The 71,864-nt window shown below is 44.5% G+C and overlaps 3 protein-coding genes across 3 annotated transcripts; all 3 read left to right on the forward strand.

The window, feature by feature from the left end:
* Positions 1–35,027: 35,027 nt before the first annotated feature.
* On the forward strand, positions 35,028–38,609 carry LOC136458484 (V-type proton ATPase subunit c''2). The gene is made up of 4 exons (XM_066458426.1): positions 35,028–35,289; positions 35,407–35,484; positions 37,906–38,076; positions 38,156–38,609. Exons 1-4 carry the CDS (start codon positions 35,177–35,179, stop codon positions 38,322–38,324), a joined length of 531 nt encoding a protein of 176 aa, XP_066314523.1. The 5' UTR covers positions 35,028–35,176; the 3' UTR covers positions 38,325–38,609.
* Positions 38,610–40,443: 1,834 nt separating this feature from the next.
* Positions 40,444–51,428, forward strand: LOC136456219 (protein ANTI-SILENCING 1-like). Its single transcript, XM_066456006.1, has 11 exons — positions 40,444–40,664; positions 44,551–44,924; positions 46,115–46,283; positions 46,376–46,863; positions 47,497–47,520; positions 47,675–47,767; positions 48,062–48,140; positions 49,267–49,351; positions 50,590–50,701; positions 50,780–50,896; positions 50,989–51,428. The coding sequence occupies exons 2-11, from the start codon at positions 44,565–44,567 to the stop codon at positions 51,052–51,054; spliced, it is 1,593 nt and encodes a 530-aa protein (XP_066312103.1). The 5' UTR covers positions 40,444–40,664; positions 44,551–44,564; the 3' UTR covers positions 51,055–51,428.
* A 9,772-nt stretch (positions 51,429–61,200) lies between these two features.
* LOC136458485 (uncharacterized) lies at positions 61,201–63,994 on the forward strand. The gene is made up of 3 exons (XM_066458427.1): positions 61,201–61,553; positions 61,955–62,077; positions 63,600–63,994. The coding sequence occupies exons 1-3, from the start codon at positions 61,355–61,357 to the stop codon at positions 63,815–63,817; spliced, it is 540 nt and encodes a 179-aa protein (XP_066314524.1). The 5' UTR covers positions 61,201–61,354; the 3' UTR covers positions 63,818–63,994.
* The last annotated feature ends 7,870 nt before the right edge of the window (positions 63,995–71,864 follow it).

Consider the following 71,864-nt stretch of genomic DNA (forward strand, 5'->3'; position numbering starts at 1 on the left):
TCAGCCTCAGCCGGAATAGGATTTCGGTTTGTTTTTTTTTTTCCGAAGCGAACGGGGCTACTGTCTCATTCCTTCGTTCGGGGCTGCTTCCTCTCTTTGTTCACTGCAGCGGCAGCGGTTGGTGTTGGGTACCTCTGATGTGTGTGTCCGCTTGCGCGCTTGGCGGCTTGGGTCACTCGTTCATCCCGTACTATATTGCTATGCTCCATTGTTTTGACAACAAACCATCCCTGTCCAGGCGTCCAGCTAGGATCCATCCATGGGTAGGTGCTCAGCAGGGCCGTCGGATCATTAGTGTTCTGTTCGCTTCGCTGATAAACCATGGTTTAAAGTACTGTTGGTTGATTTGTTGTGAAAGAAAAATATTGTTCATTGACTGAAAAAATACGATTTATAAACAAGCAAACAGGGCATAGTTCATTACTGGCGGCGTGTGACGTTACATCAGTCGAGCTGCATGTGCAAGCATGGATATGACCGTTGACTGGTAGGTGATTCCGATCGCTCGATTGACAATGGTTTCCTTTTAAAGAAACAGTAAATTTCTTCGGTTCATTTCTCGTTTTCGTCCTTTTTAGGGCCTTTATAGAGAGAATCCATGCGGCTCTGACTCTAGCTCTGGCTACCGTAGCAGCAGGAGCCCCGAATCCTCAGAACAGTAGCTCCTTGGCTCGTTCACGATGTGTTTGGTTTGCCGGACAGCCTGCTGCGGAATGATCCGAAGCTACATCCGAGCCTGCCGCTGGCGTTTGGTTCAAGTCACGGAATGGATCCGTCCGTCACCAACCTATTCCTCTCCCTGTATAAATACGTCGCTACCCCATCCCTCCCGAAACCATCGGGCGACAGGGTCTGTGACTAAACTGTTAGTTGATCTCCACCAATATGCCCAATGGTTTATTAGGCTCTTGCCTCTGCTCTCTGATCAGGGGAGCCCAACCCTAACTGGTTGGTGGGCCCCTGTCGCACAGCACATACAAATAGAGAAGGTAGGGATCGGGGCTCATTTAACTAGATTCGCCGTGAGCCGCCACACCCACCTACACTAACCCTAAACCGATCTAAAGACCGTACTGCCAGCGACGGGATGTGCCCCAACCACCGCCGTCGCACCCCTGCAGGATCACTACCGTACCACTACGGTTCACCATAGCGCCACTGGGTCTACACCGGGCCACTGGTGATCGTCTCCATGGCGATGGACGCCTACTACACCGACGACACCGTCGCCTCTGCAAGGTCTCCACAGAGCCACTGGACTTCGCGGCATCGCCACCACGACGCCTACAACCCCATGGTACCGGCGTCCTACGTTGCTGCGGTGCTACTGAGCCAGGGCGAGTAGAGAAACCCTAAAGGAGAGGTCTACCCCTATCTACGGGTTACACAGAGAGGTACACACATCGATCCTAACAATGGTACCAGAGCTAGGTTGCCTCTATGTAACCCTAGTACCCCAAATCGGGTTAATCCCAAAAGAAGAAGTGAAAAGGGGAAGAAGGGGAAGGAATCAGTCTCGAGGAAGAACAGTGAACCCTAGCATCTCGATCTCGAATCAAACAAAAGAAAACACGGATCGGGTTCAACCGAACCCTAACCCTAGATCTCCTTTTCGGGTGAACAAGCGAAAAGAAAAGAAAGAAGATACAAATCAAATCCGAAAGGGAAAAAGAAAGGGAAAAAATAGAAAGAGACCTCGTCGTGCACCGGGCGAACCGTTTCGCCGGCGAGGGAGAAGAAGACCGAGCCGGGGACTTTTTTCACTGGGCTCGGCCAAAAGGGGACCGTGGCCAGGCCGCTCGACGGCGGCGCGCTCACCCGCTGGGGAGCGCGCACGCCGGTGAGGGGGCCGACGACGGCGCCGGGGCTCGCTGCTCGCTCTCGCCGTCAAAGCTTGCTCGCTCGGTGACTGCGGCGGCGGCACTAAGGAAAGAAGAGAGAGAACAGTGAGGCGAAGAAAGAGAGAGACCGAATGAAAATGACCTAGGGTTTGCTCGGGGGCACGGTTTTAGCCTCAACGAGATGCGCGCTCGGCCGTCAGATCAAGACAGACGGCCGAGATTGAATGGGCCAACTCGAGGCCTAGGCGGGCGCGCGCTGCCGAGCCACTTTGCCGGCCCAGGCCCAGGTTGCGGCCTGGGTGCAGCCTGCGCGCGCGCGAAGAAATGGGCCGAGTCGGTTTTGCCGCTTTGGGCCGAAACAGTAAAGAGTGAGTCCGTTTATTGCATTTTTCTTTTTCCTGGAAAATTGAAAATGCAAATTGGCTCAAAAGAAAAATAGAAAAGTAATTTTTCCTTGTGGGTAAAATTCAAGAAATTGAGTAAGAGTTTTTACGCTGCTAAAGAAAAAGTATATTCTCCAGTGTTTTTGAACCGACGTGTTATTTAACTGGAGAAAAAGAAAGTTTTTCCAGTAAATGTTTATTTCCTGAAAATTGATTAATGGATTAAAGAAAATAGAAAAAACAATTTTTCCCTGTGGGTAAAATTCAAGAAAAAGAAAGTTTTCCACAGATAAAGAAATTGTTTATTTTCCAGTTAATTTGTACCAACGTGATATTTAATTGGAGAAGAGAAAGTTTTTCCGCTGCTAAAGAGAATGTTGATTCTCCAGTTATTTTGAATAAATGTGGTATTTAATTGGAGAAAAAGAGTTTAGATATGATTATGATGTTGTTGTTTTCTGACCAACGTTGTTAATAACAATATCGTAATGTTAATGATTTATGCATTAATTCTACTTCTGCCCAACGGTGATGTAGAATTAGTGTATAAGAACATATGTTAATTTTAATGATTTATGCATTAATTCTACTTCTGCCAATTTTAATGATTTATGCATTAATTCTACTTCTGCCCAACGGTGATGTACAATTAGTGTGTAAGAATATTTGTGAAAGTTAAAGATTTATGCATTAATTCTATTTCTGCCAACGGTGATGTAGAATTAGTGTATAAGAATAATTGTATGTTTTGATTTTGACCAACGTTGGAATCAAGGCATGTAAATGGTGTTATTTTATGTTAAGAAAAGTTTTGACCTGGTTTTCATCTTGTCTAAGGTGGACTGGGTAGTCAACTCATCGTGTTCCACTAAGTTTGTGACACCGGTGAGGGAGACAAAAGAGAATGATGCCACTTAGGCAACTAAAGAGAGGGATTTTGAATCCCAAAAGATAGTCCTATGACTTTTGTGCATAGAAAGTGTGTCACTGCCAATAAGAAATGTTTAGCTGTGATAAAGAACACGATTGACCCTATAATTGTGGGCTCAATCCCAGAGTGTGACACGGTCACCGAGTACCTCGATAGAATAAAGAGTCAGTTCACTGGCTCTTCAAAGACATATGTTACACAGCTGATAAAGCAGCTAGTAACAGAGTGTTACTCTGGAAATGGTGGCATAAGAGAGCTCACGATGCGTTGTCGAAATTATGGCACTGTCGTTTAGGTCATATTTCGAGGGGGAGAATAGAAAGATAAGTTAAGAATGATATTCTTCCTCCATTAGAGCTCTCAGATTAAGAATAATGCAGGGAATACATAAAAGGAAAGTATGTAAAGAAGATTAAGAAAGATGCCAAACAAAATGCAGGAATTTTATAGATTATTCACATAAACATCTGTGGTCAGTTTCCTGTAAAGAGTATGGATGGAAATGATTCGTTCATAACATTCATAGATGATTACTCCTGTTATGTCTATATTTATCCAATCAAAGAAAGAACAGAAGCATTGGATAAATGTAGATATTTAAGGCAAAAGTTGAAATCCAACGCAATTTAAAGAGAAAGATAGTCAAGTCTGACTGTGAGGGAGTACTATGGTCGACATACCCTAAAAGAATAGCATAGTAGTCCAGTATTCTATACCGGGTGAACCTCAGCAGAATAGAGTAGCTAAAAGAATCAATCGTACCCTAATGGATATGGTGGGAAGTATGATAAGTTACTCCACCTTACAGTTGAGCCTGTGGATGTAGGCGTTAAAAACCCCATTCATATTCTCAATAAAGTATCAAGAAAGTCGGTATCCAAAACACCGCATGAGTTGTGGACAGAAAGAGTGCTCTCACTAAACCACTTGCGTGTGTGTGGGGGAGCCCTATTGAGGCTAAAGTAGTTAACCCAAACATTGGGAAGTTAGATTCCAAAACAGTAAGTTGTCATTTCATTGGCTACACAGAAAAGTCAAAAGGTTTTTATTTTCTACTGTCCAAAGAGACATACAAAGTTTGTGAAAACGAGACATGCTGTCTTCCTAGAGGATGAATTGATGAGAGGGAGCATGGTAGCTCGAGAAATTGACCTTGAAGTGAAGCGGGTGTATGCGCCCACTCTAATGATTCATAAGCCAATTTTCTCACTACCTGCTGTTGCTGCACCGATAATGTTAGATACTGTGGTGCCAGCACCTGTTGTTATCCCACCTGTGGCAACAATGAATGACGATGAGGAACCTATTCTTCAGGATTCTATAGAACCTATTGCCACACATGAGGGGGAGCAACAACAGCCTCAAATAGAAGATGTGCCAAATGTGAAGGCCCCTAGTAAGTCTCAAAGAGTTAGAAAATCAACTATTTATGCTGATTATGAAGTGTATAACACTAAGGAATTTCAAATGGAGGATGATCCCACCTCATTTGAAGAAGCCATGAGAAGTGATCATTCATCAAAGTGGCTTGAGGCCATGGAAGATGAAATGAAATCGATAAATGTCAATAAAGTTTGGGATTTAGAAATAATTCCTAAAGGAGTCAAAACAGTAGGTTATAAATGGGTCTACAAGACTAAACATGACTCTCAAGGGAATATAAAGACATATAAAGTGTGACTTGTGGCAAAAGGCTTTATGCAAAGAGAAGGGATTGATTACAATGAGACTTTTTCTCCAGTCTCATGTAAAGTTTCCTTTAGAATCATAATGGCATTAGTGGCACATTACGATTAAGAATTACATCATATGGATATAAAGACGGCATTTCTCAACAGAGACTTAGAGAAAAATGTTTACATGACACAACCGAAAGGTTTTGTTATGGAAGGAAAAGAACGAACGGGATGCCGTCTAAAGAAATACATTCATGGATTAAAACAAGCTTCAAGACAGTGGTACTTGAAGTTTGATCAGACAATAAAGAATTTTAGGTTTAAAGAGAATGTAGAGGACAATTGTGTCAATACAAAATTTAAGAATGGGAAGTTTATCTTCCTTGTCCTGTATATAGATGATATCTTACTTGCTAGTAGTGATATCAGTCTACTATTGGAGACAAAGAAATTTGATATGAAAGATCTTGGCAGAGCCTCGTTCGTTCTAGGGATCGAGATTCACCAAGATAGAAGAAAAGGGTATAAGGACTGTCACAAAAGGCATACATATAAAAGATCTTAAAGAAATTTAGTATGCACAAATGTAGTCCCTCACCTGCTCCTATAGTCAAGGACGACAGATATAGGGATTTTCAATACCCTAGGAACCAATATGAGCTCAATCGATAAAGTAAAAGTGGTTCCATATGCTTCAGCTGTCGGAAGCTTGCAACATGCTCAAGTATGTACGCGCCCTGACTTGGCATTTGTTACCGGGTTTTACTTGATAGATTCCAGAGCAATTCTGGAATAGAATACTGAAATTGATAAAGAAAGTCTTACGTTATTTGCAAGGAATGAAAGGCCTCATGATGACGTATAGAAGATCTGATTGACTCCACATAGTGGGATATTCAGATTCTGATTATGCGAGAGTGAATGCATATCCAGACATGGATTTTCTATCATCTCGCAAAGGGGAGCTATTTCATGGAAAAGCTCAAAGCAAAATGTCACTATATCGTCCACAATGTATGACAGTTTGTAGCGTGTTATGAGGCAACGGGCAGGTGAAAGGTCCTTGTTTGGTTTTGGTAATTGAGTGACAACTTAGGTGGACTAATTGTGTTTATGTGAGATACACAGGTGATTAGTCCACAAGTACATGTGTGTGAGCAACATATGCCATGGAGGTGAAAATGGCTTGGAGATGTTGCAAAGCTCACACATGTGATGATGAAGGAGCTTATTGCACATGAGACATGACATTGAGTCATGTGATCAAGGTGGAGAAGATCAAGACAAGACTTGGCTTGATGGACCGGGTGCAAGCGTGAAGGGCAAGTCGAAGGCTTTGGAGTGATGGACCGCGTGGCGGTGAAGCTTGAGCAAGACTTGGCGCCGATGGACGATGGCAACGGTGAAGAGCAAGTAGAGTCAAGATCGATGAACCAATATGATCATGTGATGATATGAAGTGGATCATATCATTGTTGATCGTGTTGGTGCATGTGTTGCATCAACATTGGAGGAGATGAAATGGAATGCGCAAGGCAAAGGTATAACCTAGGGCATTTCATTTCACCGGTCATAGGTGTGTAGAGAAGTTTATGACCGGGTTTAGGATAGATGGCCGTACTATCAAGAGGGGCAAACTTGTTTGCATATCGGTCATCTAGTGCCACTCGAGTGATCTAACTTTGCATTGTCGCTAGGATCGAGTGGCGTGGCAAGTTGAGTGGCTAACATCCTTTGGGAAATGATTGTGAAAATGCTAACACACATACACATGGTGGTGTACGCTTGGTGGTGTTGGCACATTTACAAAGGAGGTGGTGTTTGCAGGGGTGAGATGGGTTTGGGTCCCTCTCTCCCTCCCGCCGAGCTTGCGAGGCGGGATTCGGCGCTTTTGGGAAAATGGAATACCTATTTTCTATTGCGCCGGATGCAAAATCTTGTGGTTAGCACACTTGAGCAAGGGTGAAGAGAATGGAGAAGATGCTGGCGTCGGTCAACTGACCGGACGCTGGATCTGAATGCACCGGACGCTGGCAGGCTGCGTCCGGTCGCACTGACGTGGAGTGTAGCAGTAGCTGGAGAGTGACCGGACGCTGGCTGCGTCCGATCGCGTTCGACCGGACGCGTCCGGTCATGCTCGGGAGCTTACTGGAAACGACCGGACGCTGGGGGTTCAGCGTCCGGTCAGTTGAAGCTGGAGCGTCCGGTCAGGTCAAGTGACCGTTGGAACCGGGACACGTGGTCGTCTGTGAGCGACCGGACGCTGAGGTCCAGCGTCCGGTCAACACGACCGGAGCGTCCGGTCGGCCCGACCGTTGCCCAGTGAAGGGGTAACGGCTAGTTTAGCCCTTGGGGCTATAAATAGAAGTGGCCCTCGGCCATGGCTGGAGTGAAGCACCTTAGGGGACTTTGTGTTCATGCTTGAGAGTGCTTGGGAGCCCTCCATCACACATATACTTGATAGTGATCATTCGATTGTGTGAGTGAGCGATTCTAGTGCGATTGCATCGTGAGGTTGCATCGAGTGGCACTAGGTGATCGAGTTGCAAGCCGGTGGTGCTTGTTACTCTTGGAGGTTGCCACCTCCTAGACGGCTTGGTGGTGGTCTCCGTCGAAGCGCGCAAGAAGCTTGTGCGGCGCTCCGGAGAAGTGCTTGTGAGGGGCATTGTGCTCGCCCCGCGGGAGTCGCGAAGAGCAACTCTAGTAAAGCGTGTCATTGAGCTACCCTCACTCAAGGGGTAGGTTCTTGCGGCGCCCGACGTGCGGGCTTAGCGGGTGATGCTAATTAGCCGCCGAACCACCAAGTGAGCGGTCGACACAACGGGGACTAGCGTGTTGGCAAACACGTGAACCTCGGGAGAAAAATCATCGTGTCAACCTTGTTCTTCCCGTTGGTTTGCATCCCCATTACACAAGCTTGCAATTACTTTTATACATATTAAGCTTGTGTAGTTGCTCTTGTAATTAGATAGCTTGTGTAGCTTGCTAATTACCTTCTTGCTTGTGTAGCATAGAAGTAGCTCCCTTGCGTGGCTAATTTGGTTTTAGTAACCTTGTTAGTCACATTGCTTAGTTTGTGTAACTAAGTATTTGCGCTCTCTAATTAGGCATTGGTTGCCTTGTTATTGAGCATTGCTAGTGAGCTTAGTTAGCTTTGTGCTTTTGCTTACTAGCATGTGTAGGAGCTCCCTTGTTGTTTAAATTACTAGTGGCATAGGTTTGTGTGACCTTGCTCCTAGAATTGTTTAGGAGAGCTCTAGCTAGCCCGGCACCTTTGTTGCATAATTGTTATCTTTGCAAGGTGCTAGTGAACATATATAGTGGGGTGTAGTCTTGGCTAGACCGTTAGTTTAAATTCCGCATTTGTATCGGTTAGCCGACGCGATTAAGTTTTAGAAAAGACTATTCACCCCCCCTCTAGTCGCCATCTCGACCCTTCAGCAGGTGAACTAGCTAAAGAAGTTCATACCCGGTTTGAAGGTGGTTGACGACATCTATAGACCACTTAAGTTATATTGCGATTATAATCTGACAGTACAGTATGCTCACAACATAAGTCAGGTGGTGCTGCCAAACACATTGACATAGAGTATTATGTTGTGAAAGATAAAGTCTGGAATCAAGTCATAAGTCTTGAGCATATAAGAACAGAAAGGATGCTCGCGGATCTGCTTATAAAAGGCTTACCACCCAACATGTTCAGAGAACATGTAGCTAGCATGGGTTTAAGGGAAAGCCTAAAATTTCTGGACAAAAGAAGGTCCAAAGATAAGTATCTATTTCAGAACAGAGTAGTGAGTTGTAGCTGTTAAGTCTATCGGCAATGGACCGTGACGATGAGACATGCTCTATGAGCTAATCTGTAATGGAATGAACAAAAGTAAATGATATGAAAGTGAAAGATGAAATGAGATCAAGGGGGAGAATGTTAGTTGATCTCCACCAATAGGCCCAACGGCCTATTGGGCCCTTGCCTCTGCTCCCTGATCGGGGGAGCCCAACCCTAACTGGTTGATGGGCCCCTGTCGCACAGCACATACAAATAGAGAAGGTGGGGATCGGGGCTCGTTTAACTAGGTTCTCCGTGAGCCGCCACACCCACCTACACTAACCCTAAACCGATCTAAAGACCGTGCTGCCAGCGACGGGATGTGCCCCAACCACCGCCGTCGCACCCCTGCAGGATCACTACCGTACCACTACGGTTCACCACAGCGCCACTGGGTCTACACCGGGCCACTGGTGATCGTCTCCACGGCGATGGACGCCTACTACACCAACGACACCGTCGTCTCTGCAAGGTCTCCACAGAGCCACTGGACTTCGCAGCATCGCCACCACGACGCCTACAACGCCGCGGTACCGGCGTCCTACGTTGCTGCGGTGCTACTGAGCCAGGGTGAGTGGAGAAGCCCTAAAGGAGAGGTCTACCCCTATCTACGGGTTACACAGAGAGGTACACACATCGATCCTAACACAAACCAAACAACGCAACTGTCATCAACCGATCCTACTAGAGTGAACCCATGACGGATTCACTCGATTCGCAAGTTGTGTTTTGCCGGAGCTAGAATCATTTTGGTTTGTGCTACAGTACACAATCGCCAGTGGCGGAGCCACTGCCCTGACACCTCTGTTGGCCGGCTGGGCTCATCGATGAAATCTAAAAAAAAAAAGATTTCATGGTATCAAAGAAGAATACTGTAATTTGCTAGATAAATATTTTGCATATTATTGAGGAATGTCCAGGCTCTTAAAAAGGTTTTGGCTCCTCTGTTGATGATCGTGTGGAGCCGAAGCCACCGGGAGCGGCACCAAACGAGACCTTATTTCGTCACTCTCTCCTCTGTTTCCACTCTTCTCGTTTTCATTGTGGCAAATATTGGCCCTATCCCTCACTCCCACTCTTGTTTTCATTGATGACAAACGTAGGCCCACACAGCAAGAGTCTGAGGCCTGGTAGATTGTAACCTCCTCTAACACGGCGCCAGATAAGTTTTGGAGATGCAAAGCCGATGCTACACCGCTCATGTCGTGGTCTGGCCGCCTGAGCCTGACTCGGTGCCACGATGCACGTGAGAGTGTTGCTCGCCTTCCGGACTTTTAACCTCACAACAGGTACAAAACAATAGACAAGCATTTAAAGTGAGTGATTTTCTAGTCAATTTTTCATACAAAATTAATTGTTTATTGCACCTAGTATTTAATATGAATCTTTAAATTTATTCCAATTAGTTGAAATTAATTAAATAGGCTTGGGGCAAGTCCAATTGAATTTAACAAAGATAACTAGCTCATTGGTACGGAGTACGAACTAGCATAGAGGAGGATAGCATAATAAGTTCTGCGTCTATTTCCAATGCACATGCATATTTGCTAGTCTTTTATAAAAAGAATAATATCTGAGCGACAAGTGACCTTCTTCTACCTTAACTTGCCTTCTGCTTGCATGCAATGCATGGGTCAATCAGCTACCAGTTATTGTGTCGCTTTCGTTTTAGAAGAAGAATGCCTAACGTGACCCTAGACTGTTTTTTCACCGTATATCCCAGCGAAGGTTGCGGTCCAATTCGAGTATTAGAATAGAAGTTACATACGTTCTCTTGCTCAGTTTCTCGTTCTCCGTTGTTTGTTTAAAAACCCCTGGACGATCGATCAAGCTCCCCTGTTTGCACCAAAGTCCTAGTCCCGCGTCGTCACTTGTGTCCAGACATGGTCTGGCTCACACATGCACTTACGGAAGCAATCACCCGTTGAAATTTTACGGAAGTACTAGTAGTGTAGCGCACGCTTGCACTTAATTACCATGTCGATCCCCTTTTGAAGATACCTTTTGATGTTTGGCAATGAACAACGCAGCCTGTTTTCCGAGTCTACACTGTTATAGTTTCAGTATTTGATTATTGCCTGCTGGCTTTTCGGTTCCACTACCGGTCCTTTTAACGTCCTTTCATGCATACTATTGGTCATTAATCTTTTTCAATCAATCCATGGTGTTTAATTATATTCGGACTATTGTGTTTTCAGCAAATTATAAAGAAAACCAGGTTTCGGATTGTTAAGGAGTAGGTGTTGACAGCTTCGGGGCGTCGATCTGATCTTTGAGTCTACTTCCCTATAGCTAGCTAAAAGGAATTAACAAAATATATGAATCGAGTCAAATGTTTGATTTTCTTGGCTGATGACCGGTAAAGTTTTCCAAACAGGCCGCCCGGCACGGCACGGGTACGGGCACGGCCAGGCACGGCATGGCGAGGCACGGTACTATACAGCACGGCGGTCCGCCGTGCCGTGCCTGATAGTGCCACCGTGCCGAAGTGGCAGCCCAGGCACGGCACTATCAAGTGTAAACCGTGTCGTGCCGTGCCAGTAGGCACGGTGGCATGCCAGTGCCCGTGCCGGCTCAGGCATTAAGCACATTTTAACCAAAGCACTTCATCAGTTCAAGATTGAAGTAACAAGCACAATTTGGAATCAAAATTACCAGAAAAAGAACTAGAGAAACAAAAACAGAGCAAACACACAAGAGTTAAGAAAATAGGAATATGGGAGCATGTGCAATGGCTGCCTCACTAAAAACCTGCTAGGTAAAACTCACCCTTGTGAGAAACCCTAGTCAGGAAAAGAGTACAACCTAGCTCCAAAGTTCAAATGTTCAATGTTCTTACATCATTGTCCAAGTTCTCATATTACAGACCCAAGTTCCATCTAAATGTAAAGACTAAAGTAATAAAGATGAAGACTAATGCTTCAAAGCTTCAAGCTCCCAGCTGGCCAGCTGCAAAAGAAGAACAGAGTTAGCATTAGGATTACTAATCAGTTAGCAAAAGAAGAAGAGGAAGTTAGGGACTTAGGGGTATGATTTACCTTTGGCGGCGGGAGCACTAATCAAGATAGAGGTCTTCAAATGATTCTTCTCCACCACCACCTTCGTCACCATCAAGGTCGATGGGGTCCTCTGCGCCAGCTCCACCAGGTACAGCTCCACGGCCGAAGAGCTCTTCTACCTCTTCGTCGCCCATGTCATCGTCGTCGTCATCACTAGGGAGGTCGCGGACCCTCTCCATCTCATTAGCCATGGCAGTGGCACTAGCCTCCACCGTGTCCTCAGAGACAGAGGGAGGCCGGGCCGGCATCCTCACTTGCCCTGGCCTCAAACGTCTGCCAAAAAAAGAAAGGAAGAACATGAACATCAGTCAAGAACTCAAGATTCAAGAAAAGAAATCAAGAACGGAGCAGATCGGAGCTAGGGTTAGGGTTAGGCTTCGGAGCTAGGGTTAGGGTGTCTTACCTAGACGTCGTCGGCGACGAAGACGGCGGAGCCGGAGCTCCTAGCAGCAGTGGATTCGCGGATCTACAGAAGAGGGAGTGAATCAGTGATAGTGAGAGAAAGAAGAAGAAGAGCACAAGGGGATGTTACCTGCATCGTCGGAGCTCCAGAGCTGCGGCTGCCGGAGGACGAGAAGAGGAGGTGGGGTCCATGGGGAAGACGGTGAGTCGCCGTCGCCCTTGGGAGGGGCCGTTGCCCTTCGCCACCGTCGTCGGAGAGGGCGAGAGCCAGAGAGGAGAGGAGGGAGAGCGTTGGCCAGCGAGAGGATGAAATGATTTAGGGTTTGTGTGGGTGGGGAGCGGGGGAGGCCGGCCGGCTTATATACGCGGCGGCGCCGTTGCCCTGGATCCAACGGCCATAATCCATTAGGGGGGATCAAACGACTGAGTTCCCTGGATAGCGGGCCGTTAGCGGGCCAGGCCACTTTACCGTGCCATGCCCGTGCTGGCCCATGGGCCGAATTGGCAGCCCAGGCACGGGCACGGGGGCGGGCCGGGCCATGCTTGGGCCGTGCTTTCTCGGGCCGTGCCTGGGCCGGCCCATCGTGCCCGGCCCATCTGGAAAACTTTAATGACCGGGAAAGTGCTTACTACTTATAAATTATAATACCTTCGATCGAGCTTCTCCTTTTTCGCATTCAGCTTTTCTCGAATACGCAAAAGATTTACCCATCATTGTAATTAAGATAGAGGAGTTTAACCATAAAAACGATGCGCTTCTAGCGAGCGCCCTAAGAGGTCTACAGGATGACAGCCAGAGGTTGTACCGTCCTAGCATGCAAAATCAAGTTCCGATATTACTGTATATAACCAATGAACCAAGATATGTGCAGTGATGCAACCTAAGTGGTGGCCTTGTGTCTCCACTGCTACTTACACGACTGACGTCCATGAGGAACGCGTCCAGTGCTTCGATGTTGGAAGCGGTCAGCTTAGCGTCGAAGAGCCCTGGTAGGCCTTCCGTCCCGACATGCTTGGCATTGATAGACCCCGTGGCGAAGCCCATACGTTGCATGATAAGGACCTCGCCTCACTTGGAATTAGGTACTTGAGAGAGGCTCTGAGCCGCTGGCTGCTTGCTCCACAACGGGAGCACCGACTTAGTAGGTGGCAGCCGCTTGGAGGCTGACGAATTAGCGGGGAGTCGACTTTCTTCAGCACTCACTTGGTGAAGCTCTTGAGTCGATGTGCGGCGGAGTTGTCGCTGACCTCGTCCGGATGGCTGTCCCACGACGGCGTACTGAGCAAGTTCAGTTCAGTTATTTGATTTCAACCATTGTATCTTGCCCTCATGTTTGACTCTGATTTATATAGGCCATGTTCGCTTGAACTACTTCAGCAGTACTTTTCAGCGATCAAACAGTATTTTCCTCTAACAACAAATCAGCATAAGCATTAGCATAAGCCAAATTATCGTAGTTCATAACAACATGGCTGGTGTTTACTACAACTAGGAAAATAAGGTCCTCCTTCATCAAGTTAATATGTGGAACTCACCATTTCCAGCTTATGTGTGCTCAAAAATGGCTTGACCGATGATTCATGTCATTTTCTTGACTATATTCTAGGTGATTTAATAAAGCACCTTATGTTTGCAAGTCAATTATTCAGTTGTGTACGGAACAATAGTGGTACTAGTATCAACTTTTATTAACAATGCAAATGTAATAGATCACACGAGATATGATCCAACATATGTGAAGCTAAGTTACTTCGATGTTCCTGTCTTTGACAGCTACAGGCTAAAATTTTTTCATCTCTTTTCTAGGAATCATGTCACTGACCCTCTACTGCTTTGAATCTCTTTTTTACAAGAGAGATCCAGGAAACAAAGAAGATTACAACTGGGCTTGTAGACATTATTGTTCGATCCTTAAAGAAAACAAAGCAAATTCATAGTATATATCTCCTTTTTTAACTCCAGTTATCCCTATCACGCAGAGCAACAATTGAGACGAAACCCTTCGCAGTGGCAGCCAATATGTGAGTCTAACTTGCTCGTTCTCAAAGCTCGCCACGACCTTTGAATTCAGAAGAGTGGGTCAACAGTCAACTTGAAGTGTCGTTTCCGACAAAGATGACAGCGTGGGTAATTTAACATCGTCCAGTGGCCGCAGCCTTTACGAAATTTCTACTGCGATGCGAGATCACGGACCAGGACAGGTGCTTAATATATTGAAGAAGTGAAGAGTTGACTGAATGGAAGAGCGTACGACATACATGCACTACGACGCCGTTCCGTTTCTGTATTGGAACTGGATCAATGTCGTCTCTACTTTTCTATTGCAGTGACGATTCAAGTTGGAATTGTCTGTCGTCTGTAGATACGGGTAAACATCGCCTCTGTGTTGTCGTTTCTCTACTGGATTTGGATATGCTCCCAAGAAATTGACGTGTAAAATGAAACCATGCTTAGGCAAATAAAAACTGCATTCCCAAAAGAACACAATTACCTTTTTTTCTTTGGTTACGAACAACCATCAAGTGCTACAACACCTTTCCGTACGTGAAAACCTGCGTGGTGTTTTGGAAGCTTCAGCTGGGAGGTGTTTTTGTGATGGAGCAATGGTGAATGTTCCCCAAATCCACGCCGTCACCAAATATAATCATGCTTCGCCGTTTCAACAGAGCATCGCATGACTGCAACTCCATGTTCACATCCCCAAAGCCGTCAACGCCTTCTCAATCAGCTCACCTAACTCGAAAGTTTCCCCAAAGGTCAGGAAGATGGAAGCAAAGGAAGAAACGCACGAAATCTTCAACGCCCGAAGCCGAAAGGCGCCGCTGAATGACGCCGGCGGCAGGCTGCAGCTGCAGGTCGCACACCTTCTGCCACGTGTGCAGCATGTGGAAATTACTACCTTTGGCCCATGGTGAATCATCGTACGTATCATCCACCGCAAGACATCTGCAAGTCATCGGAGTCGGAGCTGCTGAGCTTGGACTCTGGTCCTGCGGAATGGGAGAATAGAAACCATGCAGCAGGAGCAGGCAAGTGGCCGTACCAGAGTAGGTGGTCAAACTTTCTTTCTTGTGTTCACGTGAGGGGCGAACAGACCAACGCTGAACCCTGCACACTGCATTGCAAGCAGTCTCTTGACCGATCATCCATGGGTCTCACGGCAGTAGCAGGTGCGGTCCGGTCCGGTCAGCAAAATAACTGAACATTACAGTACCTTCCATTTTCAGACATATTGTACAGTTAGGCCTCATTTAGATTGCAAGTTTTTTCACTCTCTCTCCGTCACATCAAATCTTTAATACATGCATGGAGTATTAAATATAGATAAAAAAATAACTAATTACACAGTTTCATTGTAAATTACAAGACGAATCTTTTGAGCCTAGTTAGGCCATGATTGGACAATAATTGTCAAATACAAACGAAAGTGCTACAGTGCCAAATACTGATTCCTAATCCCAATCTAAACAAGGCCCTATACACGTACGTACTCCGTACAGTGTAACAGGCGCTGACCAATGATCGTGGTTTGACTCAGAGGCAGAGACAGAGGGAATTTTTTTAAAAATTTTAACCATTTTTTTAATATAATTTTAAATCTAACACTGTCAGTTTTTTTTAAACTAACACTTTTGGCCGCGTCTATTGCCATGGCGCGTTTGGTAGGTGCCTAGGCTTTCGGATTTGCCTAGCTCTCTCTCTCCCTCTGCATGCATTGAGCTTCTTGCCGGAGGAGAAGAAGCTGCTATATATATGCGGAGGCCGTGGCTGTGCGAAGTTGGTGAGGACCAGCCGGTACACATCTTAACTCATTGTCAGCCTTGACCTTGACTCTGTCTCTCTCGCACATGCATATGCTACCTTAGCTTGGATATGCTGATGCTAGTTAGCGTCGACTTGGCACGGGCTGCTGATGCCTTTGATTACATTTTATTATTATTTATAGGAGCCTTAATTCAGTAAGCTATTCACGCGCTGTCTATACACCTGGCATCACCGGCGAGTTTGTCTTGTCTTGTCGATCTGATCCAGCCATCACGCGCGCATGGAGGCGGTCAGCACCACCCGCACGGGCCCCACCGTCTGCGACCGAGGAACTCATTGTCTCGTTCGGGGCTGCCTCCTCTCTTTGTTCACTGCAGCGGTAGCGGTTGGTGTTGGGTACCTCTGATGTGTGTGTCCGCTTGCGCGCTTGGCGGCTTGGGCCTCCTCTCTATGCTCCATTGTTTTGACAACAAACCATCCCTGTCCAGGCGTCCAGCTAGGATCCATCCATGGGTAGGTGCTCAGCAGGGCCGTCGGATCCGGCGGCATGTGACGTTACATAAGACGAGCCTGTTCGTTTCGACTAGATTGGCTTATAAGCCATGGGTTAAAGTACTGCTGGCGGGTTTGGTACGAGAGAAAAACATTATTAGCTGGCTGATAAGCCAAGCCAGATACAACGTGCCGAACAGGCTGTATAATGTTTTCACCATCCCCGAGAGGAAAGATGACCGTTCACCAGTAGGTGATTCCGATCGCTCGATTGACAATGGTTTCCTTTTAAAGAAACAGTAAATTTCTTCTGTTCATTTCTCGTTTTCGTCCTTTTTAGGGCCTTTATAGAGAGAATCCATGCGGCTCTGACTAGCTCTGGCTACCGTAGCAGCAGGAGCCCCGAATCCTCAGAACAGTAGCTCCTTCGCTCGTTCACGATGTGTTTGGTTTGCCGGACAGCCTGCTGCGGAATGATCCGAAGCTACATCCGAGCCTGCCGCTGGCGTTTGGTTCAAGTCACAGAATGGATCCGTCCGTCATCAACCTATTCCTCTCCCTGTATAAATACGTCGCTACCCCATCCCTCCCGAAACCATCGGACGACATGGTCTGTGACCAAACCAAACAACGCAACTGTCATCAACCGATCCTACTAGAGTGAACCCATGACGGATTCACTCGATTCGCAAGTTGTGTTTTGCCGGAGCTAGAATCATTTTGGTTTGCGCTACAGTACACAATCGCCAGTGGCGGAGCCACCGCCCTGACACCTCTGTTGGCCGGCTGGGCTCATCGATGAAATCTAAAAAAAAATAAGATTTTCATGGTATCAAAGAAGAATACTGTAATTTGCTAGATAAATATTTTGCATATTATTGAGGAATGTCCAGGATCTTAAAAAGGTTTTGGCTCCTCTGTCGATGATCGTGTGGAGCCAAAGCCACCGGGAGCGGCGCCAAACGAGACCTTATTTCGTCACTCTCTCCTCTGTTTCCACTCTTCTCGTTTTCATTGTGGCAAATATTGGCCCTATCCCTCACTCCCACTCTTGTTTTCATTGATGACAAACGTAGGCCCACACAGCAAGAGTCTGAGGTCTGGTAGATTGTATCCTCCTCTAACACGGCGCCAGATAAGTTTTGGAGATGCAAAGCCGATGCTACACCGCTCATGTCGTGGTCTGGCCGCCTGAGCCTGACTCGGTGCCACGATGCACGTGAGAGTGTTGCTCGCCTTCCGGACTTTTAACCTCACAACAGGTACAAAACAATAGACAAGCATTTAAAGTGAGTGATTTTCTAGTCAATTTTTCATACAAAATTAATTGTTTATTGCACCTAGTATTTAATATGAATCTTTAAATTTATTCCAATTAGTTGAAATTAATTAAATAGGGTTCGGGCAAGTCCAGTTGAATTTAACAAAGATAACTAGCTCCTTGGTACGAAGTACGAACTAGCATAGAGGAGGATAGCATAATAAGGCTGTGTTTAGTTGTAGGAAGTTGGAATTTGGGGATATTGTAGCACCTTTGTTTTTATTTGGTAAATAGTGTTCAAACATAGACTAATTAGGCTCAAAATGTTCGTCTCGCAATTTTCCACCAAACTGTGTAATTAGTTTTTTTTCGTCTACATTTAATGCTCCATGCACGGGCCGCAAACATTTGATGTGACAGGTACTGTAGCATTTTTTTGGAAGTTAGGGTGCAACTAAACAAGGGCTAAGTTCTGCCTCCACTTGCAATGCACATGTATATTTGCTAGTCTTTTATAAAAAGAATAATATCTGAGCGATAAGCGACCTTCTTCTACCTTAACTTGCCTTCTGCTTGCATGCAATGCATGGGTCAATCAGCTACTAGTTATTGTGTCGCTTTCGTTTTAGAAGAAGAATGCCTAACGTGACCCTAGACTGTTTTTTCACCGTATATCCCAGCGAAGGTTGCGGTCCAATTCGAGTATTAGAATAGAAGTTACATACGTTCTCTTGCTCAGTTTCTCGTTCTCCGTTGTTTGTTTAAAAACCCCTGGACGATCGATCAAGCTCCCCTGTTTGCACCAAAGTCCTAGTCCCGCGTCGTCACTTGTGTCCAGACATGGTCTGGCTCACACATGCACTTACGGAAGCAATCACCCGTTGAAATTTTACAGAAGTACTAGTAGTGTAGCGCACACTTGCACTTAATTACCATGTCGATCCCCTTTTGAAGATACCTTTTGATGTTTGGCAATGAACAACGAAGCCTGTTTTCCGAGTCTACACTGTTATAGTTTCAGTATTTGATTATTGCCTGCTGGCTTTTCGGTTCCACTACCGGTCCTTTTAACGTCCTTTCATGCATACTATTGGTCATTAATCTTTTTCAATCAACCCATGGTGTTTAATTATATTCGGACTATTGTGTTTTCAGCAAATTATAAAGAAAACCAGGTTTCGGATTGTTAAGGAGTAGGTGTTGACAGCTTCGGGGCGTCGATCTGATCTTTGAGTCTACTTCCCTATAGCTAGCTAAAAGGAATTAACAAAATATATGAATCGAGTCAAATGTTTGATTTTCTTAGCTGATGACCGATAAAGTTTTCCAAACGGACCGCCTGGCACGGCACGGGTACGGGCACGGCCAGGCACGGCACGGCGAGGCACGACACTATGCAGCACGGCAGCCTGCCGTGCCGTGCCTGATAGTGCCACCGTGCCGAAGTGGCAGCCCAGGCACGGCACTATCAAGTGTAAACCGTGTCGTGCCGTGCCAGTAGGCACGGTGGCACGCCAGTGCCCGTGCCGGCCCAGGCACTAAACACATTTTAACCAAAGCACTTCATCAGTTCAAGATTGAAGTAACAAGCACAATTTGGAATCAAAATTACCAAAAAAAGAACTGGAGAAACAAAAACAGAGCAAACACACAAGAGTTAAGAAAATAGGAATATGGGAGCATGTGCAATGGCTGCCTCACTAAAAAACTGCTAGGTAAAACTCATCCTTGTGAGAAACCCTAGTTAGGAAAAGAGTACAGCCTAGCTCCAAAGTTCAAATGTTCAATGTTCTTACATCATTGTCCAAGTTCTCATATTACAGACCCAAGTTCCATCTAAATGTAAAGACTAAAGTAATAAAGATGAAGACTAATGCTTCAAAGCTTCAAGCTTCAAGCTCCCAGCTGGCCAGCTGCAAAAGAAGAACAGAGTTAGCATTAGGATTACTAATCAGTTAGCAAAAGAAGAAGAGGAAGTTAGGGACTTAGGGGTATGATTTACCTTGGCGGCGGGAGCACTAATCAAGATAGAGGTCTTCAAATGATTCTTCTCCACCACCACCTTCGTCACCATCAAGGTCGATGGGGTCCTCTGCGCCAGCTCCACCAGGTACAGCTCCACGGCCGAAGAGCTCTTCTACCTCTTCGTCGCCCATGTCGTCGTCGTCGTCACCAGGGAGGTCGCGGACCCTCTCCATCTCATCAGCCATGGCAGTGGCACTAGCCTCCACCGTGTCCTCAGAGACAGAGGGAGGCCGGGACGGTATCCTCACTTGCCTTGGCCTCAAACGTCTGCCAAAAGAAGAAGAAAGGAAGAACATGAACATCAGTCAAGAACTCAAGATTCAAGAAAAGAAATCAAGAACGGAGCAGATCGGAGCTAGGGTTAGGGTTAGGCTTCGGAGCTAGGGTTAGGGTGTCTTACCTAGACGTCGCCGGCGACGAAGACGGCGGAGCCGGAGCTCCTAGCAGCAGCGGATCCGCGGATCTACAGAAGAGGGAGTGAGTCAGTGACAGTGAGAGAAAGAAGAAGAAGAGCAGAAAGGGATGTTACCTGCATCGTCGGAGCTCCAGAGCTGCGGCTGCCGGAGGACGAGAAGAGGAGACGGGGTCCACGGGGACGACGGTGAGTCGCCGTTGCCCTTGGGAGGGGCCGTTGCCCTTCGCCACCGTCGTCGAAGAGGGCGAGAGCCAGAGAGGAGAGGAGGGAGAGCGTTGGCCAGCGAGAGGATGAAATAATTTAGGGTTTATGTGGGTGGGGAGTAGGGGAGGCCGGCCGGCTTATATACGCGGCGGCGCCGTTGCCCTGGATCCAACGGCCATAATCCATCACGGGGGAATCGGACGGCTGAGTTCCCTGGATAGCGGGCCGTTAGTGGGCCAGGCCACTTTATCGTGTCGTGCCCGTGCTGGCCCATGGGCCGAATTGGTAGCCCAGGCACGGGCACGGGGGCGGGCCGTGCCAGGCACGGGCACGCGGGCTGCCGGGCCGGGCCATGCTTGGGCCGTGCTTTCTCGGGCCGTGCCTGGGCCGGCCCATCGTGCCCGGCCCATCTGGAAAACTTTAATGACCGGGAAAGTGCTTACTACTTATAAGTTATAATACCTTCGATCGAGCTTCTCCTTTTTCGCATTCAGCTTTTCTCGAATACGCAAAAGATTTACCCATCATTGTAATTAAGATAGAGGAGTTTAACCATAAAAACGATGCGCTTCTAGCGAGCGCCCTAAGAGGTCTACAGGATGACAGCCAGAGGTTGTACCGTCCTAGCATGCGAAATCAAGTTCCGATATTACTGTATATAACCAATGAACCAAGATATGTGTAGTGATGCAACCTAAGTGGTGGCCTTGCGTCTCCACTGCTACTTACACAACTGACGTCCATGAGGAACGCGTCCAGTGCTTCGATGTTGGAAGTGGTCAGCTTAGCGTCGAAGAGCCCCTGTAGGCCTTCCGTCCCGACATGCTTGGCATTGATAGACCCCGTGGCGAAGCCCATACGTTGCATGATAAGGACCTCGCCTCACTTGGAATCAGGTACTTGAGAGAGGCTCTGAGCCGCTGGCTGCTTGCTCCACAACGGGAGCACCGACTTAGTAGGTGGCAGCTGCTCGGAGGCTGACGAATTAGCGGGGAGTCGACTTTCTTCAGCACTCACTTGGTGAAGCTCTTGAGTCGATGTGCGGCGGAGTTGTCGCTGACCTCGTCCGGATGGCCGTCCCACGACGGCGTACTGAGCAAGTTCAGTTCAGTTATTTGATTTCAACCATTGTATCTTGCCCTCATGTTTGACTCTGATTTATATAGGCCATGTTCGCTTGAACTACTTCAGCAGTACTTTTCAGCGAACAAACAGTATTTTTCTCTCACAACAAATCAGCATAAGCATTAGCATAAGCCAAATTATCGTAGTTCATAACAACATGGCTGGTGTTTACTACAACTAGGAAAATAAGGTCCTCCTTCATCAAGTTAATATGTGGAATTCACCATTTCCAGCTTATGTGTGCTCAAAAATGGCTTGACCGATGATTCATGTCATTTTCTTGACTATATTCTAGGTGATTTAATAAATCACCTTATGTTTGCAAGTCAATTGTTCAGTTGTGTAAGGAACAATAGTGGTACTAGTATCGACTTTTATTAACAACTAGCGTGGGTGTCCACGCTTCGCGTGGGAAGGAGGTGAGAAAAAAAATAGAATTTTTTTTTATTGGGCTGACACTGTTCCTTTTTCGGAAAAAAAAAGAGTAACGCACCCGGTACTGTTGACCTACAGCGTTCTGAGTCTGTGGAAACGATGGATGAACAGTGCACAACGATGTGACAGTCCTCAATTTTAAAGTTCTTACCAGCATGGGAAGGGAGGTGGGAAAAAATGGGAATTTTTTTTATTGGGCTGACACTGTTCCTTTTTCGAAAAAAACCTTATCAAGCGCCGAATGAACAATAATGCACCCGGTACTGTTGACCTACAGCGTTATGAGTCTGGAGAAACACCAGATGAACAGTGCACGACGATGTGGCAGTCCTCAAATTTGAAGTTCTTGCTAGCGTGGGTGCCCACGCTTCGCGTGGGAAGGAGGTGGGAAAAAAATAAAAAAAAAAATTATTGGACTGATACTGTTCCTTTTTCAAAAAAAAAAGAAGCTTATCGGGCGCCGGATGAACAGTACGCGCCCGATACTTTTGATTTACAGCGTTCTGGGTCTGGAGAAACACCAGATGAACAGTGCGCGACGATGTGACAGTCAAATTTAAAGTTCTTACTAGCGTGGGTGCCCACACTTCACGTGGAAAGGAGGTGGAAAAAAATGAATTTTTTTTATTGGGCTGACACTGTTCTTTTTCCCGGGGGGGCTTATCGGAGGTGGGGAAAACAAAAATGGAAAAAAAATTATTGGGCTGACACTGTTCTTTTTTCGGAAAAACTTATCGGGCGTCGGATGAACAGTAACACGTCTGGTACTGTTGGCCTACAGGATTTCAAGTCTGCGAAAACGCCGGATGAACAGTGCGCGGTGGTGTGAAAGGCCTCAAATTTAAAGTTCTTATATAGATATAGATGGAAATGTAATAGATCACACGAGATATGATCCAACATATGTGAAGCTAAGTTACTTCGATGTTCCTGTCTTTGACAGCTACAGGCTAAAAATTTTTCATCTCTTTTTAGGAATCATGTCACTGACCCTCTACTGCTTTGAATCTCTTTTTTACTAGAGATCCAGGAAACAAAGAAGATTACAAGTGGGCTTGTAGACATTGTTCGATCCTTAAAGAAAACAAAGCAAATTCATAGTATATATCTCCTTTTTTAACTCCAGTTATCCCTATCACGCAGAGCAACAATTGAGACGAAACCCTTCGCAGTCGCAGCCAATATGTGAGTCTAACTTGCTCGTTCTCAAAGCTCGCCACGACCTTTGAATTCAGAAGAGTGGGTCAACAGTCAACTTGAAGTGTCGTTTCCGACAAAGATGACAGCGTGGGTAATTTAACATCGTCCAGTGGCCGCAGCCTGTACGAAATTTCTACTGCGATGCGAGATCACGGACCAGGACAGGTGCTTAATATATTGAAGAAGTGAAGAGTTGACTGAATGGAAGAGCGTACGACATACATGCACTACGACGCCGTTCCGTTTCTGTATTGGAACTGGATCAGTGTCGTCTCTACTTTTCTATTGCAGTGACGATTCCAAGTTGGAATTGTCTGTCGTCTGTAGATACGGGTAAACATCGCCTCCGTGTTGTCGTTTCTCTACTGGATTTGGATATGCTCCCAAGAAATTGACGTGTAAAATGAAACCATGCTTAGGCAAATAAAAACTGCATTCCCAAAAGAACACAACTACCTTTTTCTTTGGTTACGAACAACCATCAAGTGCTACAACACCTTTCCGTACGTGAAAACCTGCGTGGTGTTTTGGAAGCTTCAGCTGGGAGGTGTTTTTGTGATGGAGCAATGGTGAATGTTCCCCAAATCCACGCCGTCACCAAATATAATCATGCTTCGCCGTTTCAACAGAGCATCGCATGACTGCGATTCCATGTTCACATCCCCAAAGCCGTCAACGCCTTCTCAATCAGCTCACCTAACTCGAAAGTTTCCCCAAAGGTCAGGAAGATGGAAGCAAAGGAAGAAACGCACGAAATCTTCAACGCCCGAAGCCGAAAGGCGCCGCTGAATGACGCCGGCGGCAGGCTGCAGCTGCAGGTCGCACACCTTCTGCCACGTGTGCAGCATGTGGAAATTACTACCTTTGGCCCATGGTGAATCATCGTACGTATCATCCACCGCAAGACATCTGCAAGTCATCGGAGTCGGAGCTGCTGAGCTTGGACTCTGGTCCTGCGGAATGGGAGAATAGAAACCATGCAGCAGGAGCAGGCAAGTGGCCGTACCAGAGTAGGTGGTCAAACTTTCTTTCTTGTGTTCACGTGAGGGGCGAACAGACCAACGCTGAACCCTGCACACTGCATTGCAAGCAGTCTCTTGACCGATCATCCATGGGTCTCACGGCAGTAGTAGGTGCGGTCCGGTCCGGTCAGCAAAATAACTGAACATTACAGTACCTTCCATTTTCAGACATATTGTACAGCTAGGCCTCATTTAGATTGCAAGTTTTTTCACTCTCTCTCCATCACATCAAATCTTTAATACATGCATGGAGTATTAAATATAGATAAAAAAATAACTAATTACACAGTTTCATTGTAAATTACAAGACGAATCTTTTGAGCCTAGTTAGGCCATGATTGGACAATAATTATCAAATATAAACGAAAGTGCTACAGTGCCAAATACTGATTCCTAATCCCAATCTATACAAGGCCCTATACACGTACGTACTCCGTATAGTGTAACAGGCGCTGACCAATGATCGTGGTTTGACTCAGAGGCAGAGACAGAGGGAATTTTTTTAAAAATTTTAACCCTTTTTTTAATATAATTTTAAATCTAACACTGTCAGTTTTTTTTAAACTAACACTTTTGGCCGCGCCTATTGCCATGGCGCGGCCAAATGCCTGTGCCGCGCCATGCATGGCGGCGCGGCAGACGCGTTACGTGGCGGTGACCATCACCGCTGACCGCTGACGTGGCAAGGCTCTGCCGCGCCACCGATCTTGGCGCGACAGTGCCGCGCCCTGATCCATGGCGCGGCAGAGCCCGGTATAAACGCCGCCGCTGCCTCCTGCCCGAGCAGTCGGCGTTCCGCGAGAAACACAGCAGTGCCGCCGCGCCCGCCTTTGGCCGCGCCTGCCCGCGGCCGCACGCAGGCGCGCCTCCCCCTCCGGCCACCTCCATCCCTCCTCGTCCTCGTTTAAGGTTCTGATGCATATTTTATTTTCGTTTGAATAATGGATATGATATTATGAATGGAGTTAAGGTTAGCAGAAAAAATTTATTAAGGAACTACAGTGAAGATATAAGTTTGAGTTTGTCAAGGTTAAGGTTAATTATTTAGTTAGAAGTATGTTTGCTATGTAATTTTTTGTTGCTATAATTGTTGTTTATAATATTTTAGTTCCATTGCAAATGATTACATTTTTTATTAATTTGCGTTGTTTTGATAGATGTTTAATTTGAACCGTTTTATTAGATGGAAGACATGTTTCAGGAGCAGTTATGGCGAAAACGGTGTCGTCCTAGAGAAATGTACCCCGACGATTCTAGCAAAGATGCCCCCGTCCCTCCTGAACTCCCTGTCCCTAATTGTGACTGTGGTCGTCCGGCCGACGTGTTTCAATCGAGACATTCGGACACAGCGGCTCGTTGCTTCTACACGTGCAGCCGTTTTAATGTAAGTAATTATTGCCATATATTTTTCTTTTCATTTGTATTACTAGGTTACTAATATTTTATTGAATTTTTATTGTGTAGGACCATGAGAGGTGCCTTTTCTTTCAGTGGATCGATGGTGCAGACAAGTTTGACTCCCAGGTACCTCCTTTTCGATGATTGGTGGAGAGGCGACATCCACGAGAGCACTTCGAGCGGTGGGTTCCACCTCCCCCTAACCCCCCTCCAATGACGGCTAAGGAGAAGCACTTAGCCGCAGTTAGACAACTCGAGGAACCTCCTCTATGCCATTGTGGAAACCGAGCCGTGATAAACCCTGACAATACGTTGGAGTTTGTGTGTCCAAACAAGCATGAAGTAAGTGCAAAGTGTATTTGTTCAAAAGTTGAGGTATATGTGTCCTGTACTAATATCACGTTATTTAGGTGTATTCAATGGTGAAGTGTTGTTTTAAGGAGTGGTTGTATGGTCCTAAGAACAAATGGTCCAAAGAACCTCCAAAAGCAAAACAAAAGAAGCTAGATGAGCACAGAAAGCGAGCTGGTCGCACCGTTGAATCACCGATTGTAGTGTCTGATGAGGGGGATGAGGAGGAGGATGACACTATAAGACTGAGCGAGCTCATTGCTCTAGCAGAGGCGGGCTTGCCTGCGGAGGAGGCTGAGGATGACACTGTCAGACTGAGCGAGCTCATCGCTCTAGCAGAGGAGGGCTTACCGGCGGAGGAGACTGATACGACACTGCCAGACTGAGCGAGCTCATCGCTCTAGCAGAGGCGGGCTTGCCGGTGGAGGAGGCTGAGGACGACACTTCTAGACAGAGCGAGCTCATCGCTCTAGCAGAGGCAGGGCTTACAGACGGAGGATGATGATGACGCGTTCTTCACTCAGGCCGCTTACTATAGGCGAAAGGCAGATCAGCGCAATGCAGGTGACCCTAGCCACAGCAACAGGATTGTGGTTGAGGATTGGTACTCGGACAACGAGTTGCTGACTCAATATGTTTCTGACTGAGAGTTTTTGATTGTATCTTAAGTGATCGATCTTAAGTGATCATAACTGTTTGTATCATGCATTCAAAATTTATAAAACGAACATAATCATTTGCCGCGCCGTAGCCTAGGTTTAGTTGCCACATAGGATGGTTCTACCGCGCCATAGGCCACGGCGGTCTAGGCCGCGCCATAGTACATGGCGCGTCAGTGAGTTGGTCAGCCAACGGCCAGCCAGCAACAATTTTGTTGTTGTCGGTGTTGTGCTAAACTACAAGTGCTGTACAAAACGAACATTAAGCTAATAAATGGACGACGAGTTGGCACATAATATTTTCATTTGTTTATGAGTACAAGTTTTCAACGATAATATTCGTTCGACATAATGAACTAAGTCCCACGAATGTAAGGATCCCTTGAATGCCTCTTGGAAACCTCGTCGTCTAGTAGAAGAAGGGGGTCGTCATACTCCACATCAAAAAGGGGTACAGCTGGTGCGGCGTAGGAGGGGCCATCCTATTACAAAATCATAAACAAAGGGTTAGCGTATTCAAATTAATATTTTTCAGATAAACATTATGTACCATAGCATAATTTGAACTACTTGTTATGTAATACAAACACTATATAAAATCATATGTTGTCTTCTATGCCGGCTAGCCTTGTGGCCAGATTGCTTGTAAACGGAGCAAAGATTTTTGCCACGGGTCTCGTTGAAGTCTCCCCCGCCGTACATGTCTTCGTCGTACCCTCTCATAGCATCCATGTCCCCCTTTAGTCGCTTTTTCTTCCTTCTATCCTTTCCTACCTTCATTAGATCCGGATGCGGCACATAGTCATAACCATTATAAGGTGGCCACTGTGTTGGGTCTAGGTATGGCTCAAAGCTCATCTCCCAAATAATAACGGTGTTCGAACGGAGATACAATGGTGACATATATGGTAGATCCTCATAGTTGTACCCACGAACCCTGCAGGCCATAATCATATGAGAGTAAGGGACATGCATGATCTGAGGGACATTGCAACTGCACTCAAGCTTGTGCCACCCTTGCTCCGTACACAAAGATATGGCGGCAGGGTCCATATGGCTCGACGGTGTGGTGCTTGGCCAATTCCTCGGCCTCCTTTAAATGTTCAGCTCCAGCCTTTCCAAAACGCCCCTACTCAGCTATATTCCTCTAGTGCAAGTTCCCACCTCTTCACAAAATATTCGTTGCACTTATAAAAGGAGAACTCAATAATTCCAGACACAGGCAACGATCGAACTCCGCTGAATACATGGTTGAAGGACTCCGAGGAGTTAGTAGTCATGATGTCATACCTAAAACCCCCCTCATCATATGCTAACGCCCACTGAGCCTTCTATTCCATCTGCGCCTCTAACCAGGCCTTTCCTGCTGCATTTACCATCTTGTCTACTTCTCTCTTTGTCTCCTTGAAACTCGTGCTCTATACATACACAATATAGAGCCTTTACTTTATCACATACCTCCTTCTTTCACTTGACGCCGCCAGAAATTTGCGGTAAAGTGTCTCATGCACCATCTATGTACTAGAGGCAGGAACCCATCTATTTGCTCACCTGCAGCATTAAGAAGCCCTACGTGACGGTCGGAGATCAAACATATAGTGCGAGTTGGGCTAAGCACTTGGACACGTAGTAGCCGCATGAACCAAGACCATGATTCATTTCTCTCCCTCTGCCAAAGCAAAAGCCACGGGTACTATCTGGTCCTCAGGATCAACAGCAGCAGCCATCATTAAGGTGCCCCTTGTACTTTACTAGTCAGGAAAGTGCCATCAACAAGTATGACTGGCCGACAAAACTGGAATGCATGTTCTGTTTGCGCGAACGACCATAACACACGATAGAGGACATGCCTCAATGGGTCCCGAAAAAAACATCACTCTAGTGTCCATAAACCATTTCAAGCCAGGGTTATAATAATGCATTGCACATAAGATGCGGGGCACCCTGTTGTATGCTTCCTCCCAAGTACCCCATCGAATCGCGAGAGCGATTTGCTTTGCACGCCAAGCCTTTCCGTACGACACATCGTACCTAACGAATCCAAATATGGACTGTTGTAAAGAAGACACCGAGATGTCGTTATTGTCATCAACGAGGCCCAATATACGACGGGTAAGGTAACGTGTAGTGAGCTGCTGATGATTTTCCTTCCCTCTATTGTCTAGGCAAGTGTGGGGTTCAACAACTTTAGTTATCCTCCACTTGCCATCACTCTGTCTCCTTCGTGCATTTAACCTCCATAGACAACCATTTTTGCATATCAAGTGGTACCTTCAACTCCTGGTCCGAATGAGTTACGGTGTACGGTCTATGGTGGTACATAACATAGTCCTGAAGGAAGAGTTTCATCTCTGACATTAGTGTTGAATATCATCCCCTTCCTAAGAGGTTCTTTCTCATAGTTATACAATGAATTCCTACACAACTGGAGACCGATATCACTAAACTGTCATATCCGTCATGCTGACATCCTTATAGTTCGGAACGCCCCTGAAAGGTACGTTCTTGGACCTTAGTTGCTCAAGCTCAGTCGCTGTATAAGGTGGTGGTGGAACATACTGCTGCGCTTTGCTAATTCTGGCCCATGAATCATAGGTGTTATCATCCGCAGCCAAATCTATGACTAGTCTACCCTGAATATGGACACCATGTAAAACCTCGGTTCGTACTAGTAATGGCATAGTATGAACCGGTACTGGCATGGCATCAGCCGGTGTTGCCACAGCATTTGTACCTCCTTAGTCATCATCAGAACCGTCTAAATCACTGCTAACTACATCACCGATCCTGTCCTCCTCCTGCTCCTCCTCTTCCTGTTCGAACTCATTCACATCGAAGTCATTGCTTATACAGCCTACTGTAGTTGAATGAAACTGCTCCTGCGTCAACTGACCTGTCCAAATCCATGTTATCCTGACTTGCTTCCCCTTCGACACCTAATTCTTCTTCATTGCCTCTAAAACCATTGATGGACGGGCCGTCCTGCACACCATGCATCCTGTACCTATTCTCCACCACCACCTCAGCCATGGGCACATTGAAACCTTAGAGAACCCTAGTATAGCAGGACCAGTGAGCAGGGTCACGCAAGGGCATGAGGACATAGTGTACCCTAGTCTTTCTAGTATCAAACCTCCCCTTGAGTGTGAAATCACCCTCTAAACTTTATATTCAAACGGACACAAAGGTCGTTGAAGTTAGGAGGTTCATCAAACCATTCCAATTCTTCTTTCATATCCTCAAACATACCATCTTCTCTCCTAATACTTCCTCCGAACAAAACTCTAACACAACAATCCATCTGCAAAAGCATTTCAAGAAACTTCATGAAGTCGTCTAAATCATCAAACGTAATGTTCGTACTAACATTATTATATTTTCTAACTATAACTATACTAACTAATCAAATATTAACATCTATACAAGGCTAACTACAATAACTTATTAGACTAAATTCAATGCACAACTAGAGTAAATAACTGTACTAAATAAACTATCTTACTTTACTACCTATACTAACTTATTATATTATGTATACTAACTAAACTAACTAACTTTACTAACTATATTAGCTATACTTTGATAATTTTAGTAATTTTATTAACTGTGCTAACTATATTAGTGGAGTACCTCGCTGCAGCACCTAGGCGGGTAGCCGCCCTGCGTAACCGGAGGTTCTGGCCGGAGGGGGAGGCGCGCCTGCGTGCGGGTACGGTGGCTGCACCGGGCGGCCGGCGGCCTGGCAGGCGCGGCTCGCTTACTGCCTCGGCTGCCTTGCTGGCGCGGGCGGGATAGCTGGCATGGGCGGACAGCGGCCGTGGCGGGCGGCGTCCTCGGTCGCGGGCAGGCGCGGCGGCACTGCTGTGTTTCTCGTAGAACGCCGACTGCTCGGGCAGGAGGCAGCGGCGGTGTTTATACCGAGCTCTGCCGCGCCATAGATCAGGGCGCGGCACTGCCGCGCCAAGATCGATGGCGCGGCAGAGCCTTGCCACGTCAGCGGTCAGCGGTGATGGTCGCCGCCACGTAACGCGTCTGCCGCGCCGCCATGCATGACGCGGCACAGGCATTTGGCCGCGCCATGGCAATAGACGCGGCCAAAAGTGTTAGTTTTTTTTTTAAAAAATGACTGTTAGATTTAAAATTATATTTAAAAAAAGATTAAAACTAAAAAAAAATCAAGGCGGGGGGGGGGGGGGGGGCAGGGGCCTCCCCCTAATGGTCCACCATGGATGCATTAATAGGATTTCTTAATCACCTTTAATTAGGCCCACGCAAGGAGAAACGAAGAGTCACATTTACTCTGTTCCGTGAATGCGAATCGATTCTACGACTCCTCCGTGGCTCCGCACGACTTGCTGGCGTGTTGCGACTCGTCGCTCATCTCCTGCTCTCCATCTCCCTTCTCGCCGTGCAAAGCTGAGCGGCCGCAGAGGGCATCGCCGTAGTCCCGCAGAGGCAAATCGCGAGGCAAGCAAAAGCAAGCCTGCAACTCTGCAAGACATGCGGCAAGGTGCCAAGGTAGCAGTACTGTGTAGTTTATTTCTTTATTCTCCTTTCACTGTTTGTCTGTTTCAGTGATCAGAAACGGCTCTTAATTCTATGGTTGATTTCCTTTTTCATTTTTTACCTTCAATTTAGGCATTGAGCATTTGATCAAGAATTCGAGACGAAGATATTAAGAACAATCGATAGTATTTTTAAGCCGAGATCAAGCTCTGGCGATGGCAATGGTGAAAACACTAATGCAATCAATAAAAATGATCGGCATATAGAAGTACAACCGAGTGATGAGCAAACTCCCAATCAGGGTACTTCTGCTCCCTCCCAATCAACTTGCTGATCTAACAAAGGGACTAGTGAGATTAGGTAAAAATTCTATTTATCCCATGGTCGATAGATTGATAAGATTAGTCATAACTCTTCCAGTATCAACGGCGACTATTGAGACTCTTTTCAGCCATGAAACTTGCGACGACAAGTACTAGACGTGTGCTATACATTATATTGCCATATGTGTTATGATTGAATTTATACGGCAATGTATATGTTTGTGTTTAATTATACATGTGTATGTTTAACTTTGCCTAGGGCCCATGAAACCATGATGGCGCCTTGACGTGTCGGCCCCCTTTGTCTGGATCCTGGCTCCGCCCTGGTTTGGCTGGTGCTCCTATTGGCAAAAGGTAGAGATACAGATAGATAGGATGGGAGGAAATGGACACCGCTGACCAAAAAGTATAGAAGCAAATGATGATATATATCCATTTCGATCTGATTTCTCTTTTATCAGTAAAAAAAAATACAAATCTAGCTTCTGTATCCGTATAGTATCAATCAAGACCACATTGCGAGTACACAACCATCATCATCCAAAAGAAACGAAACAATCAGCCTTGGAATTGGAAGACAAAAACAACTAAAAAATAGAATGAAAGGACCCAAAAAAAAAAACGAAGTTTACGTCTTCAGCTCGGAACCGCCGTCTCCGCCATGGCTTCGATCTACTTGCTCTCTGCATGTGATGATCCAATGACGTCGCAGGCCTTGTGCCGTCAAGAACGTCCGAATGTGCTGCGGCGTACCTTGATCAGAGCACAAACCGGTATCCCGACGTGATTCCTTGGCGGACGTGCGCTCCTAGCGATCCAGACGCACGCGCAGCGGAAATAATAGCAGCGCGCGTGTAACCTCAGCAGCGTTGACCCCGCGCGCTGAATAATAATTTGGGTCAACGACGACACCATGTTTGTGCATGCCTTGTCATGAACCCATATGGCTTGAGTTTGGAGATGTCTTTCTTCTCCCTTGATTGAAAAAAGCGAGGAAAACCATGCTCTTGGTTGTTTCCCCCTTTTTTTTTCTTCATTCAGAAGACCTCCGGGTGGTGGAACCGCCCGGTGATGGCGCCCCCCTGCGGCTGCGCGTTCCTGAGGTACATGGACAGCGCGTAGTTATCCGTCTCCAGGCTCCTCACGCGCTCCTGGCACCCGGCGAGCTGCCGCTGGAGCTCCCGGTTGGCCGCCTTCTTCTCCTTGTACAGCCGGTGCTGCACCTGGATCCTTCTTCAGGAGGCCGTTCTGCCACAGGGCCACGTCTCGCTCCGCGCGGCAGGCGGTGGCCACGGAGGCGTCGAAGTCCTCCAGGAGCCTGGCGGCGCGGGCCCTGGCGTCGCCCCAGCTCTCGGCGCTCGCCATCGCTTTCACGAGTCTCTCGATCCACTGGTCCGTGCGGTCGTCGCTGCCGTCTGAAGGAACATGAACAGCATCGACGGTGCGCTGCTCTTCTTCTTCTTCGGCGGCCGCGGCAGCGGTGGCGGGGTGGACGTCATCATGATGAGCACCAGCAGCGGCATCTAACCGCGCGCTCGATCGCCACGTCCAGATCTCTCTCGCACTGCTCCAGGGTCCGCGCCATCTCTGCGGAGTTGGCCGCCATAGCAGCAACCGTACCGGCGATTTGGTGGTCAGCTGCGGGCCGACGGAGGCGACCAGTTCGCGGAGACGGCGCTTGGAGAGCCGCAACTACCCCGAGATATGTATGGGCAGACCTACGCTGCTGCACATGGACAGGCAGAGAGCTGTAGCAATGGCGAGATGCAAAATAAGGAAAGGACCAGAGGGCTCCTAGCTTTTATTGCCTGGGTGGAGCTCCTCCGTTTGTATCTCTCCCGTGTTGGAGTCGAACTCGAATCGAACCCACGCGTTTTGATTTTATTTTGAAGTTTCGGTGGTCTCTACTACGAATCGACGAAGCCCCTGTAGCTGACTGCTGGGCCCAGCGACACATGCACAGGATCTGAATTCTGAACCCGCCGTAGCTCAGCTGCTTATTCATGGTTTATGTAAAGTGAGCAGTTAGTTATCATAACGTTTATAGGTACTCTCTCTTTCAAATTATGATATACTTTTCTGGATACATATTGCATATATCTAAGCCTAGGTGTATAGTAAAAACTATGTATTAAAAAAATCAAAACACCTTATAATTTAAAATACAGACAGTGGTTATCAAAATGAATCTAATAATCTTGATCTATATAATATTTATATGATTATAAACTCATTAAATTTGTCGAGGTGTGTCACATCGGCCCTCGTACTCTCAAATTGTATTGTTTTAGATCTTAATCTTTTCACTCTAGCGGCTATAGCGGAGGCTCATGAGAGAGCAATGTGAAAGTGAAAGGTACAGGCCTAGAGGGCGAGCCAAAAGGGTCATTTTGTTTCACCTAGCCACAATGGACATTCGCTTGCCAATGCACAAAAGAGCACACATATGTAAGAATTATTCTCTCTCATATATAGCAAATTTGTAGGGGCAATTTTAAAATTCACATTTGAAGAGTGACTACTCGTAGAGATGGTAAAAATTAAATGTTGTAAGAAGGGTTGTTCCTAGAGTTGACATTTCATGTCTTGTTAGAGCATCTAAAATGGTCTTTTTTGAACTCACTCGCTAAATCTATCTCTCTTCACCCTCTTAACAACTTATGTATATCTTGTTCGACATTCTAGAGAGCCAACTATATTCTTTATCTTTAGCGAGCGAGAAACTATAAATAGATGATAGAAATATTTGGAGATCTATTGGAAGGTATTTTTCCAACATGGAACGATATGAAGAGCTCTGGCCAATGTAGTTTTTTTTTGCCATCTAGACTAGACTACATTGTTGGTATCAAATTCTTGATTAAAATACCAATGGTTCCTAAACTATTGTGCTATTCTCATCTAGGTCCCAACCTATAAAATTGCATATCCAGGTACCTAAACTATTTAAGTACCCCAATCCAAGTCTAAAGCAGTCACACCACATTCTATTAGCAGACATAGCACTTCGGCATATAATTGATATGTGGGTCACGGCTCATAGTTACATGGGCGGTATCGAAACTATCACGTGATCATCTAGACCCCAAAGCTACGAGAATACACATCTAGGTCCGTATAATCTACTAAAGTACTCTAACTATGGTCCAAAACACCCGCCTTTCTCCTTTACCGATGGATGACTGCGCTCAACACGCTCTGCTCATGTGACCGCCATGTTGTAGCTATGAGGATCTTAGCATCATGACTAGGTGCATAAGGCTATAATACATTGCTTACGTGGGGATATTAACCAATTGCTCCTTGCCATCATGGTGGAGGCGCACACCCAACAACAATGCCTAGTTCTGTCCATTCGTGCTTGCAAGTGGCATCAAAGATGTTCTTGCCGAGATAGGATGAAAAACAGACGCAAGGAATGAGCAAAGGCTCGGTAAGCCTAGCTCACAAGTCGAACGAAGATGAATGGAGTGTGTATTGGCCAGTTTGGACTGAGATTGGGGTACTTAGATTAGGGACCCATAATTTAATTTCATAGCTTCATGACTTACTCGGTAGATAAGAATCACAAAATTATTTAAGGACCACTTGTATAATTGTGAGCTATGGACCCTCGTGTCCAAGTATCACAGTGTCACGTCAAGCTAATGAAACTACTCCATCTCCTGACCATCTGCTGCCCCGCCCCACCACGTCTGGCGCCGTGCAAACCACGCACGCACCTGTCGACGGGCTCGCCTCGCCTCGCACGGTCGCAGCCTCTCGTCCTCTGCGCCAACCCGGCTCTTCTTCCCCAAATCCTCCTTCCCCGATCCAGTCCCACAGCGACGCCGAGGGAGAGCGAGAAGAGACAGACACATATCGCGCGCAGAGATGTCGTCGGACTCCTCGTCGTGGGCGCGCGCCCTGGTGCAGATCTCGCCCTACACCTTCTCCGCCATCGGCATCGCCGTCTCCATCGGCGTCTCCGTCCTCGGCGCGGCATGGTGAGTCAGCGCGCGCCTCCACACCCTGTCTCGCTAGATCTGCCGCTTCGACAGGTCTTGCTTGCGCCTGCCTGCCTCTCACTGTCCTTGCTATTTGCTTCTGCTCTGTATCTTCAGGGGTATCTTCATCACGGGGAGCAGCCTCATCGGGGCCGCCATCAAGGCGCCCAGGATCACATCTAAGAACCTCATCAGGTACGGAATCTGGAGCCTTCGATTCTTATTACATGCGCGAGCTGCTGTTGGTAGAATTGGCTAGGCTAGGGTAACGTGCTGTAGTTCCGCCTGATTTAATTCACCATCTAGCGGAGATGTCCTCCCTATCTATAGTTAAAAATCCTGTCCATTGATTGAATTCACCGTCTAGCGGATTTGTCAAGTGATAACGTGATATATTGACTTATATATAGCGTTCGTATTAGGAAGTTTTGGATGTCATCTCGATGTACGGTGCGCTGATATATGTAGAATCTAGAAGGTTATAGACGGCAACAACCTGCAAACAACCGCCTAGAAAAGTTCATGCTCTTATTGCAACTGTTTAGCCCTATGCCTTTCCATAGCTTTTGGTTGTTACAAACCATTGGGCCTCCCCTGACCTCTTGGGAATGCACCTATATTTCAGTTTACCTTGGATTAGCTTCGAGCACTATATTGTTACTTAAAGAAACTCTTTGGCCTTTTTTGTGTGCCTATCAGCCTATCATTACAATCTGGCCTTGTTCTCAACTTTTTAAGTTTTGATCCCCTCGGCTCTCATATTCCACACTTGGTTAGGGCTTTTCTTTCGGAGAACTAAATCTTTTACTCCCTTCAATAATGTTTTCAAATCATCTATTGACCTTAGTCGCCATGAAGCTGATCATCTGGACTAATTGTGGCTAATCGTAGTGCATAACTGATCACTATGCACTGAAAACCATGAGTAATCATGATTAGTTGGACAACTTGATAACTTTGATTAGATTGCAAATATAGGCTGTTTTAGTATTCTACTTGGTTGATCTTTTTCTAACTTGATCCTCAATAAATTAAAACCTATATAGATTAACAAGACACGGTCGATGTTACTAATCACGGAAAATACTTTCATAATATATACAACTTTCACTATTTAAACTAGTATAAATTTTTATAAAAAAAATGCAAGTCAGCTTTACATTGGAGACCATGTCACTCTTTTTAATGACCTACATTTGGAATCAGAGGGAGGAGGTCTGGTGTATGGTAGGAAAGACTTTTATTTAGTTGTTTGTTTTTGAAGGGAAAAACATGTACCAGTGCATGTTTTTTTCTCTCTCTCTCTGGTAATGCTGGAGACCTGGGTATTTCTTGATCCCTGATGCTCCTGTTAGTGTTGGTGGTTCAAAACTTTGATTCATAGGTACTGTTGTTTGACAAGTACTCCACATATAAACATTCCAAGCCATGCACTACCATGCTTAAGTTCAGCTGGTGCAATTTTTAGCTTTGCTTTTCTTCCATTTCTGTGGCTAATACAGTCAAGTTCTTCTGTTGATCTTCTTGGTTCCAATCATGGTCCTTTGTCTATCTCAGCATCTGTTGGTTTCCTTTCGCTCTTATCCTTTTGTTGTTGTTGTTGTTGTGTGTTGGTGCATATGATCAATAGAGCTCTAGCTGTGCAACTAGATTGTAATATATTCTTATTGCACTAAGCCACTAATGATGATGAGGTGCTAGGACAGATTAATAATCGAAAACGTTGGATCACACTTTCTTGTGATCATCATATGTGTAGTGTAAAGTTTCATTAGAAATTCATAAGAATATGTAGAACAACTACTGCTAGAAGAGGAAGCATACCCATTCATTTGGTGGTTAGGAACACAATTGAGTTTTGATTACCTCATTTTTTAGATATACTGGCAGAGCATTGCAGTATTCATCTGGTAATGTTAGATCTTCACCGCTCCAGTTTTAAAGTATGCCATGTTTCCCATATTATTATCCAATAGCAATGGTAGAAGTAGAACCTTAGTATAGGGACTTTGGAACTGCAGTGTTGTTTACATCTGTCTTTGTTTCCACCGTTCTGAGAATTAGATAAATGCTTTTTTTTTACCTAGAATCATTCATTCAGGCATCTGGTAATTTATGCCCCCCCCCCCCCCCCCCCCCCCCCCCCCCCCCCCCCCCCCAATGCCACTGAATGGCTTAACCAAATAAGCTCACTTGTGTCATGCCTATGAATATACCAAATAAGCTCACTTGTGTCATGCCTATGAATATACTCTATAAACAGTATAGAACAATAGAATCATGGATTAATGGGATTGAGAGTTGTTTAGTTGCCTGAAGCAACTCATCTTGCATTTGATTGAATGGATACATGCTAAAGTTATATCTGACAGCCAGATTCACACCTACATATTTGTATACCCTCAGTAAACAAACACCATATGATGTTCTCATCCTTGCATCTGCCTTGTTTTGCTGTTTTCTTGGCGAGCAATGAACATGGCACTTAGACATAAGGAATGCAACAAGCTCGAACTTCATATTAGAAATTTATATTTTCATCGAGTCATAAACTATTGTTCTTTATAGTTTCTTCATTTTTTAAATCATAATCTCCATGTGCTTTTGCTTTTTCAGTGTCATCTTCTGTGAGGCTGTTGCAATTTATGGTGTAATTGTGGCAATCATCCTCCAGACAAAGCTTGAAAGTGTGCCAACATCTCAAATGTATGCTCCGGAGTCTCTTCGAGCTGGCTATGCAATCTTCGCATCTGGCCTTATTGTTGGCTTTGCTAATCTTGCTTGCGGGTAGGCACCAGGCTCTCCATCTTGTTTCCTCTGGTGAATTTATGCTGCAGTTCCAGATGATTAAATTTCCTATTTACAGGGTATGCGTGGGGATAATTGGAAGCAGCTGTGCACTTTCTGATGCTCAGAACTCATCACTCTTTGTAAAGATCTTGGTGATTGAGATCTTTGGCAGCGCTCTGGGACTGTTCGGAGTCATTGTGGGCATCATTATGTCTTCTCAAGCGACATGGCCAGCAAAAGCTTGATTTTCACCATTAGTAGCTCTGTAAATTATTCGGATGGAATGTATCGGAATGTGCATGTGGTCCAACTGCCTTTTCCTGTTCTTTTTCTTTTGCATCTTTTGGCAAAACACGAATTCTGGCGCGCGCGTAGAGCTACCGATTGTAGAGTTGCTATTACTACTGCCGGAGTACTCCCATGTATGTTGGATATCTTAGGTGCTATTGCCGTTGCAAGACACACTTGGCATTGGCGTATTGAATAAATGCTTTGAACTGAATAAGATGGAAATTATTCTTTTTGTCACCCTTCGATTAGTGCCAAAGTGTGGGTCCAACATTTCTTTTATTAGAATGACATAAATGGGTACTTCTGTGGTTATGCCCGAACTGCGCAGGGGTGAACTTCGAAGTTTGATAAGGATCGAGGAGTTTGTTCTAAAAAAAAAGGATTGAGGAGTCAAATGATATAAAGTTTTTTTTTATTAAAGTTCTATATAAAAAACTACTAATACTTATGATACAACATACTCTTTTGTCCCAAAATAGAAATAGTTCTCGATTCTTGAGAAGTCAACTTTTTTCAACTTATCATTGCATAGATCGTTGAATATATTTTTTATAATAAACTTATTTAGAGATATAAATTTAGTCAAAGTTGAGAAAGTTTGATCTGCACGCATCTCATAACGACTTTCTTTTTGGGATGGAGGAGTAAGTATCATCAATAATTATGACATAACATAAAAACATTAAATTAATTATGACATCTATTTTTATAGTAAACTTATATATACATAAATATTAATATTATTTCCTATAAAATTAGTTAAAGTTAAGATAGTTTGGATTCCACGAATTTTATATAGTTGTATTTTTTTTATGGATGGAGGGAGTACTCATGTTCTAAACTGTATTTCTAAATTGTAGGTCGCTTAAGTTTTGTTCTTAGCTAATAATTTTTTTAACTTTGACCATATTTATCGAAATATAACAACGCTTGTATCATCAAGTTAGTTTTATTAGATTCTGTTTAAATATTTGTTCTTAGTCAATACTTTTTAAACTTTGACTGTACTTATTAAAAAATAGCACCATCCGTAACATCAAGTTTGTTTTAGATTCACTATGAAACACTTGATAGTGCATCTATTTATATTTTTTCTATATACTTTGAATGTCTTGACAATAATTTTTTATTTGATATTTTAGAAGTTTGCCTTAGAATAAAATCAAAACAATCTACATTTGGAAACCGATGGAGTAGCCTCTACTAGTTTAAGCAACCTGTGACGTTGGGTCGGTGTAACTTTTTATTTTATAGAGAAAATCTGATAACGAAAGGTTTATGTTGGAAAATAAAGATCTCCGGCAAAACTACGTTTTTGCATCTATTATGTTATATATGAAAAATAAGTTTATAATTATGGCTGTACAATTTATTGTTTTTTTGTAAATTTTGGAATAATCTACTATTTATTTTATTATAACTTTTTAAACGGCTCATGGTAGGTCTGCATGGCTACATGCAGGTTTAATAAACTCCACGAGGAAGGAACGCGGCGTTTATTTAACTCGACTCTACCGAGCATATTTTACACTCCCACCATTTTAAAAATTATGTATTATAAATATTAATAATTTTTTATATATATTTGGTCAAAGTTAAAAGTGTTTGACTCCTTAGAAAGCGAGAACACCACTTATTTATGAACAGATGGAGTATCTGTTATTATACCAAATCTGCTCAGTACCAAATCTACCAGTTCATACCAAATCTCAATCCCTGCTCGTGCGTCCGCGTTCGATACGAATCATCCTTCACAAGCTCACATGTCCACGTCCTATCTAGTTTCAATACAAAGACCGGGTCCACGCATCCGTATCTGGTATGAAATCCTCGGAGCTCACACATAAAAAAAAATCCCCAGTGCAACGCACGGGCATATATCTAGTATATGAAAAATAAGTTTATAATTATGGCTGTACAATTTATTGTTTTTTTTTAATTTTTGGAATAATCTACTATTTATTTTATTATAACTTTTTAAACGGCCCATTGTAGGTGTATCTCTTGATAAATTCAGCAGACACGTCTTCCATATTTTCAGCGGCTTTCAGTATACGATCGGGCCAGGGCAAGTGGAAGTGGGCAACTGCCCTCGCCGCATGGCAATCCGCCAATCCCCTCGTCTGTTCGGCTCCAACTTCCGAAAAAAAGGAGGGAAACACAAGAGACGCCTCCGCCTCGCCTCGCCTCAAACCAGCCCCTCATCTCGGCGGTTCCGCCAGTCCGCCTCACCAACCCGTCGTCACATCCTCCATCGCCCGGAGCGCAGCCCATCCCCTCCGGCGAATCTATCTGTGAGTTCCCATCTTTCCCTCCCCATTGGGTTCCCTACTTCCGCCGGCGCCGACATCTGTTCATGGAAAAGGAGGCAAGAAATCCCCACGGCCCAACCGATGCTTACTCCGAATTCTCTCTGTTATTCTTCTTTCTTTGAAGCAATGCAAAGCCTTCAAATTAGCAAGCTAGATTTGAACCAAATGATTATTTGTTGATTTTGTCCAGAGTATAGGATTAGGGTTTAAAAAGAGTTTTCTACGACATTGAAATGATCAAGCTAAATTAGGGTTTTAGAAAAGAGATCTCTACGGCATTGAAATGATAAAATGGAGTTGTAAATCAGATGAGCTTGGGATGAATTATGTTGTTTGAATCACCTACAATCAGCAAATAAGTGATGAATGTTTTTGAAAGAGGACATTACCAGAGCCAATAATGAATTAACAAAAATGTCCTACTACTTAGGCCGTCAAGGGCTATGATGTTGGATGCTTTGTTTCTCCTATACCAACCATCTTGTATCGATTGATTTTGGCAAGCAACATTATTAGTGGGTTCTTTATTGCTAAACAATATTACTAGTGGTTTCCTTCATTTTGGTAAAGACTGTATCACTACTTCATTCATTCTTGCTGCAAATCTTTGTTTCTCTATGTCGAACTATTAATGTTAAAAAATCCTTAGGTGGCATTACTATTTAGACAATATCACTTAAAAAATATCCTTATGCTTATGATATAATTTCTGCCCATTTTGCTATTGCTACACCCCTAATTTTGTAATGTTTGCTGACCTTTCGTTGGAGTGGAGGTTACCCCCTTCTCTTGCTTCATGTGAATTGCATCTTTTTCTTTGGGGCACAATTTCTCCTATCTGGTGGGTGTCTATTTTTTTTTAGTTTTCCTTAGTAGTCGCTGCGGTCATCTTCAGTCAACCATTTCGTATTATGGTTAGCAGCTATAGAGGTTACCCCGTGTCTGAAACCGAATCCACTGCCTTGCCGATTTTGCTTCGTTGGTTTTGTTTTGCCATGCATAGTCGATCCTTGTGTAATGCTGGTTCTGCCTTTATCTTGTTGAGAATTTGGTACTGTGGTTCACACTAGTGTTAAGTTAGTGTCCATTTTGTGCTTAATAATGATTCTATGGGCATGGGAGCCATTCCTATTTGCCAATTATCTATTCACAAGCAGTGATGGAAGTACTCAGATGGTGCATGTAAAAGGGACATGTCTGCCTCTTGGCATATCTTTCATTTGATCTGTAAATTTATTTCTCGAATGTGCAATTGATTCATGAAATTCAGAGAATTGGGATTACTTGTGCGGATGGATCCTCATCCTAAGGAATTTTACAAAATAATCTTGAGTGCAAATGCCATGGATGACGAAAGCAAATGGCTATGGTAAAGCTTTATGCAGTTCGTTTTTTAAGTACTTCTGGTGTATGAGGTTCTACACGAAAAGCCCTACTAGCATGAATCTCTTATTTCTGTAGACACTTATATTATATTCTCTTGCTGTATTGACAAATGGTCAAAGGCATATGCTATTGAGTTGTGAGTTTTGTGTTATTGCTCCTTCTCTAATCTCTAGTACTCCATCCATTCCAAATTATAAGATGTTTTGGCTTCTAGAAAAGCCAAAACGTCTTATAATTTGGAATGGAGGGAGTACTATTCTTTTATGGCAATGAGCGCATTCAGCATTCATGGAACCTTTAAAGTTTCTTTCATACTAGTAGTGCCTATGTAATTCATGTCAGAGAGAATGTTTCATAGTGATTTGTCATTTGTCCAAAAGTAATAAAACACAGATCAGGAGTTCTCTTTCAGCATGACTGGAATGATTAATGATCCTTCCAAGCTACTTTATATATTTCAATTCTGTAGTGATTTAATTATCAAGGACAGGGGTACCTACACCTACGCTATATGTTCATGAAGTAATCAACATTGGCTTGTACTGATCTGTTGCTAGATGAAGATGCATATTTAGGAACTTAGTTGAGCATGGAAATGAGGTAGGTTAGTGCAACATGTTGCAAAAAAAATGACTTATTGCTTGAGGGGTTCTCTCTACATTGGCTTTTGCAACCCTTCATTCAAGTGAAATATGCAAGCTTCTAAATTGTGGATGTCAGTTAATAGCAGATCAGCATATTGGATATTGGGTGATATGATCCCATCTTGGCAACTGAAGTGTCTTCATATTTTTTTAACTATTTATGTATCATGTTGAAGGGCAGGCCTGGTGCAGTGGTGAGAGCTGTCTCACTGAGTCACCAGGTCGTGGGTTCGAAGCAGCCTCTCCGCAGATTTGCGGGGGGAAGGCTTGCCTCGGTTTTCCCCTTCCCCAGACCCCACTCATGTGGGAGCCCCTTTTATTTATGTATCATGTTCTTTTTGATACCAAACCTTAAGCATCAAAAGTATATTCATTTAACTTTTATTAAGTTTTGGTGCTTTACAGCCACATTTTTATTTCAAGGACAGATTTTATTTTCTACTAATGTGAATTTACTAGTTAAAAACTACACACAAACTCACAAATTCTTTTCACTTTCAATCAATGTACAACTGAAGCAAGTGGCCTTTAAAGTTTTAGAAGCATAGTGAAATATGTTGGTGACATCGTGAATCTTTACAGTAAGATCTACTATTGTAGCATAGTAAATGATAAAACTAAGGTGCCTCCCTACAAAAACTATGTATTATTTTTCTGATTATATTTAATTGTACTGAAGCATGCCCAAATAGGAGCATAATGGTTGTGTGAGATTGATATATTGGTGAAGTTTTCTGCCATATTTTGCAATATACTGGGCCATTTACTGCTGTTCCAAGCTGATTTATTCGATATGCTATATTGGCATCTTCTAGTGACTGATACTGACATGTCCTACATGCTGGCCAATACAACTGATATTTATTACTCCCTCCGTTCCAACTTATAAGATGTTTTGGCTTTTCTAGATACATTGTTTTTACTATGTATCTAGACATAATGTATATCTAAGTACATAGCAAAATTTATGTATCTAGAAAAGCCAAAACGTCTTATAATTTGGAATGGATGGAGTAGCTTGATGCTACCAACTATTGGTGGAAACAGGGAGCATTCTATTTTCATGGTGCCCGCTACTCTTAAAGATCTATGGAAAAAGGGACCACTTGCAATGAAGAGCTTACGTTTTACCCCTTTGTATCATGGACATAGATAGGACAACCTCAATTTCAGAAAGGTCCCAGTTCTAGTTTTGTCCAAAGTTAGATCTTTCTATCTTTGACCATCAATTTATAGAAATTCGTAAAATTTAATATCATAAAATCATTTATTTAGATTTACCATGAGAAATACTTTCATGTAATATCTAATTTGCACGTTAAACTATATGAATTTGCAAGAGTTGATGATCAAAGATAGAAATGTTTGACTCAAGACAAAACTAGAACTACAGCCTTTATTTTTAAAGAGGGGCTATATGTTGCCACTAGGACTAGTAAGACAACTGTTAAACTTCCTAGGTCAACTAACACTCAAATTAAAATATTGTAAAAATTGAGAACATGTTTTTTCTTGAAGTTCCACATTAATATTTTTCCTGAGTAGTTTAGGAATTGGGTTTGCTAAAGTTTTTGTGTAGTTAGATGACAGAATCATCGTCGAAAAGACTGATTGTTCTTGTTTTCTACAGTTCGGGGTGTGGGGGCATTTTTTTTTGTTTTTTCACGGACTTTGTCTCCTTTGTGTATTATCTTATCTCTTAATGAAGTGATACGCTACCCTTTTGCATGTCCGAGAAAAATAATCATCGGCTCCACAAACTAGTTTAATGCTTTGCTTAAGGTGCTGGTTTTGCTTCATCTATCTTGTAGTTTAATGTCCTTAGTTTCTAATTGTAGGCTTATGATAAGCTATGAGTGTGCCACCACCTGCCAGCGCCAGAATGGATGGGAATAGTGAGAAAATCCAATTCTCATGGGGGAAGTGTATAGCTAAAGGTGTTAAAACAGGTTCACGATTCTATGGGTCCTTCACATTTGACAATGTGAAGTATTCGTTGTATGACTGTGTCTATCTGTTTAAGCATGGTGATCCTGAACCATACATTGGGAAGATTATTAAGATTTGGGAGCAAAATCAGGCTAAGAAAGTAAAAATTCTTTGGTTTTTCCTCCCTGAGGAGATTCAGAAATATTTAAGAGGCCCTGTGGTGGAAAAGGAGATTTTTCTTGCTTCTGGTGATGGTAGTGGGCTTGTGGATATCAATCCGCTGGTATGTTTCTCATAATGTCATTCCTATGTTCTGCCTTGTTTTTTTTGTCGTCATCCTTAACTTCTTAATCTGACATCATGCCCATAGGCTTGTGCATTTTGAGTCCATAAATATTTTATCAATATGAATCAGGGGTGCTTGCTTATTGTTGGTTTGGAGTTAATGAATCAAAATGCTTGCTTCTAGTTGGTTTGTATTTGATGGATCAGAATTATCTGTTTCTTTTTAAGTTTCTCTCACTTATTGTAGCAGTGAGAGCTATAATTCAATCAAGTGCACGATCTTGATCTGCTTTAGTGCTATGGTGGTATTGTTGTTAATTCTCTGTTTCATTATCACTAATAATTGCTTGCATTCTTTCTTCCTCTTTTAGTTGCACTGAACATTCTTCGAGTTACATGGAATTCTGAAATGTCTTTGACAATGTGTAACATGCCAAATCTGTCTCGATTAGTACTCCCTCGGTCCTGAAATATAAGCGTATTTCATACGGGAAAAGTCAAACTTTACAAACTTTGACCAACAATTAGTCAAATTATATACAAGTTTAGGACATAAAACTTGTGTCAATAGATTTATATCCAAGGAGCTTCTGAGATGATATTGATTCTTTAGCAAATAAAAATATACTGTAAGAGAAATTAAGGGTCAAATTCTGCTTTGTTTGACTTTTCTCTGGTCAAAATACATTTATCATTTTGGGACGGAGGGAGTAAATTTTGGCCTACTTGCCAGCCAACTGTCAAAACTGAATATGAATTATCCTGTGTCTTTTAATTGGTTATTCATTCAAATTTACATAATACATATAGAAAGAATGGCGTGAATAGGAAATGATCCTTTTGTGACAGATTCACAAATTAGAAATGTAATTCAGTGGTAAAAAGATAGATTCACAAATTAGAAATGTAATTCAGTGGTAAAAAAGTTTGAATCTCAGCGTGCAAGAAATCTGCCAACAATTTGAATCGTTTTTAGTCGGAGGTCAACAGTTAACTTTCGTTGAGCCAGTTGAGCATGCTAATTAAGTAGTGCATGTCATTGAGTGTCACTTATCAACTACAGATGTGCATGGTTGAACACTTCCTGCTCTCATGTATCGGAGTCGTAAATGTTAAATCTGATATTTTTTCCAATTTTGGATTTATCTACTACTAAAAGATTTCAGTGGTCATGTGTTTCTTAATTAGGAAGCTATTGCTGGAAAATGCACTGTTATATGCATTTCAAAAGACGAGAGGAATCGCCAACCTTCGCCTCGGGAACAAACAATGGCTGATTATATCTTCTATAGGTGCTTTGATGTTAAAAATTGCACACTTTCTGACGAGTTGCCTGATAAAATCACAGGGCTGGAAGGTCAGCAGAGGATCTAGACTTGATTTATGCCCTACAAATTTGTCTGGTAATGTTTTCAATTGAAGTGTCTAATTATAGTCCTTGTGGTGCAGTCAATGTTCTGCTGAATCCAAAAGACGAGCAAGGCATGTCCAGTGCCAGTGCAGCAAATGTTGTGCTGAATCCAAATGTGGATGAGGTTTTGGCTGCCACATTCACCGCTCCCTGTTCAGCCACTAAAGAGGATGATGAAAGTCCGGCTACTGCAGTTCCCCTTCCTCAGGCATCAGTTAAGGAGGTGGATGAAAAGCCGCCTGCTGCTATTCCCCTTTCACAGTCTGTGGTCAAGAAAGAGGATAAGAAATCAATAGCTGCCATTCCCCTTTCTCATTCAGCAGTCAAGGATGAAAAACCAGTTGTTTCGGCTCCCCATCCACAGTTATCAGTTACGGTCAACATTCCGAAGCATAAAGAGTCACAGAAAGCTCATGCTGGGGAGAGGCCACCAAAAAAGTTGAAATTATCCCAAGAAGCTACAGGGCAGGACATGGTCCCATCTATTACTGACAAAAGACCTTTGGCGCTACCATCAAGACAAGCTGTAAATTCTTTAAACTGACTATTCATTTATACAGCATGTTACTCCTGCTATTGTTTTCTTAGCTGTTTCTGGAGTACATACAAACATGCTCCCTTTTTATTTAACGTTACAATCTTAAAAGAATGTGAAGAGACGTTACTGCATCTTTCTAAATTGTTCCATACCAAGTTTTGTACATGCTTACATTTTTCCAGACCCATGTCTCTATTCATTGGTCACTGAAGTTAATGAGAGGTGGAATGAGGAGAAAAATGTACCAATGCAATTGTGAGCACAAGTTTGGTAGGGTATATGGTCATATATGAGAGGTGGATTGAGGAGACCAATGTCCACAACTGTGAGCACAAGTTTAGTAGGACATATGGTCATATTGTGCTCCTTACATTGATCTTTTATTTGCCAACGGTCATAATCTTCATGAACTTTTAACTGTCAAATCAATTAGAGTTTTGTCCCATGTCTACTGCACACCAGAAATATTCCTCCTGTCTACGGATCATTTGTCTGAATTTTTTTTTCTGCTTTTGCTATGCTTTCATTTTTACCAATTATTACTATTATTTAGTGTTTCTTACTGATTTTTCACCATATTTCCTTTTTTTTAATACTAATACATTTTCTGTTATTTAACAGGACAGAAGCACTTGGTTTAAAATTGTGAGTGATCTTTCTGCACTACATATGCTATGATTGTACCGAAGAATGCCATATCTATGCTTGATTATCCATTATTAATCAGAATTACCATAAACTGATTACTATGTCTTGGACCTTAAATTTTATGTGATGATCTTTTTAACAAATATTTCAGCCATGGGATGACAGACTACAGATGTCTGATAAGCAGGGGACACTTGTATATATTCAAAATCTTGATATTCAGTTTGGAGGTGCTGACTTAGAGGTAGCATCCTGTCTATTTGGTTGTCATAAGCCCAAGCTTCTTCTCTATTATATTCCTGGCCTAATATTTTTTTCAATTATGTGAATATCCTCTGCTGTCTGTTTAGTTGCAATTCTATTTCTGCACACTCATCTCCTACAGTTTTTCTTTCCAATAGTACATTCATTCTTTTCAATCTCAGTATTGGAGTGTTTGTTTTAGGCTTTGTTAGTACTACTATTACTATTTTGTTCGTTTTATTTTATTTACTCCTACATCCCCTTCAACATTTTTTCATGACAATAATGTTTGCAGAAGCTGGTTCGTGAAGCACTACAGCTAAGTTGCATTGCCAAGCCCATTAACCACCCCACCTGTGATGATCCAAACAATGGTGAGTTGTTCACTAGTTCAAGTGAAACACTGGGCGGTGTTGGTGGTGTGCGTGTGTGTGTGTGTGGGGGGGGGGGGGGGGGGGGGGGTGCCTCGGCGAGATCACGAGGCTGGGGTGGCACGTGGCATAGGGCTTTAAATGATCTATTGTTGACAGAGAAAAGGGGAAAGGGTGATGGACCGTTGGATCCGCATCAAGGTTACTAAATCGGCTAGTCATCGCGATACCTACCAGGACGACTAGTCGACCTGGTCGGTCTAGTCATCTATATAGTCATCCTGTATATACCAGGACATATATGTAGGGTACATATACTATATACTTATATAGTAGAAATCGAGCATCAAGACTATTTCTGGTTAGTTGGAATGTCCAGAACTCCATATTCTTGTGCTGCTATAGCCTTTTCTATAAGGGATGCAACATCTGGAGAAGCTGAGTATGCTGAACCAGCAGCAGCTGATGCAACTGATGAGCTCATCTTCGTGCTCCCTTCCTGCGCACCCACAACCTTCCCTTGACCCCTGCTGCCCTACAGAAGGAGGGAGGAGGAAGCAGCAGGGAAGATGCACGGACAGGCAGCTGGGAACCGGAAGGGAGGGAGGACGGAGGAGTGGATGAGATGCAGCTGTTGCACGCGCACAGCAACTTTGCAGCCGACGGCTGAAGGTTTCACAGGGTGAGGAGGTGAGGGAAAGAGTGGGAGAGAGATAGGAGAGAAACCCTAATGGGCTTGGCCCAAACAGAGTTAGCCAGTAAGTTGAAGCAGCTCATCTGCCTATTTGATGTCTAGTTGGTTAGGGTACCTATTCAGACGATTAATCGCAACTAGTTGACAATTAATCAGACGACCACGTTTTTTATTGCTCTGATCGAGACGGAGTGCCTAATCGAGTGCTGGGTACAGGGCGATGAATCGTGATGAATCATGATTAATTGGATGATCTGCATCCTACCACCCAAAGTTGGACTGATATTTGGCCTGATAACCTGTCGATAGATGTATATACTTTTCCTTAATTAAATATATGTTCCATAAATTTGTCAGCTTTGCCCATTTAGTAGTGGACTGGTATTTTTCTTCTTGGTTCTTGCAATTTAACTACAAGTGGTTTCTTATCTGTAGGAAAAGCATATGCTATATTCAGGACTAAAAATGATGCTGATGTGGCTATTTCAAAAATCAATGCAGGCTTGGTTGTTGGTGGAAGGTATGTGTTTATACTTGGATGTAATTTACTCTCTGTGTTCAGTGCCAATGTGTCTTATTCTTTTGAATTTTACTTGAAGTGGGGTTCTATAATGCTTTGTGTCAACTGTTGAAATCTTGTGGCAGATCAACTTCCAAAAATTATGAATTAGATCAAAGAGTCTTCTGAGGGGTTTCTCTGACTCACTGTCTAGTTAGGTCCTGTTTGGGACAGCTCCCCCAACTCCAGATCCACAAAAAATAGCTCCACTCCACCAAAAGTTTGCCAAACACTCTAGATCCACCAAATCCAGATCCACCAAAATAGTGGATCTCAGGGCAAGATTCACCAAAAATGGTGGATCTCCTCAAGGGGTGCTCCACCAACTCAGATTTGGTGGAGTTGGAGGAAATTACCCACCACTGCCACTGGTTACACGACTTACCGGTTCATTTCTATTTTTCTTTCCTCTTCCTCCCGTCGCGATTTCTTCCCCTTCATCGCGACCGCGGCCGCCCGCGCCCTACCCCGCCATGAGCGCCTCCTCTCCCACCGTGCAGGAGCCGGTCCCGCCGCCGCCGGCCATGCGCGGACGCGCCCCGCCGCTCCCGTCCCTCGGATCTGCCTGCGAGCACCGACCCTAGCCGCGTGTGCCGCTAGAGAGGCCGCCTTGGCCGCACGCCTACAAGCTCCGGCCCCGGTAGCACGCCTGCGAGCTCCCATCGGTGGCCGCCCCCGACCAGCGCCTAGCCCGTCCTGGCCGGTCACCAAGCCGGCATGGCCGCCGTCCTCGCGAGCTCGAGATCTAGCCCCAGCCCCGAGAGCTCGCCCCCGTCCTCGTGAGCACAAGCTCCGCCCGTCGCGCGAGCGCGAGCGCCGCCCCGTCCTCGCTAGCGCCCCGCCCCGCCCCGCCCCCTCCCATCCCCGGTCGCGTGTTTTTTCTTTTTTCTTTTTTTTTTCTTTTTGCTTGCTGACGTGTGGGGCCTACGATTCAGCCATTGACATGTGGGGCCTATCCTAAGGGCAAATCTGACCATTCCAATCAAATTGCCCTTGCGTGGATTTGGAGCTGCTGTGCAAGCCAAACGGTTTCACGGTGGATCTCAGATCCAGTAGTGGAGCTGTTCCATGGTGAATCCTAGATCCAGATTCACTTTTTTTAGAAGCGGAGCTGTCCCAAACAGGCCCTTAATAAAGTTTGTCTAGCATGATTTTCTTGGTTAGCTACTGTTAATTCTTGCCTATTTTATAACTTGCAGACCTCTCTACTGCAGCAAAGGTTTACTCAAGGTTCCGAAATCTTCAGGAACTCTTGCTGGGCACTTGACCTTACGTAATATTAAAATTGGTAAAAGACAGCGAGAAGAGCAGGTGGGTGTTTTATAATAAACTCTGCCATGTTTTCCTTCTTCCTTTGCTTGATATTTGATGCAACTGTCTGTTCTGCAGAGTAAGGCTGTATTGACGTCACATTGCTCTCAGCCCAACACGATAGAGTATGAGATGGCCTTGGAGTGGATGATTCTAAAAGAAGCACACACGAGAAAATTCAGAAAACTTCACGAGGTAGGCGTAATTCTGTTAAAGATTTGTATGAATGCCGTTGTCTTGTGTCTCACATGCAAGACCTTAATTTTGCATCTTCAATCGGTTTGTAGACGCATAGAGATCACAGGAAGGGGTTTGCAAGTATGGGCAGCAAGAGTGCAAGGATAGAGAAGTAGCAAGCTGGTGGTTGTGCCATATCAGATGGAGGCCTTCGTAATTATCACTTCTCAAGATGATGGGCAAGTTTCATATGTGGAAGACGGTTGTGCACAGAGTTTTTTTTTTTGGTTGCAGTTGAATTCATTTCCTGTACTAACTGCACCATACGTTGACTGCTGATGTTAATTCTCCTTTGGAACGGAAAGGAGCAAAATTCGCAGGACAGCTTTAGAAATTAGAATAGCCTAGGCAGCAGCCGTTGCAGCAAGTTCGATGACGTTAGCTTATTTAAGGCTAACAATATAGTTATTAGTTAATGTATGCCGGTGTACCAATGGCTTCCGTACGAGCAACTCTTAAAATTAGGTTCCTAAATCAATGATTTGTGCAACTCCTTCCTCTGTGAGCCAGCCCTCGCGCGAGCTCGTCGTGTTTGTTTCCCCGGTTGCGACTGGGAGGAAGGCTCGCACGGGCGCCAATCAGATCAGTGATCTCAGATCAAATGGCCAAGCTCTTCGCAAACTGCTACTACATGCTGCTTGGGACAGAAATCCAGCTGGACAGCAAACCGTACCTGCTCACTGCCCCCTTCACTCTGGCTGAAGCAAAAACGGCTATTGCCAAGAACAGTGCTCCGGAGCCTGATGGCTTCTGCTCGGCATTCTACCGTGCTCCGTGGAATCACATCACACCCCGGATTGAGCGCCTCCTGGCATTCTATGACAACAATGTCAACTCGACAAGAATCAACAGAGCCCACATTATTCTCCTTGCGAAGAGGCATGTCGTCGTCACCCCGACGCCTAGACCAATATCCCTTCAAAACCTGTCGGTCAAACTACTAACCAAGATGACGACAGCGCGGCTGTTGAAAGAGATTACAAAATTGTTGCGCTTGATCAGACCGGCTTTTTCTAGCTAGCAAGAAACATGGCGTAGACAACTTATTTTAGAACAACCAATAGAATAGTTGTTTCTTCCAGAAAAATATCTAAAACTAGACTCCATAACACAAATAGCTACTCTCGCCTATCGTTTTGCGTGGCATACTAAGACCCTCTAGGCTTCTTGAGTTTTTCCAACTCTGGTTTTGAAGGCTTAGGCTTTTCAGCAATGGTTGGGGTGAAACTTGCTAAACACTAGCTCATAAAATGGTTAGGTGAGGAAACTATAGCGGGGAGAAGTTTGTTTTTTTCACTAGAAGAGTGAAACCATCTAAACGTGAACATGATTTTTCTGGCATTTTAGGTAGAGTTGTTTGCAAGTGACCTTATTGCCTTACCAAATAGGGTCTAATACTATAGCTATCATCCAAATAGGACCATCTTTTAAGTCTGGTTTATTTATGGTATGTTAGGTAGAGCTCTTGCTTCTAATTGTTTGTAAAAGTGATTTTGTGGTGGAAGTATTCCTCTTGGATTCTTTATGATAAACCCTTATGTAGAAAGTGATTTTGTGTGTCGAGGTGAATTAAGAGAAGTTGCTTTTTGTAGCGCTTAGTAGAGATGTCAATAGGCCTCGATCCTCGATTCCTCCTAGGAACTACCCTATCAGGGGACTAGGGGGTGGCAAATGAGAAAAATAGTCCATATCAGGTTTCGAGAGGACAGAGATGGGGAACCATGTCCCTCCTTGTTCCTTTTGTACCCGCCCTCACTTTTACTTTAAATTAGGACCTTAGCATATTAAAAGCCCATCAAAATGCCAATACATAGCCTAATTTGACACCATGGATTTTGATTTTGCCCCTCAAATGTTGCATTTTGTAACAGAAACGAATTGCCCACAAGAGGACAAGAATAAGAGGAGAAAAATCCCAACGAGCATTCACGGGGATGGGGATAAGGAATTATCCTTTAACGATGAATTCCCTATTGACATCCATAGCTCCTAGTCTTCTAGTTCAATTCAAAGAATCACTCTCTATAAAATATTGTTTGACACAATTCCACTTGGATTCACCTACTACTTGGCACCACCCTATGAACCCTCGGCTCTGCCACTAGATAGATATATGTTTATTATGAAAATTGAGAGTGATCTACCTTACCTTCTACCACTAGGCATTGGCAACCAAAATTCCAGGAAGAAGCTTAGGGTGTTGTTAGTTGCTTGCTTTAGCCTTAGTCTACATTAGACATTATGTAGTACAATCTAAACGAGCACAAATGTATGCGACGTCTAAGTGTTTAGTTGTCCTGCACAGGCAAACGTTAGAAGAAAATGTGTTTGATTGTTTTGCATAGACAAACCATGTTAGGAAAAAATATGTTTGGTTGCTTACATTTGTAGTAGAGGTAGGAGATGTGAGAATATTTGTTTTTTATGTATTTGCCTAATATGACCAATTTTAGCGTACTAGTGAATGCTGCACTAGGTCCGCTTTGAAAACTATGTAAGTCTGCATAAGAGGCTCTATGGGCAATCAAATAGAAGAATTAACTGTATTACAAGTTTAGATATAGACTAATATAGACAACCGAGAACATACTATTATTAGGCCAAATATGATAATCCCGTTCTATAGCTCCACTAGGGCTTTACAATATTTTGCAGCATTAATTTGACATGAAACCCTCTTTCATTGTGCAACAAGTTTTTCTTTGAAGAAAACCATTCCAATTGATTCCACATTCCGGCACACGTCAGTTAAGTTCTCTTTAGTTTTGTCCTCGTGTCCTCTTGGGTATATTCTCATTGCATAGTCACCAAAGGATACTATATGATACTTCCTCTATCCCAAAATAAGTGTTGTTATGGTATTTGTGCCGGTCAAACTTAAGTTTGACTAGGTTTGTAAAAAATATTAGCAACATTTACATCTCCAAATAAGTTTATTACGAAAATAGATTTAACGATCTATCTAATGATACTAATTATGTACTATAAATATTAATATTTTTTGTATATATTTGGTCAAATTTAAAAGTGTTCCTCAGAAAGTGAGAATGACACTTATTTTGGGATGGAGAGAGTATCTCGTTTTAGGGCTGAACCTTTTTATCCTTGATATCTCGTTTTAGGGCTAAACCTCCTTATCCACGACATTGGATAGGATCAGGGGTGGAGCTAGAATAAATATGAGGGGGTGCACTTGCTTTGCGGCTGTAAGCATTTGTGAAACTAGGTGAATACCCCGCGCGTTGCCTTGGGAATTCGAGTAAACTCATTTTTAGAAAACTTTAGGATGAATGAAATGAACTTTAAAGCATTACCCAATATATGTTAGCAGTGCAAATTACATGTAGGTTGAGAGGAAGGAAAAAATTGAGATGTATAGTACATACAAATGTTGTATAGTACATACAAATGTTAGCAGTGTCAATGGAAGAGAAATCTTTAAAATAAAAGATCCCTCTTCGATGAAATGTCTTGGAGATTTTGATATCAATTTTTGATGTAGTGAACCGTGACAATTTGATGATCATATATATCTCCTTTGGAGAACCGAGGAGATGCAAAGGATGTTATGGTTCCCGTAAGCATCCAGGAGTTACCATTTGTAGCTGAGAATATAGAGATGTATAAGAAAACGAAATCATAGATAATAGATAAGATAACAGTACATGCTTAGAAAATGAAGTAGTACCTTGTATTTTTGCACAAAAGAAGAATCTGTTGCTTGGTTGGTAATGGTCCGTGTGTTTTGTGAGGAGATTAGAAGAGTCCTCTTGGATGGTGGGAGAGAAAATTGTTGGTTTATATATATATATATATATATATATATATATATATATATATATATATATATATATATATATATATATATATATATATATATCATTCATTAGAATGGTGAAATGCAGGTGAAGGGTCCAAATGTAGTTATGGAAGAGCAATACAGGGTTATATTAAAAATTGGAAGAGAAACTTCTTTGCACATAATAAATCTTAATTGTGTAGCTTTGGTGCAGCATGAATGGTCTTTGGTGCCATTTATCATTTGTAGACTGTGGACTAAGGGCAGTCCCAATGAAAGAAACTAGTAGTTTCTATAACATAGGATACCGCACCAAAAAGTACTGCTTTCCAACCTATGATTTCTATGAGTAATAATTATTTTCTCTTTTTCTCTCCCAACTCTATCTTTTTTCTCCAATGGGAGTGCGGCACGAGCTCCCTGGAAACTGGTGGTTTCTCCTTAATGTCGATTTCATTGTTTCTTGGTGCATTGAGTCAAGAGAAGACATGATTTCTTCATGAGAAAACCATTTCTAGGATTTTTGCTCTCTTTCTTCATTAATTACGTTGTCATGTCAGCGTTTTGCCTATGTGAAAAGTCATTTAATAAGAATAGAAACCATCATCAATATATCATTGGGACTGCCCTAATAAATAGAGTAGTTACGTAAGGGAGACTCCTAGTTTTTTGTCATTTGGTTATTCATGACATGCGTGGCGGAGGAAGGCCGCATGCATGGTATGAATTATGATACACAGAGGCAATAAACGCTCTTGCATGAGTTGCCACTTGCAGTAAAATTAAGTAGCACAGGAGGAGGACATGCGTGACTGGAAGGAAGTGGATGACGTGGCTTAAGAGATGCTAGAGAAATAAGAGTGGAGTTTGGCTTTATAAGAGTTTAGGATGAAGGTGTAAATATGGTGAAAATTTAGCTCTTTGTACTGTTTTTAATTTTTTTGTGTGGGTGCGGCTGCACAGCATTCGTCCCTAGATAGGATACTGTCATGTCAGTTACAAAAGGCAGAGGGTCGTTGACTAAACATTATCCACCACAAAATATTCACACTACATGTAAATCTATATAACATAGAAAAGCATGTTCTCTGTCACGATCACGTGTGGGGTGAACCGAATCCATGTTGAATTGAAACTTTCAACCAAATTTCACCGTACAAGGCTAAAAGTACCGATGTGAATACTTATCCATCATGAAAAGCTTTTAGGCCCGGTTTAGATCTTTGGAATTGAAATTCATTCTAATAATCATAATTTAGGTACAGATTCATTGAGCTAATATGGTTATATGTGGAATATATTTGTATAGTACTGTTGGCCATATAAGGGAGATACTTATGTATTGCATTTCTGTATTAGGGGAGCAAGTCGAAGAGCATGCTATAAATTGCAGAGTAGAAACATAGCATGATGATCTATAGAGTCGGTTTTCATCTTCCACCCTATGAATTTGAGATAGTCTTATATGTAAACTTTAGAAAGTTATGAAAGATCAAATTTCAAACCAAATAGCCTAGTTCATTAAGTAATCTCAATTCCTTTAAAATAAAAGAATCCAAACGGACCTTAGTTGAGTCCTTAGATCCTAATTAATTGACCACATTAATACCTAAAGGTTACCATATTACATATTAGTTTGCGAGGTTAGCATGACGATAGAATATATGAAGGACATATCAAAGACAAGAGGATGTGGAAAAACTTGTCGGCATGGGAGGTTGGATAAGGGGAGGAATGTGTCCTTCGGAGGTGCTCATAGGAGTAGGGTTTACGTCCGTATGTTTATAGGGGTGAGTGTGCGTGCATGTTGTGAGCGTCTACATTGTACTATGTAATTTTAAAAAAAATCAAGATGAAAAAATTGACCCGATGCAGAAAATGCCAACTGGATTTTGATTCGACAGCAAGAGAATTATGATAGCCTTTTTCTTCATTGACTGATTATTTTATATAAATGAACTCTACAACTTTTTCCTCAAGAGAAAGACATATAGTACTAATTTCTTCAAGGATTCGATCGCTTGGATTTGGGAACGGAAATGCTCTCCTCAGGACGTCCGCCCATCCGAACGTGGCCTTCCTGGGCCTACGGACCAGCCCAATACTCCTGTTGCGAGTAGCTAGTCATAGATGTAATTATTTTAAGCCAGCTGTCACCGCTGGGGACTCGTGAAAGCTTCACATCTTTTGAGAAGCTCCTGCACCACGCCTTGCCCCACCCGCCCTTCCCTCTCCAGGCCTCTAGACTTCCTTCTAGTCTCCCACTCTCCCGTGCCGCTTGCTGCTGCTACTGCTGGGCTGCTGCTAGTGATAGGGGTCCCAGGGCCCTTCAAGTTCTAGGTGGGCGGTGAGCAGATGGTCGGCATTGGGCAGGGGAAGGAGGAGTTAGAGGAGCGGCTATAGATTTGGGAGCGCAGAGGCAGAGGTAGGGATGGGGGGCAAATGCCATGGGGCGAGGATGAAGAGGAGGTGGAGGGTGTTGGCAGTGGCCGCGTGGGTGCTAATCACGGCAGTCTGCTCCGCGGTGATGCACTGGACCCTGGGCTGGGAGAGCCCGGACCGTGCCGAGGAGCCGCCTCCACCGCAAGGGCGCGTCGTCGCCGGGGACCATACTCACCCACCTTGTCACTGAGAGCCGCGCAGCCGCTTGCAAGGCTGCCACCGCCCACCCTCTTGCATCCTCTCTATGACACTCCGCAACGTCGAGCTTCGTGTCGATGAGCCTTTATTTGTCCGAGCAGCAAGTAGATGTTGCAGTTGAAAACACATGTTGTAAGTGTGTGTTTTAAGTGTTTCAGAGGTATGTTGCAAGTGTTTCGCACAGATGTTGCAAAAGTAGATCGGGATGTTACATATGTTGCAAGTGTATGTTCCAAATATTTCATCCATGTTTCCAGACATGTTGCAAGTGTGTTTGTTTGGATGTTGCATATGTTTCACACATATGTTGCAAGTGCTTTGTCTAGATGTCGCATATGTTTTACAATGGTTTTTAAGTGTTTTTCAGGCATTTTTGCAAGTGTTTTAGATGCATATTTCAAGTGTTTCATTTGCCTTTCAGACATATGTTGAAGTGTTGCATCTGGATGTTTCAAAAGTAGATCTGGTGTTGCATCTTCCTCCTCGCTTTCTGCTGCCTTGCCTTGGTGTCTCCTCCCGGTGCTAGCTAGGCATCCGGCGTGACCCTCCCCCTCTTCTCAATGCTGGTGACATTTGGGGCTGTGTGGGCCCCGCGTGGACACGTGAAACAGCGTGAGAAATGACGACATGACGCGAGGGAATGGCCATTGTCCTATGAGGCTGATGCAAGTAGGTGACACAAGACAGTAAGTACTGATCTATCTATAATAATAATTTATCGGGAGCGGTCGTGCGGACATGAAAGGTCGTGCGGGTCATGCGCACTGTCAGCTAACAAAGTCGTCCGATATTGAAGTACCGTTCGGGGAGTACCAACATCATTTTCTCCTAAAAGCCTATAAAAAAGGAGAATAAAGAACATATATGATCGGGTTGCAAGTGCACGCAACGCAACTAGTACATCTTTGTCTCTTTGTAGTATGCCGCTCCACCATGGCTGGAGAATGGGCCCCACGCGACAACGAGAGGAACCAGAAACAGCCAAGCGGCATAAAGAGCCGGGAGCAGGGTTTTTGGCTGGAGCCTTTTACCTGTGTGTCATTAAAAAAGTTTGTAATTACACATAAGCCATTAAAAAGTTGACCGCATACAGGTGCCACTGCTCTAAACTTCTTTCCTTACAAGCTATTCCGTCCTTGTTCTGTTTGTTTTTCGCCGTTTGGTAGCCCTTACAGGTGGGACCGACCAATGAAATTATCCATGTTGCCCTTGGGCGGTGGAGACCGTATTGACTACGATTGACCACCACCTCAATCCCTCACTTTGCCCATCTCGCTCAAGTCCTCTTCCCCCACACCCTAGTGGCGTCGACGGAGAGAGAAGAAGACAATCTAGCCCTGCTTGCGGCTGCGGCGCGGAGAGAAAAACCCCCAATCCCCCCGTTCTTGCAGCGTGGAATGGGGTAGTGGAGCAAGAAAGAGGAGGCCTGAAGGAAGAGATCGTGGATCCTCCGAATTGGCGGCGCATGGCTGCGAACAAGGGGGCGTGCGTGGGCGACCGACCTCCTTGGCTTCCTGACGGGTGAGTACCATTTTTAGGGTTTTTTCCTGCTTTGATTGCTTGGTCCTTGTGATTGTGGTCAGTTAGGTGTAGTAGTCGTGGTTGATATAGTGTGATTTTAGATAGATAGATGTATGTGAACTCGTTGTTGTTTATCTGTAGGATGGACCATGCTAGTAGCTACAACCTAGAAATCTAGATAATTGCTCGTCATACTCGTGCTCGGTGGTTTAGCTTGAACAAAGTCGTCGATGCTGATCGTACCAACTTCGTAGATCTGGTTACTGAAGTTGAGAATAAGTATCCTTCTGATTATGGGGATGTTGTGAGATTGTTTTACTTTTGCATTGAGAGACAATGAACATCCAAGTTTGCACCGACCAAGATTTGCTTGACATATTTGCAAAACATAATGCTTCCAAGTGCTGCTTCCTGGCTTTTAGTTACCACAGCCCCAGTACTGAGCCTCCTAAAAAGTCTACATAACATCTATACCTGGTGAAAAACTAGAAGACCATGTGGATAAATGCTATTATGTGGCCAAATTCAAAGCTGCATATGAAGGTGCCATCCCATCCATTCCTGACAAATCTATGTGGCCTGATGCCACACATGGATTCTTCGTGCATCCTCCCTTGATTAAGTCCATAGCTGGTAGAAGAAAGAACAGGTACAAAGAGGTAGTTGAAGGAGGCAGCATGAAGAAATCAAAGAGACATAAGTGTCAAATATGCCATGAGTTAGGGCACCACTGGTACACCTGCAAGAATGGAAGCCCAACAGACATAGCTGCAATAGAGGCTGACAGGTGAACTTCTCTTAGTTACATTTATTCATATATGATATAAATTGTATTAAATAATGTAATACAACTAAAATTTCACCTACAGGGGTCTACCAAAGAAGAGGCAGAAAAAAGCAGCTAAAGCTAACATAGAGACAAGCATTGTTGTGGCCACAGGGATGGTGTTCCCTCCCAATGAGGCAGTGGAGAATGCTATACACAAGAAAAGAAAGAGAAAACCCTCTTCTTCATCATCTGTCTCCAAATATAAGCGAGCAGAAATAAGTACTTCAGTCTCTACTACTACTCCTTTCTCTAGCAGGTATGCCACTTCTCTATTCTTTTCTATTTTTTGCAATGCCAACAACCCACACTAAACTTCATGTTTCATGTACCACAAGATCTGGAACTGGATCCAACGAACCAATTCCTATTCAAGTTGTGCACCTTGTCCCTAATAATGAAGATGCTACAGTTCAACATGAGCCATATGAAGCTTCAACTGCTATAGTTCATACACCAAGGAGAAAGATTAGATTAAAGAAGAAGCTTACACCAAGGAAAGATGTGTTGCCACTCCAGCTAGGGGAACAAGCAGTAAGACTCCAGCTGACCCTTCTAGCCCAGCTGAAAATACTAGAAGTAAGAAGCAACTGCTGCTGGAATGAACAAAGATGACTCCACCATGTTGTTTTGATGATGCATTGGTGCTGTACTCCTAGAGAACACCTTGGCTTTTGTGGTATGAAATCATTTGGATGGTATGAAATGCTGATGTAATAGAGCTGTAATATTTTACATGATCAGGGCATGTAGTTTATGGTACTTGCTCTGGACAAACTACTGGTGTTAGATAAAATTGTGGTTTATGGTTTACATGTTGGTGAACAATCTGAACCATGAGCACTACTTATGTTTGTAATGTATTAAGGTTTGTATATTGGTGAATAAACAATCTGATAATTTTATATTTTTGGACTGCATTCATCCATCCATCATTGACTCATTCGTTCATTGATTCAAGCATATAAACACAGTGACACACACGTACATAGGACCACACTTCTTCATAATTGCATACAAGGCAATGAAGATGGCAACAAAGACCAGCTTCTCAATTCATCTGGGCTGCTGCATAACCCTATCTTGCACTACTCCACCAGCCTGACCACCTTCCTGGATGAGAGCCATTGGAGTGGGAGTAGAGATAGCAGCTGGTGCTGGCACTGCCTGACCATCTTCCTCAGTGCTATCTATTTATAGAAGCCATCTAGATAGTGTTTTTGACGCCAAAGGCCCATCGATTAACGTCAAAGCACAATCAGATAGCATCTTTTTTCTGAGGGTATGCTTGTCTTTTTCTTATCCGTTAGCCACAGTTAGCGCTGTATTTAGACAGAATAGCTTGTAAGACAAAAAAAAAAAAAATTTAGAGCATGACATCTGTGTGCTGTTAATATTTTTAATGACTTATGTATAATTATAAACTTTTTTAACGAGGCTCTTTTGGCTGGGAAGACCCGGACGGACGGACCAATAAGTCCCCAACCGCACCAGGACCAGAGAGGAAGGTCAGCCAAACGCCACCGCCGCCGTGCTCGCGCCGCACGCAACTCTCAACTCTCTGACGCCTCCTCCTCCGTCGACTCCGGCGAGAGAGACACAAACCAAGGAGTGAGGCGGGAGCGCGAAGATGGGCGCGGGGGACGGCGAGGTCGCTGCGAGCAAAGAGAAGGGCAGCGGCGGCGGCGGCGTCGAGCGGACGTCGCTGGACGGCGTGCGGGATAAGAACGTGATGCAGCTCAAGAAGCTTAATACGGCGCTCTTCCCTGTCCGCTACACCGAAAAATACTACCAGGACGCCATCGCCTCCAAGGATTTCTCCAAACTAGGTGCGCCGTCCACTCCTCTCTCCGTCTCCCCCTCCTCTGTTCCCTGCTCTATGCCATGATTGTTTCCCTTGAGTCATTGGATCTACGATTGGCGTCCAAAAGGACGAGCTGTTGCGGCGAGATTGAGAAGACGCCGTTAGGATTTTGACGAATGTGATGTGTAAAAAGGGACGATTTGTTTGGTTAGGCCCGATCTTGGAGGGTCCTGGTAGCTGTGGTGTTTAGGCTGGGTAATGAAGTGTGGTTGTCCCCAGGTTGTAAGGATGCATTTGGGGGGTAGATACTGATTGCATTGATTGATTCATCTATTGGGTCAGCTGATTATGTGTGAAATTGGTTGTTGCCCCTCTTGATGAGTGATGCCAACAGCTGAACTGTTGTTTCCCTGCATTTGTCTGCAGCTTACTACAGCGATATTTGTGTTGGCACGATAGCTTGTCGCCTGGAGAAGAAGGAAGGAGGGGCAGTCCGAGTTTACATCATGACCTTGGGTGTACTGGCACCGTATCGTGGTCTTGGTATAGGTGAGTCTTCCCCCTTCTGATTCACTTTTGCAGTTATTTGAAGAGATCGACCAACCTATTTGCCATGATGTTTGGAATGCCTCTGGAAGTCAAATATGTGTGCATCATCATTGATTTCAATAGATATGCGGTGATTACATCTTGAGTCTGCACACATCTATTCCTGATAATAGATATCGTCAAACTAATATCAATTGTAATGTTGTTGTATATGTATTGCAATGCCCCATTCTTATTTTATTTACAACCTAACTTCAACTGTATTCACAATGCTCTAACATTATCTTCTTTCAACACAACCTAAAACGGTAGTATGTGCTTACCAACTTCACAAACAGTGCTGATGTGTTGTAGGTCATCGTATAAGCTGTTTAGTTGGCACTATTATTGTTAAAGTGATACCTTCTGTAAGACTATGTGAAAAATTGAACTGCTGTTTATTTGCTAGAGCTGTTCCAAATTGATGATGCAATTTATGTTACTAGCAGTGTATTCTCAGCTTGCTTGCATTTAGCTACTAGGCTTTCATCTCCTAGTAGAGTTGGTGCGTATTGCTGCTGCTTTTCCCAAGTGTCAATGCTTAAGCAATGATCTGCAAGTGTCACTACAGAGAAGTTAAAATTAGTTTGCTTATTCTTTGGGAGCTTTTTTTTAGCACAGAAGCCTCATGCTAGATAATCGGTGTTATTACTTGTAGATTTTCCATATCAAGGCAAAGGTAACATACATTTTAACTTCACAGGAAAGGTTAAATAATCATTATGAAATAACTATGTAGCATGATAATAACTTTTTGTAGATTTTGCCAGTAATCGTGTACTTTCTTTTTAAGCCCCGAGTCTAGAGTCCATAAGGTCAGCCTTTACAGCTAGTCTCTTTCCCTAAACATAGTCACTTTTACTCACTTGATTGTTCTAGACTCCACTAAATACTAAGGTACACCACTATTGACCCTGCTATTTATTTTCTTGCTGTCGAGTTTCATAGATTCCAGATGGACTTTTAGGGGCTATGATCAAATCTAACACTACATGTGGACCTAATGCGGCAATTTCTGCTGTTTACACTTTTGCGTCAATCGTAGAAGCTAAAAGTTCAACGTGATGTGTTCTTAGAAATCCTTAATGTGCACAAGAAAACATCAAGAAATCTTGAATCTGGTATTCCTTGGGCAACTTCTGTTAGCTACCTGTACTGTTACTTGCCCCTGAAGATGGATGCTAGTTGAAAAAGAATATGAATATTGTGTTTTTTTGTGGGTTGACTTCCCATGGCTGAGCTACAAATCACAAAAAAGAAAACACCACTATGAATTATTTTTGCACTATGCGCATAAAATTGTACTACATAATGTACCATGGCTTATAAGCTGGCTGGTGGTAAAGCTGCTTGTGCTGATTTGTATGACTGATTTTTTGGGAGAGAAAAATACTGTACCATGGCTTATAAGCTGGCTTTTACGACCAACCGAGCACTCCCAAGATCTATGCCATCTTATATTTGGCCGATTTTATGTTGCCAGGGACAAAGCTGTTGAATCATGTGTTCGATCTCTCAGCAAAGCAAAACATCTCCGAGATATACTTGCATGTTCAGACCAACAACGACGATGCAATCGCTTTCTACAAGAAGTTTGGGTTTGAAATAACACAGACAATACATAACTACTACATGAACATAACGCCACCAGATTGTTACGTTCTTACTAAATTTATTGGCCAGGCTGCTACAAAGAAATGAGCAGCCGCCCTGCCACCTTTGGGAGACCACTGCCACCTGAGTTATGGTGGAGATGGTTGGGATCCGGTCACAGTTTGTGCTGTGCTTTCATTTTTGTGATCTCGAACGCCGCAGACATCTGAGTAGCCTTTGCTACAGCACTGAGACGTCATTTACATTGAGACTCATCTTGCTTCAGGGGATGGATTCGTGCCTTAACAGTTTCTTGATTTGCTGCTTTCGTGGGAGAGCTATGATCTTATAGGTCTCTGTATGCCCATTCGGGCTTGTATTTTGATGAATCACGATGTCAGGATGTTCTACAAGCTTATTTTGCGCTGTGACGATTCAGTTGTTCATGCTCGGCCATCATTCTTCTGCATAGACATGCTAAGATAGTCCCCGATCTTGCTATACTGCAAGCAGATTAGCCAAAGGTAAAGAAACGTGAGGGCGCCTTCTGAGACTGTTTCTTGAAAGTATCGGGATGTTGTCTCGAGGGGATAGATAGGTGTTTCTGAAAGAATCTTTCATAGTTCAAAGCAGCGGATTAGAATAACTACGTAGGTTACACAGATTTGTCCGTAGCTTATGCACGTATGTGTAAGTTATGCAGAAATCTGTGTAGGCAACGCGGTTCAATAGAAAGCTCAAGATTAAACTACATTAGTAAACGGGCCCGTACGTTGCAATGGAAGAATAATAAGTTATCAAACGGTTGATGGGAGGACAAAATAATCACTTACCTATTTTTTTTTATCTTTTCTATAAAATTTAAGAGCTATAATTTATTTTAGGCAATTTTTGCTGTGGGACATCGCGAAAACAACAAATTAGCTGCAACACGTCGCCAACACTTGCTTTTGCTGAGTACCATTATGAAATCGCGAATGTTTGCCAGGGGACACCGCCTCCATTAAAATAAGAAAAACAACAATCTAGAGAGAGAAACATTCCAAAATGACCAGCGTTGCCTCTTGGTCGAACCAGACCCTGTTGGTCGAGCCGGACCACTACTTGGTCGAACCAGACCCTGTGCTCTATCCAACCCTAGCCGGCGGCGTCTCCAGTCTCCCGCAGCGTCGGCGTCTTCAGTCTCCCGCAGCGCCGCCGTCTCCAGCCACCCACGCCGCCGTCTACAGTCTCCCGCAGTGCCGCCGTCTCCAGCCAACCACACCGCCGTCTCCTGCCGCCCACACCGCCGTCTCTTCCCCACAGTCGGCGTGCCATGGATGCATGAAGATGGCTTTGCCGGCGAAATCAAAGCGGCTCCGCCCGAGCATAGATTCATCGTCCAAGGGAGTGAATCTGTCATGGGTTCCTGAGGGGTATGCACTCTTATCCTCTTCCACTTTTCGATCTGGGGTTGGTTAACAGGGTTGCAGTGAACTTGGGGGTCGATTTGCGCATCCGAAGCTAGGGTTTTCGTGATTTCTTGTTCTTGTCCATGTTTTAGGATGGACAGTAGTTCTGCATTACGCATAGCAGTGCGTGTCCCATGTTACTATGAGGCTTGCGATGACGGTAGAAATGTGGCCCACAATGCAGCAGATTTTCAGCTCATTGTTGATAGGGACACTCTGAATCTGATTGATTTAAGTAAGGATGTAGCTGCCAAAGTGTCTATTGGGAAGAATCAGGGCTTCAATTTGACATATCTCGACAAGAACACCCAATGTTATACCAATCTGACCTCAGATGCAGTTTTGATGGATGCTACTAACAATTATTGGCACCTAAGGCAGCTACCTTTGTTTGTGAATTTTTATGACATGATTCCTACTGCATATAGTCAGAGTGTGTCTTTGGATAATGAGGCCAGTGCATCTGTTGCTCTCCCATTGTTGCCCCCTCTGCTTGGTCATGATGATGGGCAGAACAATCAGATTGTTGAAATTGTTGGGCCTGGTGGAGGTGAGGCCAATGTGGAGTCACTTAGTGGGGGAGAAAGTGATGATGACAGTGTTCACTCTTCTAACTCTGATGACTCAGCTGAGAAATCCACACCTGCTCAAGGAAGAAGCAAGAAGAAGCATGCTGATGATGATGTTTCATGGGAAGAAGATGTTGAGGAGTATGTTGGGGTCAATGATGAGGGCCATTATATGCCAAAACAACAAGATCAACAAGCATCAGAGGGGGATACTGACTCTAACTCTCTTGTTCATGATGATTTGTATGTTGATGATGATGCTGGTTGTGAGATCAATGAGCATGTTACTAACTTAGAAAACCCAACTATAGAATGTGGTGTCACATTTGAGGATGGGGACACCTTTAAGAGGGCTATTAGATAATATGCTGTGCTAAAAGAGTTTGAAATTGCAGCTCCTTACAGTGAATCCAAAAGGTATAGAGGGCACTGCAAAGGATTTAAGAGCAAGAAGAAGAGGTGCAAGTGGAGGATACATGCTTCTCAATTGCAAGATGGCAAGACTTGGCAGGTCAGTTTATTTCTTTTTCAAATTTCCTTACATTTTGGTTCTTATTTTTCCCAACATGTGTTTGATGCTTTGCCTTCCTTTTATTTGTCAGATAAAGAAGTTGGGAAAACATACTTGTGCCAACACATCCCAACTGGAGAAGAACTACATGGCTACCATTGCCTGGGTGAGGGACCGGGCCATTACCATCCTGAAGGATGAACCAACAATTCAAGCTGGTAAACTGAGGAAGGATTTGCAGAACAAGTACAACATCCAACTTTCATCCTATGTTGTCTGGGATGGACTGCAAATGGCTCTAGAGCAAATTCAAGGAAAATGGGATGACAGCTTTGAAGATGTTTTTAGATTCAAGGCTGAGGTGGACAGGACAAATCCTGGTAGCATTGTGGACATTGAGTGGATACTAGCTGGTAATAAGAGGAGGTTCACAAGGATGTTTGTTGCATTTAAGAGCTGTGTTCAAGGTTTTTTGAATGGATGCAGACCCTTCTTAGGTGTTGACTCAACAGTTTTGACTAGGAGGTGGAGAGGGCAGTTAACTTCTGCTTCAGCTGTGGATGGACACAACTGGCTTTTTCCAGTGGCATATGGTGTCATTGAGTCTAAAACTGCTGAAAATTGGAAATGGTTTTTTGAGAAACTTAAAGTGGCAATTGGGACTCCTCCAGGCCTAGTCATATGCACAGATGCAGGCAAAGGAATAGATAAGGGAGTTACATATGTTTTCCCAAATGGAGTAGAGCATAGAGAGTGCATGAGGCATCTAGTAAAGAATTTTAACAAGAGGTATAGAGGAGTAGTGTTCAAGAAACATTTGTGGCCAGCAAGCAGAGCTTACAACCAGAGGCACTTTGATCACCATTACAACATCATGAAGCAAGTTTCACCAAGGGCAATGAACTGGATAGAGGACAACCACAAGCACATATGGACTAGATGGAAGTTCTCTCATGCAATCAAATGTGACTATGTTACTAACAACATAGCAGAGACCTTCAACAGTTGGATTAGGAATGAGAAGTCCTTGGCTTTAATTCCTCTGTTGGATAGGATCAGGCAAATGATCATGGAGAAACAAGACCTTAGGAGGTCACTGTCACTTAAGCTGAGAGACAAGATCTTGCCTCATGTCACCAAAGAGCTGCATGCCATGAGTAGGAATTTACAGTATGCCATACATAGGGGGCCCAACAACGCTGCTGAGATTCAAGGCACTACAAAGGAACTAAAAACCTAGAGGCATACTGTCGACCTTGATAATAGATCATGCAACTGTCAAAGGTGGCAGATTACTGGATTGCCATGTACTCATGCTCTCTGCTTCATCCATTCCATGCGCAACAGAAGTGTGGAAGACTACATAGATGACTATTATTCGGTTGATAAGTTCAAGAAAGCATATGAACATGTGATAAGTCCCATGACAGATAGGAACCAGTGGCCTGATGTGGACTTGGGTTTCAAACTTTGGCCTCCAAGGTTCAAGAGAGCTGCAGGTCGGCCCAGATCAAGAAGGATAAAAGGTTCTAAAGAAGGTGGCAAGCAAAAAAGCCAGCGCTAGTGCAAGAGGTGTGGAGGGTTTGGTCACATGATGAAGACCTGTAATGAAACTGTTTATGACTCTGATGCACCACCACCAGCACCACCAAAGCCCAAGAGAGCAAAGAAAAAGAAAAGCACTGCCACAACAACTATCTCTACCCAGCAATCACAGATTGAAGGTGCTCAAGAAACAACTGTCTGTCCTGCTCTGATAAACAGCCCACTAAACATTGCACCACCAGCTCTAACAAACAGCCCCGTAGCAAACACTAGGAGGTAAGTGTAAAGACTTGATGCCTGTTATCTATGACAACATACTGTTATTTATCTTTCTAATGTTGGGTATGACTACAGCCGCAAGAGGGCATTGGAGCTAGGTGGTGAAACTTCCTCCCCAATAGTAGAAGTGCAGCATCAAAAGAAGAAGAAGAAAAAGGTGGTGACCACCAAGGCTATTGGAGAAGAAATACAGGCTGGGGAAAAGGAGGCAAGCAAGGCCGACAAGAGGATCAGCAAGAAGAAGCTCATCCTGGACCTGTGATGCATGTCTTATGTAATGGATCTATTTTGTGGTGAGCCTGTTATGTAGTGTGATGAACCTGTGAACTCAGTTATGCAATCTCAATCATGAACTCAGTTGGCAGACTTTGTTGTGTGAAGTGATCAAATTAAACTTGGATGCATGTTTTTGCAACAATTTGGCACACCATTTTCTTGCCCCATCATTCATGAACTCAGATACAATTTGGCAGACCATTTTCTTGCAACATAGTTAAGATGCATCATTGATTTCAAACAAGGTACAGATAAGCTGGATACATGTTCATGACCAACAACACTAACTGGATACATGTTCATGACCATGACCAACAACACTAACTGGATACATGATAACCAGGATACATGACAACCTGCTGTTCTGCTTCACTTGACCAACAACACTAACAGAACTAACACTGTCGACGAAATATGGTCGGCAGTCCACCGAGGGGGGTGCCCGTGGTGGTAGATTGTCGGTAGACGGTGCGTGTAATCAGGAACCAGATGGTGACACAAGGCGCAGAGACAACGATTTAGACAGGTTCGGGCCGTCTGGTCGACGTAATACCCTACGTCCTGTGTCTTTGGTGTATTGTATTGAGATGTATACTGTATGATCTGTCCTCTAGGGGACCCTTGCCCCTCCTTATATACTCCGAAGGGACAAGGTTACAAGTAAAGTATCCTATTTGGTACTATTACAATGTCTTGCGGTGCACGCCAAGCAGCGCCGTGCACGTCTTGATCTCACGGGTCGGGCCACCTCGGATGGTGCGGCCCATGTACCATCTTGTGGTACCCGGGGGTATATCCCCCACAGCTAGTCCCCGAGCGCCATGTATTCTGATGCGACACACCGTTTCAACCTTCTCCGAACAGTGAGGCTTGAGTTCTTGACATCTCCGACCACCGTTGTCGCCGGAGAAGTAGGTTGTCCGAAGAATGTATGGTGCTCTTAAGAAGAAAGAAAAAGATTTCCGTCCTGGGAAGTGTGCCCACTTGTATTTCTGAAAAGAAATGTAAGTGCGTCTTGAAGCGTAGCGTCCTTGATCATCAGAGGCGTAGAGGTCGAAAAACAAACACATTCACCGTAAGGTGAAGTGTGCCCACTTAGTCCCCGAGCCTGGTAGTAGGTGACGTAGGCACGTGGTGCCAGGGTCTAAAAAGAATTCCCAGTTAAGTTGTTTATACTCAATCGTCGTACAGGCGATACGAGATGTACCGGCAGGTGCATCGTACCGATGTAGTCCCCGAGCTTGCTGGAAGGCGAGGTATGAGCCTTGTAGCAAGGTCTAAACGAGAAAGAATATCCCAACTATATGTGAGTCGTCAGTCGCATGTAGTTGAAACGCAAAGTCCCCGAGCTGTGGTCGGAGAGTGGTCAAGGCAGTCCCCGAGCATAGGTCGAGGAGCGAGCGACGAAGTCCCCGAGCCGTGGTCGGAGAGTGGTCGAGGCAGTCCCCGAGCACAGGTCGAGGAGCGAGCGACGAAGTCCCCGAGCCGTGGTCGGAGAGTGATCGACGCAGTCCCCGAGCACAGGTCGAGGAGCGAGCGACGAAGTCCCCGAGCCGTGGTCGGAGAGTGATCGAGGCAGTCCCCAAGCATAGGTCGAGGAGCGAGCGACGAAGTCCCCGAGCCGTGGTCGGAGAGTGATCGAGGCAGTCCCCAAGCACAGGTCGAGGAGCGAGCGACGAAGTCCTCGAGCCGTGGTCGGAGAGCGGTCGAGGCAGTCCCTGAGCACAGGTCGAGGAGCGAGCGACGAAGTCCCCAAGCCGTGGTCGGAGAGTGATCGAGGCAGTCCCCAAGCACAGGTCGAGGAGCGAGCGACGAAGTCCCCGAGCCGTGGTCGGAGAGTGATCGAGGCAGTCCCCAAGCACAGGTCGAGGAGCGAGCGACGAAGTCCCCGAGCCGTGGTCGGAGAGTGATCGAGGCAGTCCCCAAGCACAGGTCGAGGAGCGAGCGACGAAGTCTCCGAGCCGTGGTCGGAGAGTGATCGAGGCAGTCCCCGAGCGTTGGTCGAGGTGCGAGCGACGAAGTCCCCGAGCATAGCTCAAAATTCCTGTAGATAAATACGTAGAATGGTGGTACATGATGTACAAAATAATAAATTATGGAGAAAAAATCAGCGGTGAAGAAAATACGATCAGCAGTCATTTGCAAATGAGCATGATGTGATAAAGCAGTTGGTGCTTTGTGAACATCAGTGTTAATATGAAGTTTGTGTTTATACTTAATATAAACCGCCCGACCAGTTAGTATGTAGCTGAGTCTCCAGCCCTAGCTAGCCCGTGAACCATAACGTGGGGCGCGGAGCCCGTGCACGTGTAGGAAGAACAAAGCGTCGCTAAGGAGCCGCTGCCGACCACCCATAACGCAGAGGGCAGACGCTCATGCACGTGTAGGGAGGAGCCGGAGACAGGGCCGTCTCTGGAGGCATCGAGCGTCAACATGACTGGTCGATGATTTGCATTAAGTATAGATGTATGTTATATTTAAGATGGTATACATGGACAAACGTTATTTGAAGAATAATCATGACGAGGACGTTGTGGAGAAACATCGTAATGAAAATTATATTGAATATAAATATTAGAAGTGTACTTATCTTTGGATAGAAATCTGGTCGGCGACGATAAAGTTGTCCGGTCCTCGAGCTTTCCGACTTGTCGTCACGACGATGGTCGCGGTTGTCGTAGCGCCGTTCTTCGCGGCGATCTTCATTGCGACGTGGTCTGGTGATCGAGGTGGTCGGAGCTCGGTGGAGCCGCTCGGGACAGGGTCGACGTGGTCTGTGGTCGGAGTTCGGCGAAGCTGCTCGGGACGTGGTCGACGTGGTCTGGTGGTCGAGGTGGTCGGAGCTCGGCGGAGGCCATCGAGCGGTGACGACGAGTCGACGGTGAGGGACATCGGCGAAGACCGTCGAGCGGTGACGACGAGTCGACGGCGAGGGATATCGGCGAAGGCCGTCGAGCGGTGACGATGAATCGACGGCGAGGGACGTCGGCGAAGGATATCGGCGAAGGCCGCCGAGCGGTGACGACGAGTCGACGGCGAGGGACGTCGGCGAACGATGTCAGCGAAGGCCGCCGAGCGGTGATGACGAGTCGACGGCGAGAGACGTCGGCGAAGGATGTCGGCGAAGGCCGCCGAGCAGTGACGACGAGTCGACGGCGAGGGACGTTGGCGAACGATGTCAGCGAAGGCCGCCGAGCGGTGATGATGAGTCGACGGCGAGAGACGTCGGCGAAGGCCGTCGAGCGGTGACGACGAGTCGACGGCGAGGGACATCGGCGAAGGCTGATGAGGGCAGCGACGGCGAGTGGTCGGCGAGGGCTGACGAGAGCAGCAACGGCGAGTCGTCGACGAGGGCCAACCAGAGCAGCGGCGGCTAGTCGTCGACGAGGGCTGACGAGAGCATCGACGGCGAGTTGTTGGTGAAGACGACCTCGGAGGTGGTTCCGAGATCGGATCTGCTGTCGCAGGGGCTGGTGTAGCAGCGATGAATCGTCGTCGTGGACCGGGATGGATCTCCACGAGAT

This window comes from Miscanthus floridulus, chromosome 6 (assembly GCF_019320115.1).
Source record: "Miscanthus floridulus cultivar M001 chromosome 6, ASM1932011v1, whole genome shotgun sequence".
NCBI lineage: Eukaryota > Viridiplantae > Streptophyta > Magnoliopsida > Poales > Poaceae > Miscanthus > Miscanthus floridulus.

Bases quoted from the DNA above. Each gene is read 5' to 3' on its own strand.
- LOC136458484 (XM_066458426.1), top strand. From the start codon at position 35,177: ATGTCGTCGGACTCCTCGTCGTGGGCGCGCGCCCTGGTGCAGATCTCG. The intron at 35,485-37,905 runs GTACGGAATCTG...TTGCTTTTTCAG, and splicing joins ACATCTAAGAACCTCATCAG to TGTCATCTTCTGTGAGGCTG. The intron at 38,077-38,155 runs GTAGGCACCAGG...TCCTATTTACAG, and splicing joins TTTGCTAATCTTGCTTGCGG to GGTATGCGTGGGGATAATTG.
- LOC136456219 (XM_066456006.1), top strand. From the start codon at position 44,565: ATGAGTGTGCCACCACCTGCCAGCGCCAGAATGGATGGGAATAGTGAG. The intron at 44,925-46,114 runs GTATGTTTCTCA...TTTCTTAATTAG, and splicing joins TTGTGGATATCAATCCGCTG to GAAGCTATTGCTGGAAAATG. The intron at 48,141-49,266 runs GTGAGTTGTTCA...TCTTATCTGTAG, and splicing joins CTGTGATGATCCAAACAATG to GAAAAGCATATGCTATATTC.
- LOC136458485 (XM_066458427.1), top strand. From the start codon at position 61,355: ATGGGCGCGGGGGACGGCGAGGTCGCTGCGAGCAAAGAGAAGGGCAGC. The intron at 61,554-61,954 runs GTGCGCCGTCCA...ATTTGTCTGCAG, and splicing joins CAAGGATTTCTCCAAACTAG to CTTACTACAGCGATATTTGT. The intron at 62,078-63,599 runs GTGAGTCTTCCC...TTATGTTGCCAG, and splicing joins GTATCGTGGTCTTGGTATAG to GGACAAAGCTGTTGAATCAT.